The following is a 60,948-nucleotide window of genomic DNA, read 5'->3' as shown; positions in this document are numbered from 1 at the left end:
GTCGGGGCCACTATCCCCACCATGATGTTTAGTTTTAGGTATTAGTTTTATGTCTAGGTTAGGTTTAGGGTTATACTAGGGTCTGCTCCAACAATTTCGAGCTAATACATCAACACGGCCTGTCTGAATGGCCAGGCCACTCCAATGTTGTCCATAGGAAATGGACAGCTCCATCATAGTCATAACAGCGGTTCCTACCTTTCAGGGACTCCCGCTCAATATTCGGATAGCTCCAACGCACATCCGAGTCTGCTCTATCAATTTCGAGTAAATATATAAACACGGCCTATCCAAATGGCCAGGCCACTCTAATGTAGTCTATAAGAAATGGACAGCTTTATCATGGTCATAACAGCAATTCCCACCTTCCAGGGACCCCCGCTCAACATCCGGATAGCTCCGATGCACATACGGGTCTGCTCCATCAATTTCGAGCTAATACATTTAAAAACAACATAAAAGGTAAGTAAAGTAAGAAACATCCATATGAAGAAATTGAGGGAAATTACTAGTGTATCTATATTCCTTATATGTACTAGGTTTATTTTGAGTTGATTATGACTAAGATGTTGGGATGGATGCCTTAAGGCATGTCATTATTTGTTCATATTACATCCCTATGACATGGTGAATTGTACTACCAACTCCCAGGACAGGATACCTGTAATATGGCTAGCCTTCCATCCCTGGATGGTAAACCAACCCTTATAATCTTATCAAAATGACCATTTTAACAGAAATTTAGATTATATTTACTCCAGAACTTAAAGGACAGTTCTTAATGCATACCTATGATGTTGAAACTTTGAACCCATCCATCTCAGTTAGTATTTGAAGCAGACCTTGCTCCCTTTCAGCGCCACCCTACAATCCATATGTGAGCAAACCCATTATTTACCAACAGTGCCTGATAGTGATAGCTAAAATACAGAGATAAGCAACTTTACATCTAGAATTTCCTCAAAAACATGAAATTTTGAAACAGAAGTGACACCCTAAATAAAGGCTTTCAACTATTGGAAACCACCATTGGTTGCATAAAGTGACATGAGGCACATAAAGTAGATAACAACAATTAAGACTCCATGACAGCAAAACTCAATTTTAAGAGCAACTAATATGGATACATGCAAGCAAGTACATGATCAATCATCTTTCTGTTTTAAACTGATTTGTTTGGCTTCTAAAACCATATGCATGGATGGATGCACATGTGAATTGTATTGTGAACATTTAGTTTAATCAGGAAGAAATGACAAAACCTACTGTTGTTTCTGAGTACTCATACCGAGCAAGTAGCCTCAAATAAAACATTTCTTCTAGGTCCAAATCCAACTTTAAGAGTAAAACAATTGCAATCAGGAGCCAAGTCCCTTAATGCGAATGTAAAATTGGAATTTGGCTCTTTTTGCTTTACTAATCATCACATTCCAAAACACCATCATTTGCAGGTGCTTGATTAGATGTCTAGGATCATCTGTTAGGTAAATTCCTTGGTCACAAGCATGTTCACGGCAGGTGACCCCCTCATAGAACAAGCACTATGCAAGTATGCATCAAAGATGGGGCAGGTTCATTTTATATCACAAAATATAATTTAAATATAGATTTCCTATGTGTTGTCAGGCCAACTATAATAGTTTGTGCAATTGAACTGTCCAAGAGTTCGTACACAACTATGGAGCTTCGACAAGGTTCATTCTATATCACAAAAGAGGAATCATATGATCCCAAGCAAATGATATGTGTAACATCATCACAAAAGAGGAGTTAATAACTAGACTATTCTCAAAATTTTCTGAAATTGTTGTTGCAAAAGGGTTAATTTTCCTATGATTCAGAAAATGGTAGGTTCTGGTAATATTCTCCAATTGAATTAAGTGTGAAATATTCCTTTTCACTATCTGTTTAAAGGCTACCAATCAGATAAAGCAGGGCATGATTTTAGAAATCTATAAAATCTGCATTTTAAAAAGGAGGAGCCAAGCTAGCATTGGAAGGCCCAGCACATTTTCACATTTTTTTTACTGAAATTTCCATCCAAACTGTCCCTAAATCATGTGGTTGAAAAACTTTTAGGAAACAAGTCATCCATGGGCTTGGCAGATAAACTGTCTAAATCATGGGACTGATGTCTGAAGATATTGTCCTGCATATTACAATACACATCCAACTCTAGTGGGAGTAAGAAACAGAACCAGCATCCTTTATATTCTTGCAAGGAACTAGATACCACTATATTTCTATTTCTTTTCAAGTAAAGAACAGAGTTATTATGAGGATTACACATCATTAGAAGAATGAAGAAGTGAAAAACAAACAATATGATGTGCATTAATCTTACGAAGTTAACATAACTACTTAACATCAAAGAAGCAGAAACGCATACCAAATGCAATACTTTTACTTTAAGAAAAAAAACCAAATGCCTAAGATGACTTTGTTTTCATACAAGTTACTCGAAGTATATTTAAAACCCATCATAGGCATTGCATCAAAGTAATCAAATCAGAAATATAGTTTAACTTAATTATCAACACTGAAATATATATCGCGCTTCCGCAAAATGCCGAGAACGTCTAGAAATAAGAGACACTAAATTCATGCCCAAAGATCGATAACCTAAACTGCCATCATTTTAAAAAAAAAAAAAAAAAAAAAAAAAAAACCCTTCAGATGTTGAAAGTGTAATATCTTGCATAGTTTAAACAAAATCAAAATAGAAGGATCATGTAAGTATGTAACCACATTATAATTTTAATTTCAGGCTTGCAAATAGCATATTACATGGCACAAGAAGACTAGTGATAAATAGGCGTATTTAATCAAATGTTTCCAAGAAAACATCTTGCATGAAGAAAGAAAATAAATAGCCAAAAAAAATTTTAAAAAAATATGTAAAAAACCAAGGAAATTGGTGATTGCAATATCTTAAAAACCTCTTCCAGTCCCACCCCATAGAATCTCTGCTCGTCCTTCTTGAGAATCTTCAAAACCCCTTTGAAAAAAACCCACCTCACATGATAAAATTAGGCCCCTGCATGTCTGGAAATCGAACTCCTCTTTTGCTTTCTTTAGTACGTCTGGAATTTGCACTTCAATGCCAATCAGATCTATAACTCCAAATGCCTAAAAAATCTAAAAACGGGACTTCTCACAAAATGCAATTTCTACAAAAAATGCTTCACCAAATGCTTCGACCTCAACTAGAGTTGCTCTAATCCATATTCAAAACCCTAAAAACTAGTGAAGGGAGAAAGGCTAAAGGAAATCCAAACTAGATCTGCTCCAAGCTGTAGAGAGAGAGAGAGGGAGGGAAAGGGAATAGGGGAAGAGGGCGTTGGGAGAGAGAGAGAGAATGGGGGCGGAAGGCGCTGGGAGTGAGAGAGAGAGAGAGAGAGAGAGAGAGTGGGGGTGGAGGGTGCATAAGAAATGAGGCTATTTTCTAGTAGGGAAAAGGTTTTGTACGGTAGAGCTCATGGGAACTTCCCATGAGGTCGAGCTGTGTGGGCCCCACTATGATGCTTGTTGACCATCAACACCGTGCATTTGATGGGCCCCCTTTAAATTATGGGATATCCCAAAAATCAGCTGTATACGGAACTTAGGTGGGCCATACCATCTAAAATCATGTGAAGAAATGCCTAAAACATATAAAATCACTTGGTGGGGCCCACCTGAAATTTTGATGCATATGAAACTTGGTCTGACTCCTCATCCAAGTGGGACACACATAATGGATGGGTTGGATTTGTGAACCACATCTCAGTGGTCCCAACAAATGACTATGAATATTTTAATGGAGGGTAACTCCTCTCAACTTTTGTATGTGGTGTGGCCCAAAAAGTCACGGATTGACTTGATTTTTAAGCCCCAGGCCCACCATGGAATGGTGCATCTGACTGATTGGGTAGATGTTCAACACCCATCATGATGGGGCCCACACAACTCGACTGCATGGAACCTTTTCCCATATATATATATATATATATAATATTATAAAATTATTATATATCCATCATTAAAATCCTCCTAAGGCCCACTGTACTGTTTATTTGACATCCAATATGTTGATTAGGTCATACAAGGCCAGATGAAGGGGTAAAACAAAAATCAATTTGATCTAAAACTTTTATGGCCGCAAACTGTTTTTTAATGGTTGACGCTCATTCAACACTATTTCCTGGAATGTGGTCCACTTAAGATTTGGATATATCTCATTTTTGGTCTCATACCATAAGATGATCTTTAAAAATAGATAGACAACATGGATTAAACACATACATCATGGTAGGGCTCACACAGCACTAACCACCAGCCATAAGATGGTGTTAGGGGGAGTAGCCAAACCGTTCCCCTTATTTGTGGTGTGGTCCATTTAATCTTTGAATATGATTCATTTTTTGGATAATTCTCTAAAATTATCTCAAAAAATGGATGAACGGTGTGGGTTGATCCTAAATTTTCGGTAAATCCAAAACTCAAGTGTACCATGCCACGCGAAACAGTGTGGAATAATGATTTCCACCGTTGATACCTTCCTTAGGCCCATAATAATGTTTATTTGACATCCAAAGTGTTCATAATATAAAAAAGATATAAATGAAGAGAAAACACAAATATCATCTTGATCCAAAACTTCTATGAATGTTATTTTTAATGGTAGACGTTCAATCCCTACTTTGTAGTCACTTAAGCTTTGGACCTACCCCATTTTTTAGTTAATATCTTAAAATGATCCGAGAAAAGCGTTGAACGTCATGGAGAAAGTCAATCCATGACTTAGGTGGGCCAAGAGCTTAAAAATAAAGTCAATCCATGACTTGGGTGGGCCACACCACATAATATAATGGAGAGGGGTTTCCTTAAAACATTCATAATCATATATTGGGTCTACCTAAATGTGATTCACATATCCAACCCACTCATTATGTGTGTCCCACTTGGATGAGGGGTCAGACCAATTTTCAGCCGCATCCAAAACTCATGTGGGGCCTCACCAAGTGCTTTTAAATTTTTTAGGATGTCTTCACATAGTTTTAGATGGTATGGCCCACTTGAGTTTCGTATACAGATGATTTTTGAGATATCTCATAACCTAAAGGGGACACATCAAATCTACGGTGTTGATGTTCGACATACATCATGATGGGGCCCACAAAACTTACTAACATCAATTCTTAGGTTCTCACGAGGTCAGTAAGTTGGGTCACAATTTTGACCAAATATTTGGCCCATTTTACATGTCTGGTCCATTCACTCTATTTTACTGATCAATACCCTCAATTTGACTAGTTACTCGCCTCAATCAGGCTATATATGAGAAAAGATATTGGGCATACCAAGATTGATCAACAATTTCAGTGAAATTTGATTTAAACATCTGAAGTTATTTACTCTTCAATTTGAACTGATTAGATTGTCCAAAAATGGTTAAATGTTGTTCATAATATCAAAAATATATGAATGAATAGAAAACAAAAACATCAGCTTGATTTAAAACTTCTATGGCCTCCAAGAAATTTTAAATGGTAGAGGTTCAATCACACTATTTCCTGTGGTGTGGTCCACTTGAGTTTTGGATATGCTTCCTTTTTATTCTTTAGACCTCAAATTATCTGTTAACATGGATGAATGGAGTGGATAAAATAAATAAATAATGGTGGACCCCACAGAGTTTACTCTAGTAAGGGTAACGAGTAACTCACCTAAACGTAGTGGAGAAGGGTTTCCTTAAAACAATCATAAGCATATATTGGGCCTGCCTAAATGTGATTCACATATCCAACCCACTCATTATGTGTGTCCCACTTGGATGAGGGGTCAGACCAAGTTTCAACCGCATCCAAAACTCGTGTGGGCTCCACCAAGTGCTTTTATATTTTTTAGGATCTCTTCACATAGTTTCATCACACACTGCCAGAGGATGCTGTTGGAGATAAAATGAAATGAAAGAAAAGAGAGATGGTTTATGGTATTTAATGAGATAGAATATTTTAATCTCTTAATCCATCATTTAGTTCTTAATTTTAATCTTAGCCGTCTAATCAATGGCCTGAAAAGGTATCGATTATCTTATGTCTAATTAGTTGCATGGAAAAAAAAGTACAGTTTTGGGACAATCCTAACCATCTAATTAATGGGTTGAATCTCCATTTTTACTAATATCCATGCCATCCATTCATTTTTATAGATCACTTTAGTAGTCAATCTCAAAAATGAGGCAGATCTAAATCTCGGGTGGACCACACCACAGGAAAATAGTAGTGATTGAATCTTCACCATTAAAACCCTCTTAGGGCCCACTTAATGTTTATTTGATATCCACGCCGTCCATTTATTTTTACAGATCACTTTAGGAGTTCTTCCTAAAAATGAGGCAGATCTAAATATCAGGTGGACCACGCCATGGGAAAACAATAGTGATTGAATCTCCCGACGGGTTTAGTGAAAAACCGGGCAAAATTTTATGAAGTTAAAAACATAACAATTTTACCGACGAAAATTTTCGTCGGTAAAACCATTATTCCCGACGGTTTTATTTCGTTGGTAAAACTCAAGACGAAAATTTCCAAGTTAAAACATAACACTTTTACCGATGAAACTTTTCGTCGGTAAAAGTGGTTTTGTACTTTTTATCAACGAAAATTTACGTTGGTAAAAGTCTTACCGCGAAATTTTCCTAGTAACACGAAAATTTTTAATCTGAAAAATTAAAATACTTTTACCAACGAAAATTTTCATTGGTAAAAACATTATTCCCGACAGTTTTAATTCGTCAGTAAAACTCAAGGTGAAAATTTTCTCAGTTACAAACATAACACTTTTACCGACGAAAATTTTCATTGGTAAAACCATTATTCCCAACGATTTTAGTTCATCGATAAAACTCAGGGTAAAATTTTGCTACTTTTAAAAACATAATACTTTTACGGACGAAAATTTTCGTCAGTAAAACCATTATTCCCGATGGTTTTAGTTCGTCGGTAAAACTCAAGGCGAAAATTTCTGAGCTAAAAACATAACACTTTTATCGACAAAAATTTTCGTGGTAAATGTGGTTTTGTGCCTTTTACCGACGAAGATTTTCATCGAAAAAAGTCTTACCGTGAAATTTTCATAGCGGCACGAAAATTTTCTATCTTAAAAAGTAAAAATATTATTACCGACGAAAAAAAAATTCGTCGGTAAAAGTGCAATTTTACCGATGAAAAAAAAATTCGTCGGTAAAAATATACTTTTACCAATGAATTTTTTTTCGTTGGTGTTCACTCCCTAAGTATAAGGTTGTGATGTAGTAATAAACTCGGTGAGACCGAGGTTAAATCCTAAGGGACTGAAACCTGTACGTAATCCAAAACTAAATAGAACTAGAACTACAGTAAGATGAAATCTAAATCAAATAAAATTTAAGGAATAATGGTGAAATATTAATCTAAAACTTCAAGAATTCAGAAGTAGGAAACTAGGGTGCCAAGGATCCACTTGTAGCAATTGGGAAGTTACCTTGCACTGATTCAAGGACACAAAGTCCTATCTTATCCAGTTGGTAAGAAGAGATTTATCAGATCTTTGAACTTCTTATGAATCTAATCATCAACAGATAAGATTGGTGAAGATTTGGAAGTGATTCCGTCACCTAACCATGCCCAGGAGACTATGGCAAATAACAACAATTTACCAATCTCACAGCCAATCATGAGAGAATTGTGAAAGTTAGGAAGGGTTCCATCACCCAACCATGCCCATGAGACAATGGCGAACAACAGAGCCTCCTTAGTTCACAATCTCATAATGAAAAGAACATACTCAAAGCTATTGTAGATCTACTATAATTTGAGTCACAATAAACCATTAAAAACTAAAAGTATTCCTTAATAATTAAACTAGAATCCATAAGAGTTCAATAACAATGAATCAAAGCAAAACTAACACCTCAATCATGCTACAAGCTTCACCTCTTAGCCCTAGCTAAGAGGATTAGCTAACCATAGGTATGATTAAACTAAATCTTAAAAGAGAAGAAAAGAAGAAAAAATTAAAAAAAAACAAACTCTCTCCTTTGCTTCACATCCAAACCGAGCTTCTCTCCCCCTCTCACGTTAGAAGATTCCCAGCCGTGGATCCCTGCAAATTGAATCCCCCTTCACATTCTCTCTCTTTCTTTCTTATAGGAAGCCAGGCGATCGTTGCTGAAATCAGTTGGACTCTTACGCACAAGAGGCGGTGCGAAAGAGGAAAGACTCTGTTTTAGAAACTGCGGAAAGAGACTTTTACGCATCCAGCAAACGTAATCGGAACACCTTTCGGGGTAAGATTTTAGAAGAAAATCTGTCCATCTCCTGGCTTCATTGGTTCCATCTTGTGGACGTTTCTGATCACCATTCTGTTGACCCCTGGCCCACTAAATCGAAAGCCAAAAACGTGCTTCACGAACGCTGCTTCCGCACGTTACGCGAACACTGGTTACAGCGTGCTCAGCATGACAGAACCGAAACTCTGTTTTGCCATTTTGCTTTCGATTTGCTTGGTTAAGATCGACCGTTCACTTGCTCTATTTCGAACGGTTTAGATCATCGAACATTTCAAGATGAAATCCCAGAAGAAGATCCAGATCCGCCATCACAAATGGGCGTTGTCTGTATTGCAGCAATCCAGACCTCGTTCGGCTGAAGATTTCGACCATCTTGCACTTCGTTTTATAAGTTAAACAGGTCAGTCCAGGACGGTTCCATCCGAGCTCCATGATGGATGATGTAGATCGATTAGGTAGCCATGATGGTGGCCCACCGTCTTCCGCAAAAAGCTCCGCGTAATCCATCTGCATACAGAGCAGCGTCAGCTTCCGTTTTTTAATGGGATATGGGACCTGCGCGCGTCTCTTGCGCTGTAATGATTGGTGGGGCCCATGATCGAAGTTGGAAAGGAAATTCAGTCTGTCCATTTAACTCGCAAGAAAAAACCAGTCAGAGATGGCTAGTTTTGAATTTCTTTTGACGTGGCCCACTTGATTTTCTATTTTACCGTCCGTCCTCCGTTTAAATGGTTAAAATCCGATTCACGCTATCTTCTATAATTCCTCCACCTAGGAGAGGGTCAAGCCCCCCCTCTAGGACACATTGGACGGTCCAGATCATTAAAAAGGATGATGGATGGGGCCCACTGTCAAAACCCAATCGCAAGCACGTCCAGTGACGGACGTTTTTGGCACTATTTGGATGTTTTGTACAAAAAATAGGTGGGGCCCATTTCTGATGGCATTCTCGGAGATCTACTCCGTTCATCCTCTTCTTAGTAACGTGTAAGCCCATGAGTCAAAGTATGAAGTAGATCTGAACATTAGGTGGGCCACACCATCCACATGTGATGAGTCACTACCCATCGTTGAAGCAAGCCAATTCTCAGTTACGTGCATGGATATGGAGTTCATTATATTTACAAATTTGCCACTCTCCCTTCTCAAAACGTCTGTTGTTCGTTCCTCTTTATTGCACCGTTCAAAAGAAGTGAAATTTGACGAACGTCCACCATTTTTCGTGCTCTTTCCATCGGTTCAGTTTGTGTCCCGATCTCACAAGGATGTCCAAGATATTTTTTTAATGGTTATTGTCTGATCTTGTCCAATGGGTCACTTACGCATTAATTCAATGGTTAAATTTTGACGTGTATAGTTAATTTATGGTCCTCAGGCCATATATGAAGTTTCGAGCCGAATAGATGGTGGAAAGCCTGTGATTTTTCATTTTGGACGTCTTTCGGGTTACTTGAGCTTCAGTTTCTCAATTTTCTTGGATTTCTGGCGTACAAATATATCGATCTTGGTCTCCTCGAGTCCATCCCATGCTTTGGTAAATTCAGAGCGTCAAATTCATGCATTTAGCACCCTTTTTCAGTCCAAGCTCCTAAAGTCACCTTGCAACACAAACACAGTTAAAATAAGCTGTTAAACAGTATCATGTTCATAAATCCAGGCAATAACTAGGGTCTGATATGCAATATTCGACCCTCAACAGTCGGTAAAAGCGTTGTTTCTTGTAGTGCATGCTCGATATGCTAGAAGGGGCCAAGGTATTCTCTAAACTAGATCTAAGGAGCGAGTACCACCAGATTCGTATCCGACCCGGTGATGAATGGAAAACGGTATTTAAGACCAATGAAGGGTTGTATGAGTTGCTGGTTATGCCCTTCGGCCTATCGAACGCACCATCAAGTACTTTTATGTGTTTGATGAATCAAATTCTAAAACCGTTCACTGGTCGATTTGTGGTAGTATATTTTGATTACATATTGATATATAATCAGGATGAGGCGAAGCACAGGAAACATCTCAAGCAAGTGTTGCAGGTCCTACAAATTAACAAGTTGTACCTCAACTTGAAGAAGTGTAGTTTTTTAACTGACAACCTGTTGTTTCTAGGATTTGTTGTAACGTCCACAGGCATCCTTGTGGACGATGAAAAGGTGAGAGCCATTAAGGAATGGTCGAACCCGACAAACATTCATAAGGTGAGGAGTTTTCACAGGTTGGCGACTTTCTATTGTCAATTTGTGTGAGATTTTAGCACCATAGTCGCACCTATAACAGATTGCATGAAAAAAGTACCGTTTCAGTGGACCGATAAAACTGACAAGAGCTTTCATGAGATCAAGCATCGTTTGTCTACAACATCAGTCTTGATACTTCCTAATTTCGACAAATTGTTTGAAGTAAAGTGTGAATCTTTATACGATGGAATTGGATAAGTATTATCAAAGGAAGGCAGGCCGGTAGCCTTCTACAACGAGAAACTCAGCGAAGCCCAAAAGAAGTGATCGACTTATAAGCTTGAGTTGTACGCAGTTGTTCAAGCGTTGTGATATTGGCGGCATTATCCAATTCAAAAAGAGTTTGTTCTGTACACTGACCATCAAGCATTAAAGTTTATTAATAATCAGACTAACGTGAATCGTGTGCATGCTAGATGGGCTGCATTTTTACAGGAATTCACGTTCGTTCTAAAGCACAAGTCAGGGCAGCAGAACAAGGTAGCTGATGCACTTAACCATCGTGTATCACTACTTATTACGATAAGCAATGAGGTGGTCGGCTTCGACTATCTCAATGAGATATATGCCGAGGATGAAGACTTCAAAGATTCTTAGATAAAGTATCAAGAAGGTCACCCCAGTAACCTTCATATACAGGATGGTTTTCTCTTTAAAGGAAATCGATTGTGCATCCTCCAAAGTTCTCTGAGGGAGAAGATTATTCAGCAGCTACATGGAGGTGACATCGGTGGACACCTTAAGCGAGACAAGATGCGAGCTCTTGTGGAAGAGCGGTATTACTGGCCATAATTAGTACATGATGTGGGAAAAGATGTACAACGTTGTCATGTTTGTCAGACCTCGAAGGGACAATCTCAGAATACGGGCCTCTACACTCCGTTACCTATGTCTGACGGTCCTTGGGAGGATTTATCAATGGACTTCGTGCTTGGTCTCCCTCGAACACAACGTAGCATGGATTCAATGTTCGTGGTGGTAGATCGTTTCTCCAAGATGGCGTACTTTATCCCATGCAAGAAAACCCTCGATGCAACATACATGGCGAATCTATTCTTTAGGGAGGTCGTACGGTTACACGGGGTCCCCAAGACCATTACTTCTGATCGTGACATGAAGTTCATTAGCCACTTTTGGTGGACCTTGTGGACTCGATTCGATACACAACTTCAAGTCAGCATTGCTTACCACCGACAGACTGATGGGCAGACCGAAGTTGTGAATCGCACGTTGGGAAACATCCTTCGCTGTATTTCAGGAGAAAAACTAAAGCAGTGGGATTTAGCCTTCTCTCAAGCAGAGTTTACATTCAACAACATGGTGAACTGCTCAACAGGAAAATCACCGTTCCAGATTATCTATGGACGAGTGCCTCGCCACGCACTTGACTTAGTCCCTCTGCCCAAGCACCCAGGCACGAGCATTACAGCAGAACATATGGCAAACAAAATCATAGGCATCTATGTGGAAGTGTAGGTCAAGCTACATACCTCAAACGAAAAGTACAAGGAACAAGCGGACAAGCACCAGTGACAAAAAGTGTTCGAGGTGGGCGACCGCATTATAGTCCATCTGCGCAAAGAGAGATTTCCAACCGAGACGTACAACAAGTTGAAAAATAAGAAGATTGGACCCGTCCCAATCATTCGAAAGATCAATGACAACGCTCATATTGTTGATCTTCCAGATGACATGGCGATCTCATAGACTTTCAATGTCGCGGACCTGACCAAGTATTATGAACCAGAGCAGGATAAGAACTCGAGGATGAGTTCTTTTAAAGTGGAGGGGACTGATGTAGAGCAAGTCGCAGATAGTTTCATGGCCAAGATGGATCAAAAAAGCTTCAGTCGATGACAGAAGTGATCCAGACCGTCGGACCTTAGATCAGGCGTATCTCACAATCCGGAATGAGTTGTCGGGTGTAAAATATATGATTTTGGGGTAGAACGAGCTACTTTAGCCAACCAACCCTGCTATGCCAGGTTGCGCAAGCCGGATTTGCGAAAAACCCCTGGATCGACAATCGTTTCCCTGTTTTAATTTCATTTTTACTATTAATAGTAAGTTTTAGTTTGATTATAACTCCTCATCCGTCGGGCTTTAAGAGTTGCGTCCAACATGAAAAGAGCTTAGAATAATTAGGAGAACGGTTTGGTGAAGCCAAATAGGACACTTACTATTTTTGGCCGAAAACCTTGTGCACTAGTAGACATCACGACCATCTATAAATAGTATGTTTACTATTTATAGTAAGTCGCAAATTCTAGGAGTTTTAGTTGTAGTTTGCTTCTGATTTCTCTCTCATTGCTTGGTATCCCTATTTAAAGGGTTGTGATCTCGTTTATTGGATTTAATTAATCAATTTCAAATTTATTTCTGTTTTCTGCTTTCTTTCCTCATGCTTTCAAGAAGTCTTTGTGAGGGGTCCAGAGAAGCTCCGTGGATTCGGAGTAGTTATCCTCTTGAGGAAGACGGTGATCGACCTCATCACATTCATCCCTGCATCAAATCATCAACATTTTTGAGTGAGACAGACCATATAAATGGTTTGGATGATTGGAAGATGAACCCAGGTGGAAATGGTGAAAGTCAGATAGCAATAAAACCTCATTTTGAGTGTAGTCCAGGCTACACACAAGTAAAGCTGTTTGTGGGCCACTAAGCATCAGTATTTAAAATGACAAGAATGTCCCCCATCTATGATGAAGTGGGTAAAATTATACACTGCCGATGAATTTGGAGGCTTGTATTTTTCTCCAACTGCCCATTTTCTTCTAACTAATGTGATCTGCCAGTAATCCGCGGGCTAGTATATTTTGAGTCAATTAGTGTGGGCCAAACCTCTGACATACATGTCCTTCAACAGTACAAGGTAGAAGTGGCAATGGGCCGGTTGTGTTCTAGGACGGGATTAGCCTGTACTTAGGACGCAAGGCCTGGCCCGAACCTGAAAATTGGTTGGGCCCCAGCCCGACTCAACTTAGCCAGCTCGAAAATTGGTAAAATCCCTATTTCCTGCCGATTGAACATTTCTCATTCCTTTACTGATCAAGTGGGCCACATAGACAAAGATATAGACATTTTGGAGGAATGAAACCCGCAGCATACATTCAAGATCGATGGGTTGCCTGAGTATTGGAATGGCATTTTTATAAGATATAACATATGTACATAAAGTTAGGTAAGTTCGTATCTAAATGCCTACAGGCCAATCCGAGCTTAAAATTTATTGGGCCATGCATAGGTCCAACCCCAGCCCAAACCTGAGTTAGGCTCAAGCTTGGCCGAGCTCAAGCCTATGCATTTTGATGGAGCTGGGCACAGGATGACTCGACTTGACCGACTCATTTGGACCCGATTCAAACCGAACCAAATGGGTAAGTTGGTCTGAACCGAGTAGGATTCACCCAATACGAACTCAAACCGAGTCAAGTTCGAGTTACCCTGTAACTCAACCTGACTCAACCTGAAACTCGTTCCAGTCAGACGCGACTTGATCCAAAACTGACTCGGCTCATATTCGAGTCTGTATGTATGTATGTATATAAACCCACCCTAGTTTTTAAGTATCTTTAACAATACTAGCCGCACCCGACCACAACGCTCACCCAATCACAAACTCACTCTCCCTCCATCCTCCTCTCCCCAACCCGGCAACCACCCACCACCATCACCACCCTCCTCTCTCTCTCTCTCTCTTCCACTCCCTCTTCCAAACCCAGCAGCCACCCACCACCATCACCACCTTCCTCTCTCTCTATTCTCCACTTCCTCACTCCCCCATCCCTCGATCCAAATAGTTGCCAACTTGAACTGACTCGGTACTTTTGACCGGGTTGGACTTAGTCCGGATTAGTCTATGCTAAACCTGGACTCAGATTGGTTCGGGCATGCTAGACTCGGTACCGAGTCAAGTTGAGTTCGGGTCAGGCCTATTTTAAAACCGGATCGAGTCGGGTCAGCCCTAACTCGGTCTGACTCGACTCGATGCCCAGCTCTACATTTTGATGCAAACAGGCCCAGCTTGTCTAGACCTTGGCCAAGAAATTAACAGCACTAACAGCTGCTTACCATCAGAATCCATGAAATGCAACCTACATCGTTGGCAGCTTCTCCAAGTAATCAAGGAACGCGTTTTGGACTCTATGATCTGGGTGCAAAAATGATCCTGAGAACGGAAATCCCAACTCAAGATTGCAAGAATGAAAGGGAATGTTGGTCTAGAAATCACTTGCAAGTGGTTGCTTTAGAGAGAGAGAGGCATGGCAATATTTACTCTTTTATTTATACAAGTATACATATATTGTTCCTCCATAAATACATACATACATACATAAATGGTGTAAAGAATCAAAAAAATATTTCCCGGCTATAATTCCCCAAGATAGAATTGAATAGCTAGGCTAAATGGGCATGAATAATTAACACCTGCCCCCCTTCTCCCCTTTACATCCCCCCACACATACACAAATACGCAGTCAACATGTACATGAATGTATGTGTACTGGTATTTATGACAATTTGCCTTCCGAAATGCTTATGATGGGAGAGCCAAGGGGCCACTGGAAACAACAGCCATCCATCGTTTAATGGGACAAAATATTCCTGGGCCATGTATCAAAACGGTAATATGATCCGATTATGATAGACGTCCTGTTCTACCAGAGTCATTGCACATGCACTCTGGGACAGGGTGTGCTATGACATCCCTACCAGCCTTGACAGTCCTGATCTCTGGCTGCCCGAGAGAAGCCCGGTGCAGCTCTTTTATGATCCTTTTGAATTCTGATTCGGTAAGAGATGAGTTCAGAAAGTAAGGGAGCATCTGCCTCTTGTTCGGAGTAATGTGCTTCCTGTGCCCTGCATAGGCTCTCTGTCCCTGCATCAACCAACAGTTTTGAATGGTAAGGAATAAGAATGACCTTAGGGGCATTTTTGCCGATGGAGCATATGACACGTGATATGCAGGCTCTCAGGACTTTTACACATCAACATGCATCAACTCGGATTAAACAAAGTCAACACAACAGTCCCATGATTCCTACAGTTTAATTTGAATTTACCTGCATGCCATTTATGCATTTTTCCAATTAAGTGCCTGCATATAATACATCACACTTTGTTTAAGTATCAAAGTTTTCTCTTTGGCCAATTGGAAAATAAAAGGACTTACGAGTCATTTAAAAAGGGGAAAAAAAAAAAAAGGCGCTCTTCCTCATCATTAATTCAAAGGTTTGAAAACCAGAAAATTAGGTCAGTTGAATACAGCCCGAATCCATCTAACTCTAAATTTGGTCAAGTTTGAAAAGGCTTGCAATTGCCAGATTTTCACAAAATTTTGTGTATGCTGATCATTATTTTAACAGAAATGACCCCATGTTTCCAAATTCTATGCGCATACACTATACCACCAGATGATCAAATCGGCCTGATTCTCGAGGCATGGCATCTACACATTGGGGATTGCCTGATGAGTGGCTCTGTATTGCTCAGTGTGCATAGTTTCCCCAGTGAGTCCACACACGGTGCATGTGTTCTCACTTGCACTTATGTTATTTTATGAGTATTTGACTGAATCTTTTAAGTTCTTGAACAAGCTTCTTTTTTTTAAAGATTCAACAAAATTCAGCTGCCACTCAACCGTAATCTGGAACCAAGTTGAGGAGTTGACTCAGCAAATTTTCACTAAAATAGCAGTGGCTTTTTGGCATTTGTAAGGTGTTCAACTCTATTGTAGCAACACTCCAAATGTGAGTGAAAAGTGAAGATTAGTGAAAGCTTAATGATAATGATGACAGCAACTGTGATGATAATCTTATGGTAGTAAAGATGCCAATGGTGATGATTGCAATACCTGCATGGCACGGCCCATATTTCCCCCGTGAGACGGCATGAAAACATCGCTGTTTGCAGCAACTACATAATCGATAGCTGCCAGAAGGGATGCTTTGTTGGAAAACAGCTCTAGTTCACCTGGTAATGAAAGGTTCTCCTTGTTGTAAAAATAGGGAAATTCTTTGGTCAGAGGCAGCAAGGCTTCCTGTCCACCTAATGGGTTTCCTCCCGCCCAGTATATCCTTGTACTTCTTGGAGCCCCTAGCGCTTTAAGTAGCCTAAAATATCATAAGAAGTTAAAAAAGAAAGGAAAGAAATACGTCTACACGAATGGACACTGGCATAACTATAATTAACATATAAAGGAACCGATTTCAATGCATACCTAGTAACCTCTAAAGCATTTAAGGGGCAGAGGCCTGCAAGTTTGCGATCATGGTATGTCATGTTTGTTCTTGCTGTGAGAAGCTCTGGCCGTAGCTTCCTCTCGCTGCTGATGATCTTGTCATACTCGGGATTCAATCCAGGGAGACAGCCTGTCCTCACCCAGACGTCCATTTCCATGCGTAAATGAAGAGCCATGTATGGGCCCTTGCTTCGCATCCTCTCTGCAAGCTTGTTCCCAAGCTCTATGATGGGGGCAGAGAACCGCAATGCATGAAATGCTACCTGCAAATTTTCAGATATGAAATCAAAACATGCCATGCTGTGCACCAAAAAAACAGAGAAAATGATATATTGACATGGTCAATTGGGCTGGGTGCTGAATGTTTGTCTTCAATTGGAGGGTTTGCCGAGCCCTACCCACTCACAAGCAAGCACGCATGTGAAAATGGCAGACGTGCATTATCTGAGCTTCCCATGAGGGGGCCCACGCTAACTAAATGTTCTGCCCCGAAAGTCTGGCCATTTCCACTCCTCCAGCGAGCCAAGTGAAAAAGACAAATGGACTGCTACAAAAGATTTCATTTTAGCTGTATTCTGCTGGGCCACCTGAGGACAGAAACAGCCTGATTTTTGAACTAGAAGTTCTAATCAGCATAGCCCACCTAATGGAAATGTCCACACACATTTTCCCCTTTCACAAGGGTGCTTGCATGTGGGTGGGCAGGGTTCTACCCACTTGTGGGCTTGTAAACCTCCTTAAAATAGTATTTTGGAATTTTCCCAAAAATCTGCCAGTAATGGGTCACTCCTGGAAGTACGGCAGAAGAAAATCAACTAACAAACTCCCAAAGAAAACCAGCAGTATTATTTCGTAAGGCATTAACAAAAAGAATTGCAAGCCTATTCAACAACTACTCAGATTTGAAATGAGTCCAAGTCCAAGCAGAGTCAACACTCAGTCGAGCAGTAGAGCTTTTAATGGGTTAAAGGCTTAAACCACAATATGAATTTTTAAGTTTTTCTGAAATAACTCACAACTCAATTGAGGTTTCAGGCATTTTATCATGATTTTAGAATATTCAATCAGTTTTTTTCATGTTTTATGAAAAAACAAGTTACCCCTTAACCCAAGAGTTAATTGGGCCAATCTAAGTCAATGTAACCCCCTAGCATCAAAAGATAAGCAAGAACAGAGATGGCAATTACCTTGCATCTAAGCTTCTGAAGATCAGAAGGTAGATCCTTAGTGAGCCTGGAATCCAATCCCCGCAAAAGCAATACTCCTTCCTTTTTAAGCTACAAAACAAGAACAGAAAGGATTGAATCACAATCTTTGCCCCATATGGCGTAAATGGAACGGAAGTCTTCATCAAGGATTTTATTAACCTTTTTTCAACTAAAAAAACATCGTCATCTACAAACCTAATAAATAAATAAAACTTTTAAACCCCATCTATGTTTTCCACTCACTGAACCACTGTAGTCTTTAAAATAAAAATGAAAATGAAAAAACTCATTACTCATTTGGAATTTCCAAGTCTCAATTGAGCCAATTGGATTCTAAAAAAGCCAAATAAGACTTTAACTTGACAAAGTCTTATCAAGTTGGATTTGACTCGGACTGTTTTTTGCAAAACTCAATCAGATCCTTCAGCACTAATGTCTATTGATCAATACCATCTTTTTTCTTAATTAACTGAGAATCCGCATACTGACTGGGGGACAACGTAAAGTGGGAAAAGCACATCTTAAGAACTGAGTGTAGAATTTCATGATTTTCAAGAGGTGCACATGATAGCATTACTATTTTTTTTCCGTGAAAACTAAATTCTAGAGAGCATAGACATGAGACACTCAAAGCTAAATCAGAGCTGCTAAAGGATTTCTCAAACTCACCCGCTTCAGGTACCTATTGCGTATCCAACGAGGGGTCACATGCAGAGGGGTTCGCTTCTCTTCAACCGGTCTCGACATCAGATGCGTAGAAGGGAGAGAAGAAACTATGTGAACGTCATTTGCAAGGGTTTTTTTGAAATGCTCCATATCAAAAATATCAGAAAATTCACTGTCAAGGTAAAAAGGAAACAAATTAATCCCATCATGAAATAAAAATGAATACTAGCGGAGAGTGATCATTTGTACAAACTATAAGCAGAATCTTGATGTAAAACCATCTCTATCATCCAATCAAGTGAATGTGCATCAGTTTGGCCCATCAAAGTGATAGACCACCTCTTGGATGGAGCATAGCCACAAAATGGGACCAACCCAACAACACAAATCATCCCATCGGTGGACTCACCATGGCCTGTTAATTTGATAATCTAGATTGATTAACATGTGCACCAATTGAAAGATACTGATGCCATATACACAAGGTTTTTAGTCCCAGTCATTTTGAACCATTCAAAATGTTAAGCATCTTTTCTAAGGGAAAGTTACAGGTGACACCTAATCCTCCACAAATTGACTGCAAAACCTTCCACAACCATTCAAAAAATGTTATAGGGCCATTTCCTGATGGAAAAACAGAGAGGTCGATGTCACAACTCCACAAATTGACTCTAGAAGATTCATGATATTCTTTTCCATCCTAAGGCAATGATAACGTGCTTACTTCGCAGACAAAAGGCCAGTTAAGGGCAATGTAGTCATCAATTTAATGATACATCATTCCTACCGTGTATCAAAAAAATCAAACGCTTAGGTCATGCGTTGGACGGCCGATGGTCGAAGGGAAAAAAGGTGCACCCACCAAATGACTATGTTTGTCTACTTCATGTGATTTATCACACTGTGGCCCACCCAGTGAACAATCAGGATCACCTGACCATCCTGGCATGTGTCTGCTTGTTTTGGGATCATATGATAGGCAGCATGAACACACCACATAGGTTGGCGGGCCTCTTCCTTCAATTTTTAGAGAAAATTACCTAGGACACGGGTTGCCCGTGATAGGGTGTCACTGGAAGTTCCTGCGGTTAGAAGCCTCGTGGGGGGCCACCATGATGTTTGTGAGAAATCCACCCCATCCATCTGCTTTTCCAGCTCATATTAGGACATGAGCCCAAAAATGAGGCAGATCCAAAACTCAAGTGGGCCACAAGACAAGAAAACAGTGGGTAGGGAAATGCCTACCATTGAAACCTCCCTGGGTTCCGCCTTGAGGTTTATATGTCATCTAAGCCGTTCATAAGGTCATTCCTACTGGGATTAACTGAAAACACAAAAATATTAGCCTGACCCAAAACTTCTGTGGCCCCACAAATGTTTCAACAGTGGACGTTCAATCCTTAGAGTTTCCTGCCGTGTCGCCCACTTGACTTTTGGATCTGCCTCATTTTTGGGCTCATGTCCTAACATGATCTGGCAAAACGGATGGATGGAGTGTATTTCTTACAAACATCACGATGGGCCCCACATAACTTCTGAACGCACGAACTTCCTGCGACAAGGCAATCCGCGTCCAATTACTGAAAGAAAAGCATTTCCATAATTAGCAAAAAAAAAAAAAAAAACCAAAATAGCAATAAAAGATAATATGAATGGATTACATTAACTACTTTCTAATCAATGACAACAGGGAGCAAAAAAAACAGCTTTTCACGCATTTGATTTTGATCATTTAAGCATACAACCACTTCAAGCAAAGACAACAGAATTTAGTAAATTCAAGAAATCAAACGACAAAATTTCAACCATTCAAAGAGCAAACTCCGTTGGAAGAAATTACTCTTCATTGAAACTAATTGCGATTAGCGGAGATTTGAAATGCGGGAAATTTCTCAAAAGCAGGAAATCCTATTCTACTCGTAACCAGAAATCCCATGCATAAACATCAAAGAAATGAAAATTCAGCTGTAGAATTGCATAAAATCATCAAAAAAGAAAAAATGCAAGAGAGGCATTAACAAACGTGCGTTCCTAACCTTTCATCTCCCCAAATCACATTCACTTGCAAGATCGGAACGACGAGAGCAGCGCCAAGAATCCTAGCGATGATGACGGCGTCGATGATCTGATTCCGCTGCTGATTCAAACCTCCCGAGACGACGACCATCAGATACTTCATCTTCTCCCTCGCCACCACCTTGCTCGACCTCCTGTACTCCTCGCTGAAATCCAGGCACGGCCGGTACCCCATCCCGTCCGGCTGCTTCCAGAACTCGGCCTCTCCACCATCCCGACCGATGGATGGGCCCGGAAGGACGGAATCGATGGTTGAGATTGGAGGGCGGCGAGGGTAGGTGATGGAGCAGGGAGGTGACGGGAGGAAGCCGATCCGAGCCATTCCAAGGAAGGAGAAAAGGAAGAGGAAGAAGAACCAGAGCTTAGGACTTCTAGGATTGGAGAAGAAGAGTCTGATGGGGGATTTGGAGGGCTTCTTGGGGGAAAGGAGGAGGCTTTGGAGAGAAGCGGAAGAAAGGGATGTGATTATCTGAGAAGGGACTGAGATGTATGAGAGCTTGTTCCTCGATTTCGCCATTAAGGAGGGTTTTGGAAGCTCCCTCCCTCTCTCTCCCTCCCTCCCTCCCTCCCTCTGCTGCTGCTGGGGCGTGGCAGAGAAGGAAGAGACGGAAAGAAGATGATTTTTATACGGAAGTGGAGTCGCAGGCGGGAACGCGAACTGAGGGAAATTGATAGGATACTCGACCTAGGACAAGCAGCTTGTACACGGGTTTTCGGTCTCTTACATGTGGGACCCGCGGCTCCGGTGATCCAGCTCCCCGGGCTATTCCACGGACGGCGGTAGCCTGACTGCGTCCTACCCCTGCTTGGACCGACTCAGTCCAGCCCGGAGCTCTGTGGGACCACCATAAAGTGTGTTTTTATCGACGCCGTCCATCCATTTTAACAGCTCATTTTAAGTCATGATCCCAGGAGGCAGATTTATGTCTCAAGTGGGCCACACCGCAGGAAGTAGATATAATAATGACGTCAACATTGAAGCCTGTCTAGTGCCACCGTGATTTTTATTTACAATCCAACCTTCAAAACGTTAAATAGACTTAGAAGTGAAAACAAAAATATCCGCTTGATCATAAGTTTTCAATGGAAAAAATTCCCGCCGTTTCCCATGGCGTGGTATATTTGAGCTTTGATTTTAAAATGATCGGTAAAAATGTATGATGGCGTGAATAGAACACGTATATTAAAAAAGGAAAGCGTATTGGCTGGTGTACCACACACCACACCGAACGCTGACGATCCTCGAGCTCCTGTACGAACGGTTCATTATATCCATACCGTTCATATATTTGGAGAGATCATTTTCAAGTATGATCCCAAAAATGAGTTATATTCAAACCTTAAATTGACCATACCACAAATATCAGTGGGGAGAATCATTATCACCGTTAAAACTTCCATGGGGTCCACCATAACATTTATTTTCTATCCAATCCGTTCACTTGGTCACACAGACCTAGATGAAGAGGAAAAACAAATACAATATTGATCCAAAACTTTTGTGTCCCCAAAAGGTTTTCCATATTAGAGGTTCAATCCCTAACAGTCCTTCGCAACGTGGTCCACTTGATCTTTGTACTTATTTTATTTTTTGGCTCAAGGCTTACAGCGAGCTCTAGAACAGATTAACAGCCTGAATATAACACATACCTAACGATGGCACCAACCTTAACTTGGTGACGCCAACAAGCAAACTAATTTAGTAGTACGTAGTACAGCAGCTAATCTGCTTCTATTAGAAAAGGCCCCAAGGAGGAAGCGCATTGGCTTAGTTTACCACACATCAGCTACATATGTTCGGTAGGTACGTCTCGTGCAAAGACAGTTACAGTAGTTACGGGTCGTGCAAAGACGAGCACTCTTCAATCTACGAGTTGTACTAAATGATCAAAGGAGATCAAAGTTACATGGGCTGATGATAACATACTTATTATATTTATATTATGTATCTATTTTTTGGGATCATTTTAAAGCATTATTCAAAAATTAAATCATACCTAAAAATCTTCCAAATCATACCATAGATAACAGTTGAGATAATAATTTTCACTGTTAAAATATTGATAAGGCCCATCATATAATATTTATTTTCCATCCAATTCATTCGTAAGGTTACAAAGACTAGTACAAAAATAAAAAATAAATTTCATATTGATCAAAACTTTTGTGACCTAGAAAGGATTTCAGTGGCTAACGTTCAATCCTCACTACTTTTTTTAATGTGGTTCACTTTTTAGTAATATCTATCTTATTTTTCGTCTAAAGCCTAACAACGGGCTCGCCAAATGGATGGGTGGTTTTGATATAACGCATATCTCATAATCAGACCCATTAAATACAACAGCTATATAGCTGTGGGGTAGACCGTCCAATCCGCTTCCCCCGAGGAGCTCCTGACAGTGGCGAGTCCGTCGAACTGCGTCCGACTTTCGTACGCACGCACGCGGAGGGCCTGATGACGGTAAATCGTGGCCAAAGGAATCCCCTGTAACCGCAACCTCTATATGTCCCACCGTGATGGTTATGTTCATATCCAATCCGTCCATACATTTCAACATATCATTTTCTCGTAAGAACCCAGAAAATGGAAGACTTGTGAACTCAAGTAGGCACAGTGAGAATTGAAATACCTGTCGTTGAGAACTTTTCATAGAAGTTTTGAATAGGCTTATATTTTTATATTACCTTCATCGGTCTTTTACATCTCTCGTCTTTAGCCTCATGGCATAAAATGATAGGGCGTCTGTGGGACCCACAGATATTCAGGTTACGGGGAAGTCTTATACTAATGATCGCTGCGTGGTACAAATATTCACTGCGTAGGACAAATATGCATCAGATCTACTTCGTCCATCAGGTGTGAGGATCTATTTTCGCCTTGGATTCTAAAATTAAGTGAAATACAAAGGCTTAGGTGGGCCACACCATAGAAAACGGTCTATAATCATTCCTAAGCTATAAATTCACGTAGCGTGGCCCGCCCACATGAGTCTTTGTATGTCCTGATTTTCGCGGATCCCATCCATCATTAGCGGATTGAATGGCATATACATGTGATGATGGACCCGACATAAAGTTTGGACGATCTCATCTCAACCGTTATCCATGATGTAGCCCACTTAAGTGTTGAATCAACTTGATTTTTGGACCCGATGCAAACACAGGGAGCTGCACCTGATGAACGGATGGATCTCATCCACACGGAGTCGTTCCGTCCATGTCAGCGAAAGTAACGCCGCCTATCCGTATGAAAGTCTGGCAACCGTCCTCTGATTTTTCTGTTTGGAGGAAGCAAAGAAAATAGTTCGTGTTGCCTCTGTCGTGACACGTGGCTACATGCTCAGTTTTCCAATGATTTGAACGGTCCATTTTCCTCTTCATACTATAGATAAGCTGTAGACCAATGATAGCTTTTCATCAAAGATCCTGACCATTGATATTTTAGAGATGAATGCGATCCGTTAAAAGATTTCTTTTCATTATTTTAAACTTATCAACAGATAGTGATGATCTCCATCATCCATTTAGTAGTAACTTTCTCAAGTGACTAGTGTAGCTTAGATTGCAAAGCATGGACATTTCAGATCATAGGATCACTCTTTCTGTGGGCCCCAGTGGGTTGTGACGCAATGGATTCTAAGTCGCGGCAGAGACCACACGAACTCGTCATATAATACCCCGACCAGGGGCTTTGGACGGTACACATGCTTTTTTGGAAAAAAAAATAATAATAAATTTAAGAGCAGGGTCCATTGCCCGTAATCTAGACCGTTGGTTGGTTGTACAACACTGCGAGGTGGACACTGAGGCGTAAATCTCCCATATTGGAAGATCCTAGCCATCATTTGTTTTACAATTTTCGATTGAAATGTGCAAGGCCGTTGAATTTCTGTTCTTTAGCCGTCTAATTGTGGAGCGCAAATCAAAAGGCTACAATCCTCCCGTTCATGAAAGCTTGAGTGCATGGTCCGTCCATGGCCAATCTCAACATTTCAGTTGCATGGATAACCATTCCCTCACTCTTTGGGTGGCCACATGATTAGAATTTATTGAAAATCCGATGCCTCAACTTGATGTTGAAGAAGGGCCATCGACCTGTCAGCAGTTTGATTGACGGGTTAAAGGTTATCGAAAAAATTCGATTTATCATGTGATTTACGAGTTAAAGGATGTTGAAGAAATTCCGTTTTGTCTTAAATTCTTTGGTTAGATTTGGGAGTTTTTGATTGAGAACTCTTGTTGACAAGTCGACCTAACCAATCCAACTATTTCGGCTGGTGGACTGAATGGGTTGATAAATTAAGAAGTTTTGTACATTTTTATTCGTTTTTGCTTAAATATATTGGTGTAATTGAGTTTATGGTTAATTCTAGATGTGGTTAAGAGTTTAATTAAGTTTTTGAGATAAAAAAGATTGGGGCTTTTTTCTTAGGGTTTTGAATCGGTAAAGGCTTGTTTGGACGGTAGTATTAAGTTGTATTAAATTGGATTGCATTACTAATCTTATTTTGAAATTCAAAATGACAGGTTTGGAAAGAGAGTGAGATGGGATTAAAATTAACTTTGTATGCTTTAGAAGATGAGTCTTGTGTTGGAAAGTGTGAGATGGGATTACTAATCCCATGGATGATGGATTTTTGCTTCATTCAGGTTCAATCTAAATGCAATTTGATAGTAAATCCTGGGATTTATTTTTAATGCATGCATTCCAAACATAAGTATTAGAAAACATAGGATACACCTAATCTAGGGACAATGCCTTACACATGCATTTATTGTAACTTTTACAATTCCATCCACCTTTATCCTACCTAATGCAACTGGCCAAACAGGCCCTAAGGTTTTATCTCTTGTAACTTTATTATTCATAGTGCATTTTCACTTTATGTCCTAGTTTTTCTTCCCCTGAAAATTTTTTCATGTAAATTCGAAGTGTTTTCTGTCGGATTTGCTTGTGTGATTGTGATTGCCTTGTTTGATTCCTCTCTGCGTGCTTCCATGAGTCCCAACAAGTGGTATCAGAATTAATGTTGAAAAGAATATCAAATCTGAAGATAATATATCTATAATATGTAGCATAAAATTTGATGTAGAGAAGTATTATGGGAAAAACAACTTTGAACTATAGAATGTGAAAGGACTTTCTAGTTCAGCAGTGATTGGAAGAGGTATTCATTGAAAAGCGACAGGAAACTATGAAAAATAAAAGAAGAAAAAAGAAAAGTGAAACAAGTTAGATTAAAAAAAAAAAAAAACCAACATCTCAATCCAGTTGTGTCTAAAGGATGAGGTCTTTTATAGTGTTATGAGATAGAAGAGTACGACTGATACATGGGCGAAGTTAGAGAACATTTACCCGAAGAAGTTTTTTGAGAATCATTTATATCTAAATGTATAGTTGTTCAATCTAAAAATGGCTAAGGAGGATAACGTTGAGACCCATATTAGTAACTTCAACAAGCTTGTTAACAAATTATTAGATGTGGATGAGGTGATTAAGGATGAAGATTATGCATGTATTATGTAGAATTCTCTTTCAAAATCATACGAGTTGTTCAAAAACTCTTTATGCACCAGTAAGACGATCATTGGCGTTGAGACAGTTATCTCGACTCTTCAGTCAAAGGCAATGGAAAAGAAAAGCAATGACGTGAGTACTTCTATATATGCACTGGTTACGATAGTGGAAAATACTTAACCGGATAGTAGATCTTTGCGATCGAGATCCAAATACAATGGCAAGGGCAAGGGCAAGGGCAAGCTAAAGTGTTAAAATCGTGGCATGACGGAATACATAAAGAATGATTGTCAAAATCTTAAGTCTAAGAAAGAAAAATTAAAGGGTTCTTCCAAAGATGTCAACACTGCCGAATCTAGTGAGGAGGCGAATGATAGTGACATGCCGACCGCATCAAAATCCGGATATTTCAATGATGAATGGATTTTGAATACATGGGCTTCACAACATATGATCTCTCATAGGATTTGGTTCACCAGTTACAATGAGTATGATGGTGGCCAGGTATTTATGGGCAATGACAATGTTTATAGCGTGGTTAGTGTTGGATCGATGTATATCAAGGTGTTTAATAGCATTGAGCATATCTTGACTGATGTGAGACACGTTCCTTAGTTAATGAAGAGTCTGATATTTCTGGGTGCACTTGAGACACTTAAGTACAAATTCATCGGGTCCAATCATATCCTTAAGGTTTTAAAGGAGACACTCGTAGTCATAAAGGCACAGAGGAATGGTAACCTTTACAGGTTGATTGAGAGAATTTCATCAGGTGGAGTTGCAGCATCTGTAGCAGATTCCACGTCTGCACGTCTGTGGCATGCATGCCTAGGCCACGTGAGCGAGTAGGGCATGAAAGTATTTCCAGACTGTTATTTAATCTCAGTTTTTAAAAGCAATGATTTTAGTATATGCAATCATTGTATATACAGTAAATAGTTAAGGTTATTTTTTAAGTATGGAAAACATATTTGTAAGGAGGTTCTAAATTATGTGCATTCTAATGTATGGGGATCGTTGCCCGTAGTTTCTAATGTAGAGTCATTATGCTTCGTTACGTTTATTGATGACTATTAGAGAAAGGTGTGGGTAGAGCTAGGCATTTCTGACCCGATCCAATGGATCCGACCTGATCCTACCCGATCCAGCCTGTTCCGATCCGAATTGACGGACTGGATCAGTGCGGGTCAAGTTGGGACATTCAGATCCGAACGTTTTTTGGATTGGGTTCAGACTATGGTCAATCCGGACCGATCTAATTCGAAACCCGATCCGAATAAATCCGATCCGGTCCGACCAGACCCGATCCAGAGTTTACTTAGTATACACCAGCTATATAGCTGTTGTAAGTCGCTTGCTGCTGCGGAAGGCTTTCTCAGGAAGACGGAGAGAGGACGCCTGCTGCGAAAGGCTTTCTCAGGAAGGAGAAAGGACGCCTGCTGCGAAAGGCTTTCTCATGAAGTTGTTGTGCTGGGATGCAAGGTGATGTCCACCATGATGTTTATGAGAAATCCAACCCGCACATTCATTTTTTGAGCTCATTTTAGGATACGTGACCAAACATTAGGAGGATCCAAAACTCGACTGGGCCATACAAGATGAAATAGTGGGAAAATAAATTCCTATCGTTGAAACCTTCTTAGGATCTCTCTTGATGTTTATATTTCATACAAACTGCTTATAAGGTCATTTTTACTGGGATGAAGTGAAAACACCGAAAACAAAATACTTAGACTGATACAAAACTTTCATGGCCATATAAATATTTCAATGGTGAAAAATAAATCCTCACTTTGTCATCTCTTGTGGGCCATTTGAGTTTTGGATCCACCTTATTTTTTTTACACATGTCCTAAATTGAGATCAAAAAACAGATGGACGGGTTTGATTTCTCACGAATATCATAGTAGGCCCCACCCGGAATACTTGCGCAGCAGCTTCCTGCGAAAGCCTTTCGTAGGAAATCCCCATCCTGCGATGCGAAGACGCGACGTCTAACGCCCCTCGAGCTCCGGGTTGTATGAACGGTTCAAAGGAGATTAAAGTTATATGGGACTCACGGTGATGTATTTATTATATCTGCACCGTTTATATATTTTTAGATATCATTATAGAGCATTACCCAAAAAATGAATAATATCCAAAGAGCATCTGGACCACACCACAAATAGCGGCAGAGATAATGATTTTCACTTTAAACAATTCGCATGGTTCACTTAATAGTTAGATCTGTCTTATTTTTCATCTCAAGCCTTAAGACGAGGTCGCCAAATGCATGAATGGTTTGGATATAACACATATCCCATGGTCAAATCCACATAACTTGCTAACGTGAATATAGTGTAATACACTGTGCACGCAGTGTGCTTTCTTGCTAAGCAAGCCACCACCCTGGAAATCGGATTGCGTACTGAGTTACTCGTACACTTTTATCGTACTGAGTAAACTCAGTTGGGCCCACTCTAAAATGTATGTGGTTTATCCACACCGTCCATCTATTTTTTCGGCTAATGTTAAAGGTTAATCCTGAAATTGAAGTAAATCCAAAGCTCAAGTGGACCATGCCACAGGAAACAGTGTGGAATAATGATTTCTATGGTTCTACCGTTGAAACCTTTCTGGGGCCCAAAGTAATGTTTATTTGTCATCCAACCTATTCATAGGATCAGAAAGACATAGATGAAGAGAAACCACAACCATTAGCTTGATCCAAAACTTTCGTAGCCTCCAAAAATTTTTCAATGGTAGAGGTTCAATCACATTGTTTCCTGTGGTGTGATCCACTTAAGCTTTAGATATGCTTTCTTTTTGGGCTCAAGCCCTAAAATTATCTGTTAATATGGATTAACTGAGTGGATAAAATAGATAAATAACGGTGGACCCTACAGAGTTTACTCAGTACATTAAGGGTACTGAGTTGCTCCGTACGCAATCCGCTTCCACCACCTTGTGCTTTCGTGCACAGCACATCTGCACCACATGCTGTGCAAAGGCGAGGGGAGTGTCTGTCTAGAGCTCCGAATTGTACGAACATCTCAAATGGAATGAAAATAACATGGCCCCCACAATGATGTATTTATTATATCCATACTGTTTATCCAATCTTGGTGATCATTTTAGAGCATTTGAAAAAAAAAAAGTTGAATCATATCTAAGGCTCAAATGGACCACACTGAAAATAGCAGCAAGGATAATGATTTTCACCGATAAAAGTTTTGATCTGAATCGTGCCCAACCCGATCCGACTCGGTTTCCCTGGCCGAGTCGAACTGGGGTCGGGTCAAGCCAAGTGCGAAACGGATCGGATCGAGTCAGATCTCTCGGATCCGGTCCCAGATTAGATCGAGTTCAGATCAGTCTGGTAGCATTTCGGATCGAATCGGGTTGGACTAAATCCAATCCGACTCGGTCCGATGCCAAACTCTAGGTGTGCATTTACTTTTAAAAAAAATAAATTTGAGGTTTTCATCAACTTCAAACAATGGAAGACGATGATGGAAAAACAGTTATGACGAAAGGTAAAAGTTTTAAGGACAAATAATGGTGGCGAATTCACTTCTTTGGAATTCAATCATTTTTGTAAAGATAAAGAGATCGTGAGGCACAACATAGTGCACCACACACTAGAGTAGAATGGTGTGTCTGAGCGAATGAATCGGACTGTCTTGGAGAGGGCCCAATGCATGATAAGTAATGCTTGGTTGGGCAAGGAAATGAGGCCTGAGGCCGTCAACATAGCTTGTTACTTAGTGAATCGGCCTCCTTCTATAGCGATTGATTGTAAAATTCTAAAAGAAGTGTGGCGTAGTCAGCAAGTAAATTACTCGGGGTTGCGAGTATTTAGTTGTGATTCTTACTCTTACGCACCGTCAGTTGAGAAAAATAAGTTGGACCAAATGACCAAAAAGTAAATTTCTTGTCGGCTATGGTGATGGTGTGAAGGGGTACAGGTTATATGACTGGGTCATAGGAAAAATCATCCTTAGTCGTAATGTCAAATCTGACAAGGTATCCGTATTCTATAAGGATGAGCACAATGAAGCAGAAAAGTCAATTATAGACGTTTAAATAGACATGAAAGAGATGGGTAATGATATTGAGACGCAGACAAAGGTACAAGAGCAAGTGGAGTAGCTACCAGTGAGAATAAATCCACTAAGAGTTTATTCAATTGAGGGTCACAAATTGAAAGGCCAGGATTGTCCTACTGCCAATGTTTTTTAAGGCATTGTCCAATGACTGTGGGACCTATTGGCACTTGTGTAACGTGTATGGGCACGCCATAATCGATATAGCGTCTCGATTCAAATCGATCAACTTCAACCCCAAGTGCCGAAATAAGTAAATACATCTAATACAAAAGTATATGAGTAGAATTTGGGAAGATCGATCACTTAGTCAACCACTTACAAAATTCTATAATGATTAGGCGATAATCGGAAGGTGGGGTTATTCCTCCAAAAAATGGGTTGCCCTTTACCTTCCACAAGAAAAGTCTTTCAATATACTAATGCAGATTAAATTAAAGGAAAAAAAAATCACAATCGGCCACTATGAACAACTGCAAGAATGCGTCACTTAAAAGACCTGCAAGACATTGGATAAAGGACAAATTCAGCATATAAGTGTAGATTTGGATCAAAACTAAAATATTATAGCTAAGAATTATCGCTACTTTATTATCACTACTCATAGGATAAACTGAGATAAAAGATAAGATTTATTTTGATTTGATTGTGTGTTATTGTATTATGTCTTTGGTCTGCTATTTCTTTAGCTATTTATAAATTTATGTTATGAAGCTTATTATAACGCCCATATTTTTTTAAAATAAAATTTAAATTTTAAATTTTGAGTGGGAAAGAGATCCACCGATCTCATCATCATTCCTTTTATCTATCATTATACAAAATTTTCCTCGTATCTCGTAGTTTCCCAACAAACTCTCTTTCTTAAAAAGGAAACGTAAGAGAACAAGACTCCTATCAAAACTAAAAGAACTAAAGAAAAAAAACTTGTAAAAAAAAAAACACGAAAGGTAAAGTGGGAATGATGATTTTTGGAATTCACTTATTTAGGTTAGTATTTTATTTTTATTTTATTTATACAATAATTAATTTGGCATGATCTACAAATTAGATGGATTGGATCAATCAAACATCCATTGTGTAGGTTTAATTCATTCATGTAAAAAAGTATGTGTATAGCTTTAAGGCTAAAGTATATAATGTGAGATTTTATGGTATGCGCATGGCTTTAAGGCTAATGTGTGGAATATCAGATTTTTCCACGATGGATAGCGATCAGTATGATCTGCACTGTTCATAGGTGTTATAAGACTTAATTATGTAATATTTTTAAGAATCAGACAAATTCGACACCTTAATGGACCGTATTGATCATATATCTATCAATTTTCATCCTTAATATAATAAAATTGAAAAAAACCGGAAAAGTAATTCTTTACTCAAGATACAACTTGGCACAGAGAATTATATAACATAATTTAAAATGTGTGATTAAATCATCACAATTAATTAGTTCTTTAAGATTAAAATAAATTAAAATCTTAAATTATAAATCGATCAGACCATTGTATGGGCAACATATATTTGAAGAAATGATAGATAATAAATCATACGTTTTATTCATCATGTGTAATTGTAAGATTAAAGAAAATTCTTATTTATTTGATTTTAGAAAGTCCTAATTCAATTCAAACCGTTGGTTCACGGAATCATCTTCGCTGCATCAAGGTGAGTGATCTCGATGTGTTTCTTATCCATCAAGTTAAAATAGATGGATTGTTTGATATGTTGCATGCTCACTCTAATATAATTGTCATGTACTCTTAATTGATTTAGATGAATGTGTGATTTTTGTATTAATAATGATATGATTTGATTAATATGTTAGATTATGTTGATTTAAATGTAATGATCGAAATAATCTATGCAATACGTAATTCATGATTACTTGGTGCATATATCAATTGCATGCACCGCATATGCTGAATTTCTGGGGGACCTTTCTGGATGGTATCCTGATAGAATCGTTACTTGCAGAAGCCCATTATACCAACCGTGTGGATCACTGCACCATGGAGCCCAAATGTATAACGGTGAAACCTGAATTTATGATTAATTAACTTTGGTCTATTATTGTGCGGCGGTTCACGTAAGAGTGGGTAAGTGAGAAAACGATTGTTTTTTTTTTAAAAATTTATTTACCAATATCAACTTAAATTAAAAAAAGAAAGCGGATAGTAGGTCGCACTCACTTACACATTGACATGGATTTGGTCAATCATGAACGCCCAAATTAGGGGTCCCACTGCAGATACAGCATGTCACAGAGATCACGCTCACCGCAGCATTATTATAACAATTAGATTTGGTGGCAATTAGATAGACGGTTGAGAAGAAAATTGGTTAGGCCAAACGTGGACATAAATTTTTTTCTTTGTATATATGCAAGCATCCATGGTGGGCCCCACATTTTGACAGTCTGGAATGGGTACGAAAACTCAGCAGCAGCTATGTGCGTGAGTACGAGCTGCCAATAGGCTGCAGGGATTCCTCTTGACGAGATGACCGGAAACCGGGGCAGCGTCTATCATAAAATGAAGCGGATTGTCCGTGACACCGAGCACAGAGATGTACCTGTGCCGCGGCTGTGTAGAGCCCAGAGAGATGTCCGTGATGAATCCACTCCGTCCATCTGTTTTGAAAGACCGCGATAGTACATAATTTAAGAAGTAGGAGGAGCCAAAACTCAGGTAGGCCACACCTACAAAGCAGTGGAAATGAAAATGTCCACCGTTGAAACCTTCCTGGAGATGACCATGATGTTTATATGCCATCTAAACCGTTCATAGGTTATTACCACTCAAATAAACTATAATCACAAATATAATCCTGTTACAAAAATTACCCCTAGGCATTCAATCCCCACTGTTTCGTGTGGTATGGCCCACACGAGTTCTGGATCTTATTGATTTTTAGGATCCTTTCCTATTATGGTCTTGCAAAACAGATGAACGGAGTGCATTTGTCGGACATCTTTTTGGGCCCGGCAGAGATATCCATGTGCCCGGGTTACAGGCAATCCGCTACCGACAAAATTACAGTTGGTTGTAATTTTGAAACGAAGAGCGTAGCTAATACTTCAGGTGTGTATGTTTCCATAACATCTCTTCTTGGCCCAACGTTTTCTTAGCCGTTCATTTTTAGCACAGCACTGGTCACCTGATAAGTAGACTGGCCTGATTTCGGGCCACATCTTATAAAAAAAAAAGAAAAAAGATGTTGCTAAAAAAACGAGGAGCAGAAGAAAAAGAGATGACGTAAACGTTTGAGATGTGGGGCCTGCCTGTGACGTGCATGTAGAATATAAACCATGAATCTGGTTTCCTTATTTTCAATATACATACAAATAATTAATCATCTAACGTAAAAAATTCAAGTGAGGCACACAACATAGGAGCAACTTACAACTACTCTTGAGACCTATATATTCATGTGGTCCAACTCACCTGAGATTTGAAATGGCCTTATTTTTGCTGTGCCCCTTCCACAAAGTGAGTACATTTGGTGGACCGTAAATAAACGGTCAGGAAAATAAAGAGATCACAATCCACATCCAATTGAAAAGAATTAAGAAATGGATTGTTAGTATCTTCTAATCTAGGAGATTTCTACAGGATGGCCCATTAATAGTGAGCCCCATAAGATCCATTCTCTGGATCACCAAACTATGGACCCCACTTGTACGAACTGAAACCCCGAGAAAGCTAAGGATATTCTCGAGCGTCGATGGCATAAATCCGCTGGCAAGCTACAGCCCACATGAATCTACATGTAATCTTTAGCCCTTTTCTTTTGAAGCCGGCTCCTCGTTGAGTGCTGGTAGAATAAGCTTACTCAGAAGGGGCGTGCATGACCCCACCGTGGAGTGTGAACAACACCCAACGTCTCCAGCAGGGGAGCTAACCATCAAAATTTGTACGTTTTGGACGGTTATTCATATTTTATTTTATTTTTTATGATGTGACCCATCTGATTACTAGGTAGGCTTGACTTTTGAGGCATCCAACCATCGTGGTGGTGAACAATTAATACACATTAGATGAAATGCATGCAACAAGGTGAATAGATTATATAATAAGCTTACTCTACAGGGGCTTATACAGGAAGCTGATGGAAAAAAAAAAAAAAAAAGAAGAAGAAAAACGTGGCGACTTTCTTTTCTTTCTTTTCTTTTCCTTTCCTTATAATTACTTATTTTGCGCCATACAGGATCATTCATCCGTCGACACCCACTGGGGCCCACATGAGGAGCTGTTCTTATGATTTGAACCGTCCTAATTATCTTTACTACCATAAATAAACTGTTGGATCATAATCATACTTTAGAGATGATCATATATTTTTAAAGTTCAATGCAAACTGCTGAAAATCCTCTTATCATTCGTTCAACGTGAGCTTCTGATAGTTTATCAATTAGAATATAGTCCAAAATATGGACGGTTCTGATCATTGGACAACTCAGCACGTGGGTTCGTGCGTGGGAAGGGACATACGCTAGATTCTGAGTCGCGATGGAAGCAACGTGAACTATTTTCTCAATCACAAGGCGGCTGATCAGATCGAACAATAGTGCAGCTTCTCTCGGTGAATTTAGTAGAGTCCTTGGTCATATATGCATAGTTCTATAACTCGGTGATCTGAGTTGAAACTCGACCGAGTCAACTCGACTCGACCAGAAACCGAGCGAGTCACCATGAAAGTCACTGGTGAGATTGACTCGGGCTGAATGGGCAGGATTTAAACTCCGAACCCTATTTATTATTTGTAAACTGTTAATCAATATCAGCTGAGTTGAATTGAGTCTTTGAGTGAGTCAACCTGACTCGGCTGGACATCGAGTCCAGTCGAGTTTCCGAGTTTTAACCTATCCACATGTACATTGAAACATGACTGGTCGATTTCTTATCCGTTCATTTTGTCTGGCCAAAGATATTTTCACATTGGTCTCCACCTGTCCCACGTTGTGACGTGTCCTGCGACTTCCGTTTAATATCCACTCGCGGGAATCACCCTGATAGTTTTCGATTTTCCGGTTAAAAGAGAAGATCGCGAAAAGTTACGCGCGTAGAGGAGTTTCATGATACTCAGGCTGCGTACAATGCTTGATACGCAGGCACTCAGAAATTATATACGTAGCATATGTTAACTCAAATAAAACCTCCTAGGTTGTGCATACTACTGTCGTAAAGTCATAATTCCAATATCAGCTAGTTTTAACAATCCTAAGCTCTGATTCATAGATGCTTGTTCGTGTAATTAGGACCGTTGGATTTTCTTCATTTTTAACTATAAAATAAATGTCCACTAATCAGATAGTCAGGTAATCAAATCATCTTAATTTTTGCTTCATGCTACATCTACACTGGTTGTTATACTCTGGACAATTAACTTAGTTACTTTTATGCCACCTGTGCAATTTCTAAGTGCACGTGTATTATCCATCACACACGGCCAGAGTCTTTTCTCTTATCTTGTATAAAAGAAAAACACAAAGGATAAAAACCAGAGACGGCGTGTTTGATTTTCCGGTGAAATGGCAAATGCAGTGTAAAAAAGTAATAATTACTTGCCCTACCTTTGCAACCCACCTGACTAGACTACTTACTTTTTGACACGAAAACTAAAAATATTACAAAAATATCTGTGGGTCCTATTGTGATGCATTTCGCTTATTTACGCTGTTCATCCATTATTTCAGTTGAATTCATTGCATGAGTAAAAAATTGTGGCATTTCCGATACTCAATAAGTTTACATCATACAAAAAAGGAGGTCGAACACTTACTGTTTGAAATTTTATAGGGCCACTGTTTCTTTTGACGTGGGCCACTTGAGTGTTGGATCCGCTTCGTTTTTTATCTCATGCTCCAAAACATTGTAATAAAATACACGGATGGAATGGATATATCATTCACATTACCTTACAGTTCAAAAATTAAAATTACACCTTTTGAACCAATTTCACGGGCACAAATTTTCATGAATTTTCAAACGCAGTGAAATCGTAATAATTACTATTTCCCACGTATTTCACATTTGTTGGAAAAACAAACAGGCCCGTACAGATGTCTACATCATCCTAGCCATTTACATTGATCCATCCACTGGACTGGAGTGGTCTGATCATTCAACAGGTAGGATTTCAGGCCCTCGTGATGAGGTAACCCGCTATTGGATAATAAGAGAGTTATTATGTGCTCCAGCAGAGTGTGATAGTTGATATATATATATATATATATACACGCGCGCGGAAACGCTCACCTGCGAATCAGTTTGTATGTACGAACTTTTTTGAGAACCCAACATACGTGCTGTGGATCCAAAATCTGAACCGTTCACTTGAAGAAGCACCTCGTGAAACCCCCCTAGCCCAAGTTTTACTTTGATCTAAAACATTGATGGGCCATGGAAAACGAAAACAGTTTCCTCCCTTGATTTTCATTTCTCTTTTCTATGGCCCACCATAATCTTAGTTCGGGGTGAAAATTCGTTACATAAGGTTTCATGGGATTCAGCATCACATGGACCGTTCAGATTAGACATCCATGGCACGTGTGCAAAGGTACACATGTGCGTAGCTGCATAGGGGAGCATGACCCTATATATATGTGTGTGGGGGGAACATCAACATTTCTTTTGATGGTACCCTTTTTAAGTCAGGGGATATCCCAAAAATCAGCCGAACTCAAGTGCAAAGTACCACCTAAAACCATACGAAGGCATGCTTAAAACGTATAAAATCACTCGGTGGGATCACTTGAGTTTTGGATGCGGCTGTAACATGGTTTGACCACTCATTCAAGTGAGACACACAATGTATGAGTCAGATTTGTGAACCACATCTCATTAGACCCAACAAATAATTAATGGGAGAGTAACCCCTCTTCTGAGCTGTTGTATGTGATGTGGCCCACCATGAGGTCGACCTAATAGTAATATTTCCCATATATGTAAGCTAAACCGTCCTGTTGATTTGTCAGAGAATCCAACTGCTGCCTCATTCATACTTGTTGAATCCAGACGGTTGCTTGTTTCTTCTTTCATTAGTTGGCTAAAATGTCCACCAATCCGGTGATCACATCCGTATATTCTTTAAGGGTTCATCTTAAATTGGGTCTCACACCCTTTGATTTGATTTCTTCCTAGATCACGTTTACAATTTATAAGTACCGCGTGTAAACCAGTACACTCCACCAGAGTATCAAGAGTTTTTTTTGTTTTTTTTTTTCTTTTTCTCCTCTCGAAAGCAAAGCCACGTGAGCACGGTAAACTTTCGAAAAAGAAACGATGACGTATGAAAGTTGTTGGTGAAAAAAAACGGGTGCATCTCCTTCCGTCCTCTAAACTGCACGAGAGGAAGACAAAGGGGACCCTGCCGAGAGTCAGGAACATTCGATGCTTAAATCAGTATGATGGATAAAGTATGAGGTTTTTAAGAGAGTTTTCTTCATTCCTTTTACCTTAGAAGTCTCCTGTATTTATAGGAATGGGAGAGCCTTGGTGTGCAGAGATTCTTTTCCTGATTTCTCGGAGATTTGATTTTTATCTGTTTTTGGACTCCATCCGATCCCGAGATCTTCGGGATCGAAGATCCTTTTACTGGATTTTCGGGATGGTATTTCCATTTACACCATCTTTTCCTTACTTGGCTCGGTCCTAACAGACTCTGGTGACGAGTGGGCCTCAGCTGGCTACAAGGATAAAACTATTTGTCATCTGTCGGATGAAATGGAATAAATCCGTAATCGATATCCTTTTCTTAATCTGATAGCTGACTCTGTAATCGACCCAAACATGGGCCGGTTTATAACCGATCGGGTGGTTTCTAAGCTTTGGGCCTTGATCGGCCTCTTTAGATGTTGCTTCCTCATTTGCTAAGTCAACTTTATGCATATTATATAATTAGCCTTGTGGCTCATGACTTTGTAAGTTTCGGTCGGGATTTATTTCCCGGAACCTGAGCTAAGTCTCTCCTCTAGGCTTTTTGCTTACCTTCCTCGGTCGGGCTTATTGCCTTGGATCACCGAGCGGTGTCAGTAGAGTCGGTCCATTCCATAGCCAAGCCTTCGGACTTGTACTATTTTTCCCCAACAGCAAGCCCCCTACTCCTTGCATCGACGTTGTTGACGTTTTGAAGTAGAGTAATCGTTGAGTCGGCTTGAGCTGGGACCGACTATATGATGGACCATTTAATGCTTGCAAGAGTCTTATGTCATCCAGATCACACGACGGTTCGTTGATCAAGGTCACACAAGCGGGCAGCTGTCGAAACGCTTCTTCCCGCTTATAGGCGCTGGACGCGTGGCGATGACGGCTGTTGCGTCGTTCAAAATGCACCACGTGTCGGGCGGGGGAGTCGAAACGACTATCGATTTGACTCCTCTTTAAATGCCCTAGCCATATGACGCAACTATAAAAGGAGGAGAGGGATGCGCATTTCCCATTTTCGTGCATCTTCCTTTCCCTCTGATTTTCACTGCTCTCTCGTTTTCCGCCATTTTTCACTATTTTTCCCCTTCGTTTTCAACTTTCGCTTCCACGTTCGCCTCCTTTTTAGCCCTCCTTGCTATCTCCGATGAGTTATGCACTCTCTCCCTCCCTTTTATTTTTGCTTTTAATGGCAATCACGGCTCCTCAAGCCCCCGGGAGGGAGTTTTCGGTGAAAAGGGTGAAGCGAGGTGTCTCTGGGATGTCTCAGAATCACCTTCATTGTTGGCGGAGATGGGCGTAGGTTCCAATGAGGCTTTCCAGTGCTCTGAAAGGGTGGCTGGATCCTCAGCGGAGCATCTTATTTCCGCGGGTCTCTCTCAAAGAAAGGCGTCTCTGGCGACTGCCCCAGGCAGACCTAATCCTCCTGAAGAGGAATCAGAGGAAGAGGATGAGGAGGCTAAAGGAGCTAATGAGTCGGTCTCTACCCGGAGATTGGCGAAAGCTGCTGAATCGGCGGCCGAGGGAGGGAAGGTTGGAGATGAGCAGAAGGGTCCGGTTCCCTCGGTTTTAATCGAGGCGGATCTGGATAGAATTAGGGCCGGGTATCATGTCCCGGACTCGGTCATTATCAGTTTCCCTCTGTTGAGTGAATTACCCAACCGTCCTCTTGCTGGGATGGTTGTTATCTTCCAAGTCGCTCCGCAATGCGGCTTACGTCTACCCCTATAAGGAATAGCTCGGGATCTGCTTTCCCGACTTCAGATAGCCCCTGGGTAGATAGTCCCAAATAGGTGAAGGAACTTATTCGGATTTTGGTGTTGTGGGCTGAGATAGATCAGCCCTCACTGACTATCAATGAGTTTCTCCATCTGTTTCAAGTACGGCCGAATCTGCAGCAACCCGGCTGGTACTTTTTGTGTGCTTGGCAGAATAAGGGCGGACCTTTAATAACTGACCCACCTACCTCCAACAAGCACTGGAGAAACATATGGTTCTAAGCATGTGGCCGTTGGGAGATTGTCAAGCCAGGGCCCATCGAATCTCGTGTTCCTCAAGCGTTCTCCCAAGCAGGTGACTCGGCATGCACTTTTTCTTTATCTTCTCGTACCACTGTCTTTGAGTCTGACGGAATGCATTTCGCAGATATCCCCGGGCGAAGGCCGAAGCTCGAAGCAGGCACTTTAGCTAGGATTAAGGATCTAAGGGAGCTGAGTCCGGAGCAGTGATCTTGGAAGAGACTTTTTCAGCCAGAGCGTCTACTTGAATCGGGTTTAGACACGGCTTTAACAGGTACTTTCTAGTTGTCTCACTACATCCCCTTTGAATTTGGTTTAACTCGTCTTGTATTTCCTAATGCAGAGATGGATGAGGCAAGGCTCATTCTTCGTCTGCCTTCCAAAATGAAGGCCCCTCCAAGGTCAGAGGCTTGTCCTCCACCTCCAAAGAAGCCGAAGACAGTTTCGAAAGCTAAGGGGCAAACTGCTCTGGCCATCCCCGACCGTGATTATCCCCAACTCGGAGGGGGCGGAAGTGGCAGACACGATGGCTTTCGAGGCTCAAGTAGCTCCCGAGCCTCCGGTGGCTCCTGAGTCAAGACTTATAGTTGAGCAGGTTCCGGAGCAAACGGGGGAGGAGAGGAGAGGGGAGCCTTTAAGAGGGGAGACGACTCGACAGGAGATGTCGTTCTTCCAGCGGATCGTGTCGGACATGGTCCCCTGGGCGATTTCTCACAAGAGCGAGAAAGAGTTCGCTACCCTCTTCATAGCTCCTCAGAGGCGGACTCTCTCTCATGCGGCAAAGATTTTCCTCGAGGTAAGACTTGAATTTCTCACTTATCTTGCCGATTCCTTCGAGCTTAATCTGACTTTGCATTTTTCTTTTATAGTTTGCTCAGGGCTAGTGTGGATGTGGCCGAACCTTAGAATCGGGTAACGGAGGCGAAAGCAGCTCGGAAACGGGCAACGGAGGCGGAAGTATAACTTGAAGCTGCTATGACTCGGCTTAACATAATGGTCGGCGACTTAGGGCTTGCAAGGAAGGCCGTCAACGACTCTAAAGCCGAGGGTGCTCGTTTGCCCTCGCAATTGCAAGAGGCCTGGGAGGAGAGTCGGCTGAGTCGTCACACTCTAAATGCTTTTGAGGAGAAGTTGTCTCGGCTTAGGACCGAGACTAAGATTGTCATTGAGCAAGCTAAGGCCCAAGCCTTAAAGGGCTTTCCTGAGTCCCGAGAGTATCTAGAGGAGCGGGATCGCTTGTATCAGGACAGTTACACCAAGTGTGCGGAACTGATGAAGGAGTCCTTCCCCAATCTTGATCTTTCGAGATTTGATGAAGGTGCCTCTGGGTCTGAAGGTCCGAGGGCCGAGGCGGCCGGGTCTGCCGCTGTTGCGGATGATCCTAAGGTCATTTCTGAGGATGCTTCTGAGCGGCACTTGAGGTTGCTCCGAGTGGCGGCAACAGCTAAGCTTGAGCCAACTCCTGAGTTAGCTCCTGATGAACCTTGAAGCTGGTTTGAAGATGTCAAGCACTTTAAGCATACGAAGCTTAAGACACTTCAAGCACACCAGGCAGGCTCGAGAGCATCTACAACCGAGAGGGGACATAGCGTATCACAGCCGACTCTTTTTGCCATTATCTTTGTTATTCCATCAATGTAATTTCAAAGTAGAAACTAATGTAATCCGATGTAAAACGCATACTAGTGAATGAATATACTCAGTTTTCTTATTCATTTGACTCAGTTTACATGTTTTTCATTCTTTGCTTGATCGGATCTTTCCAATTGCTTAACGGTTGACCTAAGGATAATAGGTTTTAGATGTTCGGCATTCCAAGGATGGAGGAGTAATTGCCCGGTTAGATCTTCTAACCGATACGTTCCGGTTCGGATGGTGCTCAAGACTATATAGGGTCCTTCCCAATTGGGTCCCAGGGTGCCTACACCATCTTCCTTAGTGTTCAAAAATATTTTTCGGAGGACCATATCTCCTACTCGGAAGTGTCTAACCTTGACTTAAGCATTGTAGAACTGAGCTACTTGTCATTGCCGAGCTACTATACGTAGGCGAGCTACTTCCCTTTATTCTTCCAAAAGGTCGAGTTCAAGAGCTAACAATTCTTCATGGTCTCGCTCATTAAATGAACTGACCCAAGCCGAAGGCAGTTCGATCTCGACTGGAGTGACAGCCTCCGATCCATATGTAAGGGAGAAGGGAGTTCTCCTGTGGCCGTTCGAGCGGTGGTCCAGTATGCCCATAGTACTTTAGGAAGCTCTTCGGCCCATGCACCTTTAGCTCGGTCGAGTTTGGTTCGAATGTGCTATTTAATGATCTTGTTGACTACCTTAACCTGTCCGTTCATCTAAGGATGATTGGGGGATGAGTAAACATTTCTAATTCTGAGATTATCGCACATCTCCCGATACCGCTTGTTGTCAAACTGCTTTTCGTTGTCGGTAACTATAGTCCGAGGTATCCCGAATCGGCAGACGATGTTTTTCCAAATAAAATCTGTGATCTTCTGTTTGGTTATCCTAGCCAATGGCTCGGCTTCAGCCCACTTTATGAAGTAATCTACGACAACAATGGCAAACTTGGTCTGGCCTTTCCCCAAAGGGAGCGGTTCGATGATGTCGATTCCCCACTATACGAAGGGCCAATGACCGGCCATAGGGGTCAGTTCCTAGAGAGGTTGTCTCGGAACGGGCGCAAATCGTTGGCACTTATCGCAACTTTGAATGAACTTGCGAGCATCGTGTTGAATTGTCGGCCAGTAGTACCCTTATTGTAAGACCTTATGTGCGAGTGATCGACCTCCTGAGTGATTTTCACAAATTCCTTCGTGGATCTCTTGTAATACATAATCGGCTTCAGCATGATTTAGGCAGCGTAGCAAGGGGGTGAAGAATCCTTTCTTATATAACACCTCGTTGAGCATGGTATAAAGGGAGGCTCGGACCTTCAATTGTCGGGCCTCGGCACGGTCCTCGGGTAACTTTCCATTGTCGATGTCACGCCCCAAACTCAGAAATCGGGCTCACAAATTCTTGATCGCTGAATCCGGCGCCAATAGCCTCCGTAGAACCCTATTCTCGGCTCCCAGCGCCCATTCGCCAGGTTCCAATCTTGGGATGCTACGAGGAGGATTTTCAACATTAGTTTGATTCGTAATAAATATAACCAAAGGCATAACCCACAAACAACAACCAAAAACTCCATCACATTTTCACTATGATCAAAAACTTTACAAGTATAATGAGCATAAAGGAAAATACAATGATGATGAACAAAACTCCAAAATAATCTGCCATGTGCTCAAGCCTCAGCGCTGCTGCGATCCGATGTCACCTGCATGCAACGGTCGTGCATAAGCTTATAGAAAGCTTAGAGGGTGATGAAAGTGTGTGCTCAAGGTGGTAATACAGTTATGCAGCATCAAAGTAATGCGGAACATGCTGATGAAAGCCAAGAATGCCATTAGCCATACTAAGGCTATACGTTGCAAAGCATGCATGATGTCGGCCATACCAAAGCCATGCAATACGAAATGCAACTCAAGCATACAAATCCTCGTCTAAGTCCACATATCAATACAGCTCAACTCTGAAATATCACCGGGGTCTAGTACACTCCAAGCCAGATTGCCGCCCCATCGCGCATAATAATGTGAGTGGAAAAGACCTTACTATCCGCCTGCCAATATCGGGCTTGGCTCGTCAATAGCGGACCCATTCCTCGAGCCGGTCAAACTTAGCCTAGCTTTGCCCCCTCCTCTCGGGCGGGTAAGGCCGCACCCCCTTCCAACCGACCACGACACAGTGGAAAGCGCAACCGTCTGGTAATCGGCACTCAGCGCTCATGCACCCACTCGGTGTAGACGTTGGAGCAACCTCTTGGTACCATAAGGGTTTAGAGACTTTCACCTAGGGATATCTATAGCACCCCATGTAGAACAAGATTTTCGGTATCCAATCCTGCCAACCACGATACGCTTGTGGAGGCTACGACCCTGATGTTGCTAGGGCGTAGGGTAACCATGTCACATAATGTGAATGCATGAATCACACTATCCATTCATGCAGAAATTCTGTGCGTGTCGTGCGCTCATGTAGGGCAACATTGCCTATCTAGGAGCTCCTAAACAATCTGCCCGAAGGCATATGCTATGATCAGTCATTTCTCATATCAAGCATACATATGATATGTATGATCATGAATCATGGAACTATACTAATTATGTTATGAAGTAATGCATTATCCTTACAACGCAGATGTCCTAGACGGCCTACACACAATGAGTACAGGCCTATTAATGGGCCCTAGGGAGAGTCGTAATATGGACATTTAACCAATATTTAAACGTGCAATGTGGACGTCAAACCAACATTGCTCCCAAGGCACGACTGTCATAAACATCATTACATAAACTATGTTGGGATCACACATTGCAATGGACCTTAGGTACATCCCATTGGGCCTTAAATACATTAAATGGGCCAAATCACAATGGCCTTATATTCATCAAGTGGGCCACATCAATGGGCCTTACCAATGGGCCTTATGTACATTGCAATGGGTCATAACCCGTGGGCCTTAGAATGCATCAAATGGGCCTAATCTCATGGGTCTTATGTGTATCAAATGGGCCACACCAATTTGGGCCTTATATGTACATCAAATGGGCCTCAACCCATAGGCCCCAATAAATCTTAATGGGCCTTAACCCATGGGCCCCTAATACATCGAATGAGCCTTAACCCATGGGTCACAAATACATCTAATGGGCCTTACAACGTGCCAAGGTGGGGTCCACTTGGACTATGGATCTGGCTCATTCCCCAACCCCTAATATAAAATGAGCTTTTAAAATGGTTGGGTGGATGGGATGCAGCACATGCATCATGGTGGGTCCCACTGTCATTGGACAGTGTGCATAAAACACATGCATCACCGTGGGCTCCACCGTCTGCTGGACGGTGTGAATAAAACTGATACATCATGGTGGGTTCCATCGTCCATAGCCGTGGACGGTGTTGCAACACATGCAATAATGGTGGGTTCCACTTGTGTGGCCCACCATAATATTTTCCCACCATCCAACCTGTTGACAAGGTCACACGGACCTGAGTGAAAGGAAAAACACAAATTTCATCTTGATCCAAAACTTCTGTGGCCCACAAAATAGTTGGCCCACCTAATGAACGGGTTGGATAACAAATATACATCATGGTTGGGCCTAAGGCAGGGGTCATGGGTTGCTGCCGTCCGCCTACAGCAGGCGCTGCCTGCGCCTCTGACACAGCAGCGTCGGCTGCTGTGTTATTTTTTTTTATTTTTTTTATTTCCAGTTTTCCTATGGTTTTCACAGGTGGGATCCACATCTTGAGAATCCACTCCGTCCAATGTCTCTCCATGGCTCAAGACAAGCAAAACAAGCCCAATAATGAGTATATTTCGGCGTATAAAAATATCAGGGAAGGTTTAAATGGTGAAAACCACCATTTGATATGGTATGGCCCGCCAGAACCTCAGATTGACTCTGTTTTTCGATTCAACGCCTGAAATGAGGTTGAGAAGGGAATGGACGGCGTGGATGGAATACATGCATCAAGGTGAGGCCTACACAAAAAATTTCACTCAAGAAGCTTGTGAACCAAGCTAATATTTGTGTTTACCAATCCACGTCCAGCGTCCAGGGACGCTGGACGATCTGACCGTGCAAGGTGGGCCTGCTCAGGTGGGCTACCAATGATGGATGGTGTGGGTACAACACACATGAAGTGGGTCCCACTTATAGACGACTTAGACAAAATACATACTTCATGGTGGGGTCCAAACGAGTGGGCCTTACAACCACATCATCATCACTAAAGAAAATATAAAAAGGAGGGAAAGAGAGAAAAAAAGAGTGGGACACGCATGATGGATGGACCCCGGCACTATGGGCCCTCCTTTCAATGATCTACAACATAAATTAAGTGGCCATTACATGTGGGCTCATTAAATCAAAATCCAATGGTGGAGTTCCCTTCTCCACTAAAATAGACGGTCTAGATGACCCTAAGTATGCAAGTAAAATAAACATCATGAAGGGGTCCATGGAAAATGGCCCCATCATGGAATGATCATGATGATCCAAGTGGGCCATCGGTCATAACTTAGGGTCAAAAGTGAGATCCAAACCATTGATCGGTTGGCCTCACTTGGCCCATCATAAACATATGAAAATCTAGCTTATGACACACCCACCACTTGATCTTCTTGCTCCCTTAATGGAGTTTTTGGTTGTTGTTTGTGGGTTATGCCTTTGGTTATGCTTATTACGAATCAAACTGATGTTGAAAATCCTCCTCGTAGCATCCCAGGATCGGAACCTGACGAATGGGCGTTGGGAGTCGAGAATGGGGTTCTATGGAGGCTATAGGCACCGGATTTGGCGATCGAAAATTTTATGCGCCCGATTTTCGAGTTTGGGGCGTGACAATCGAGATATTGGACGATCGAGTCGAACCAAGTAGGTTTCTAGTCGATTGGATGTATAGACGAGCTAAGTAGGTCGTCGATACTTGGCTTAACAACATACTCGATTGGAACGGACATGGGTATCTCGTCTTTGTCGGCAAATGTAAGTTTTGCCAATAGATCGGCTTTAGTGCTTTCTGTTCGAGGGATCTGAGTGACATTATGTTGAGGGTCAAATATTGCATATCAGACCCATTTATTGTATGGATTCACAAGCATGACACCGTTTAATAGCCTAATTTAATTGTATTTGTGATGCAGGGCGTCTTCATGAGCTTGGACTGGGAAAGGACACTAAAAAGCATGGATTTACCGATCTGATGACACTAAAGCATGGGACGGACCTTAGGAGACCAAGATCGATAGATTTGCACGCCAGGGATCCAAGAAAATCGAGGAATTGAAGCTCAAGTGGCCCAGAAGACGTCCAAAATGCAAGATTACAGGGTTCCTACCATCTGATCAGTTCGAAACTCCATACGTGGCCTGAGGACCATAAATGAACCGTACACGTAAAATTTCATTCATTGGATCGCTGTGGAAGTGGTCCAACGGACATTTCAGCCCACAATTTACTGATCTGGGGCCCACCTGATCTCTGGATGCACCTCATCTTCGGTCTCGACGCCTTAAATCATGTGAAGAACCAGATGGACGGAGGAGATTTTGTACGTACACCATGATGGACCCCATGTGCAGTGAATGTATACAGTTTGCAAGTGCACCAGCAGTGTACCCGTGCACTCAAAGTCGGTCAGCAGGCGCTGACCGACTCAAACTCAAATTTTGCAACAGCATGACGAACGTCCGTCCGTCGGTTTACTTAGTGGGCCCCACTCATCATGTGATTAAAAGATCCAGGCCGTTCATTTAGATCTCAAAGGCTGCATTGCTAACGCCTAGGTGACAGAATCTTAGGAGATGTCATATATCAGAATTCAACCGTCAAAACGGAGGATGGACGGCAGTGAGAAAATTCTTGTGGGCCACGCATAAGACAATTCAAAACCAACCACTCCCTAATGGATTTTTGAAAGGAAGCTAATGGACGGAGCTGATTTTCTAGAAGATTTCCCTAGCGGCCCCACTAATTATTATACTTCCGTGGAATCCGAAGCAGAGACGAAAAAATCGAAAACAGGGGCTCCGGTTGGATTCTTGTGGCCCACAAGGATCATCTAGATGGATGATCCGAGCTGTCCAATGGGTCCAAGGAATGATTTCAACAAGAACCATGGTGTTCTTTTGCAACCATGCACAACAGCAAGATTGGAAGATGGGAGGAAAGGACGCCACGTTGATTGATATTGCGGCCCACCTAAGATTTGGATTCATTCCAGATTTTAGCTCATGGCCTAAATCGGTCCTACAGATACATTAAACGGCTCTGATTTTCGAAAGAAATACTATAATTGGGGCCCATCATCACCAGCGTCGAACCGGAACCGTCCCTGTTTCGCACGCCGCGTAGAGAAAGCTTCCAGCTGGCTTGTTTGCGGACTCCAGCTCTCCGCTGGTCCTGGCTGCGTAAGAAGTATCTCCGCGTCCTATTTCCGGTAGGACTCTCGGAGGACAGCTCTATAAGGAGCGTGTGATCGAGAGAGAGGGGGGATGCTTGGAGGCCAGGGAACGTGATCAGCGTGAAGAAGAAAAGAAGAATGGTGGGTTGCTGCTGCACATTTTGGGCTTGAGAGTTTGGGTCGTCTGGCAGCGTGAGGAGAGAAAGGAAGGCTTGGCTGCTGTGCACGGTCTGAGAGCTAGGGAGAGAGCAGGAAGAAGAGAAAACAGAGAAGACTGGGAGGAAGAAAGGCTGGAACGGCTGGAGCAGTTGCTGCTGCTGTGTACGGTCAGGGAGAAAACGGGAGGAGTGCAGCTGTTTTGAACGTGAGGAAGAAAAAAAAATAGAAAAGGAAGAAGAAAAAGCGAGAGGATTGAAGAGAGAGTGAAGGTTTGCTTATGTCTTCTTTTGTTTCCTTTTATTTCTTTCCTTCTTGTTCTTTTCTTCTTTTCTTTTTTTCTATTTGTTTTGGGTTTAGGCCAATCATGAGTGGCTAAACCTCTTAGCTAGGGCTAAGAGGTGAAGCCTGTAGCGAGATGGGAGAGTTTATTCTATGCATTTAATTTAAAATTTCTGAACTCAATTTGATTTTTAAGTTGATAATTCAAGGAATATTTTCTCAGTATTTAATGGTCTGTTGTGACTGAAATTACAATGGATTTGCAATGGCTTTGAATATTTCTCTTTCTCTTTTAATATTTATGACGTCAGGAGGCCCTGTTGTTCACCATCGTCTCCTGGGCATGGTAGGATGACAGTACCCTTCCTGATCTTCATACATTGTCGATTGGTTGGTAATTAGTTTAATCCTGTTGTTTACTTTGTCTCCTGGGCATGGTTAGATGATGGAATCCATTCTAATTCATACACCTTTCATCTCTTGATACCTATATCAATGGCAGTTCAGTAAAGTTCCATAATTTGTGATCCTGGCATACGATCTCCCTGATCTCTACAAGTGGATCCTCTGAATCCCTAGTTCCCGTCCTCTGAATTCCTTAAAGTCTTAGATAATTCTTCCACAATTACTCCTTAATTTCTATTTGGTTTAGATCACATCTTAGTCTAGTTCTAGTTCTTCTTGGTTTCAGATAACGTACAGGTATCAGTCCCTGTGGATTCGACCTCGGTCTTACCGAGTTTATTACTACATCACAACCCTGCACTTGGGGAGTGAACACATTACATAGTTGAAAACCATTAATCAACTCTTTGGCTTTCTTCATGTACACTTTCAGTTGCTCTTTACGTGTTTGATATACGCTAGTGACTTGATTGAAGACCAACTGTAAGTCGCTGAATATGTTGAGATGAGTGACGCCCAGACTGGCTACAAGTCAGAGACTGAGCAATAAGGCTTCGTATTCTACTGTGTTGTTCGATGCTTTAAATCCAAGTCTTAAGGCATATTGCATATAGGTTTGGTTGGGAGTTTCTAAGACGACTCCTGCCCCGCTTGTCTTAGAGTTAGAAGAAACATCGACATAAAGCTTCCAAGGGGTTGGATCGGGCGATGACTTGGGAGAAGCAGGGGGTTGGGTCAGGCGATGACTCGGGAGAGGCAGTCAGCTGTTTGGTTGGCTCATCTGTAAGCTTAATAGACGAGTCGATATGCAGTGTGGCTATGAAGTCGGCTACGGCCTTTCCTTTAATTAACACCCTCAGCTTGTATTGAATGTCGAATTCACTGAGCTCTATTGCCCGCTTTGTCAGTCGGCCAGAAGCTTCTAGTTTCTGAAGGATCTGCCGTAGTGAAAGGTCGGTTATGACAACAATAGTGTGAACTTGAAAGTATGGCCGAAGTCGTCGTGAGGAGATAACTAGGACTAGGGCTACTTTCTTCAGAGGGGGATATCTTGTTTCTTCTGATAATAACGCTTTGCTGACGTAATAAACTGGCAATTGCTTTCCTTCATATTCACGTATCAAAGCCGAGCTTACGGCTACGTCGAAAACCGCCAGGTACAGTAGCAAAGTTTTCCTAAGCTCAGGTTTCGATAAGACAGGTGGAGATCCGAGATATGACTTCAACTGTTGGAACTTGTGTTTTGAAATAAGACCTTAGATTCGTAGAAACTCGTACGCTGAAATAAGACAACAGGTTACTTTTCTTTTGACGTCAAATAAATGTCCAGCAATAGGACAACGCTTAAAGCCGTTTATGAACCACAATTTTACGTCTCCCTAGTCATCGATTTTGGTGTAGTGGCATGTTATGCACCCCGCCATGCAAGAGTATTAAAATTTTCTCAAGGAAAACGCTTGCGTTGTTTGTCTGTTTGTTTATTTATTTATTTATTTATTTATTTTACACACGTGCGCACACCCCACACACTCACGCTAGTGGAATTTCACCACCTATGGTACTCGAACCCTTGACCGGGAGCTATTTTCTCCAACGTGGGAAACGACTTAAGGTGCATAAAATCCAACCCATTCATCAGTTGGGACACACCTTTGACCTTGATCTCAGAAACCAGGATGATCCAACACTGAGGTGGGCCACTCTATAAATTTCACGTGGTATGGCCCACCTGAGCTTTGGAATACTGTAATTTTTTGAGTAATTCTTTTTCCTAATGAGTAACACAGACGATGAATGGATTGGACGATGTATAAACACCAAGGCGAGCGTCCCAACCGAATTGTTTAATATGGTTTTGCCCATCTTGCGTTGGATCATCATAATGTTTGAAATCTATGGTGAATAAGAATCAAACTATCGAACGGTGGATCTTAAGAAGCTGTTTCCCCCACGTGGCATTCTTTTCTCACAGGAGAAGGGTAGTTACGTCAAACTAAAGGAAGATTCAGAAATAAAAAAGCCTCATGCGGACGTCAATAAAAGCGGCGCTTTTATTTTATGAGGAGCGCGCGTGTCGCGTTGTGGCGCGGCCAGCTGTCCGTACGAATGACACGCAGGTATTCCATGTGACCTGCCGCGACTCCATTTGTCTTTTCCGACAGCATGCTCGAGCCTCTCCTCCCAATAATTCGCATATGAAGAATGCGTACTTACAGATGCCCATTCGCAAGCGATAAAAAAAATCCCTACATAAATGCCAAATATAAGTATTTTTAGTCTTATCCGAAATGTTCATAACTTGGGGCCCAATTTCATATTTCCTTCATCTCAAATTCAGAGCTTTTACTTGTATTAGGAAAAGATGAACGGTTTCAAAATGATAACAAACGGCCAGTATTTAACGTACACTTTGTGGCCCGCATGACAAGTGAACTGTGCTGTTTTACACACTAAAACACGATAAAGGTCTGTCCCGACTATAGATGTTCCAGATATGTTACACGTTTGACAATTCGGTATGCGTGTGGCATATGTGTTTGGCGATTTTCCGTGCGCGCCAGAGAGTAATAATACTTTCTTGGGAACGCATTCTTTTCGCCAACTGCCGTTTGCTTCCACGCAAGTAGGATACCCTTTTACTATAGCACCACGTGGCAGATCGTGATAGGAAGTGAATTGCCTTTCTGGGACTCGATCTCACGATGATATAGGAATCCAAAAATCAGAAAACTCTGGTGCACCATAAATACTATACAGTTTGGATTGAACGGTCACCATTGAAAGCTTCGCGAGGGCAAAAAAAATTTATAGATGAGGACGATATTTTTGTTTTTGTTTTGGCGAAAAAATAAAAACGAATCACTTAAAGTTATGCTTAGATCAGCTTAAGGCGCATTACAATTCGGTGCAGATTTCTCATTCCCATAGTTTCATGTTGTACCGTTTACCAAAGTTTTGGATATGCCTAAATTTTGTACCACTATCATATGGTGAGCTTGAGAAACTGGTGGATCGAGTGGATTTTCCATGGGCATCTCTGTATATCTTCTTACCAAAGGAGTATCATGTGGACCAGGGGCAAAGGCAATTCATGTCATCTCTAAAATGACATCATGTCCGCCACGGCTGGGTTGACTATCATAACGGTATCAGTTGCCAGTATGGGACGGTGCTCTGGATCCAATGGGATGAACGTGTTTTATGGGATGAGATTGGGTGAGACCCAGATTCACAGAGGATGGTGGGACCGTTGATTGTGGGGGTCAGAGTGATGCATATGCCTTAAATCCATGCTGTCCAACGGTTTTGAAAGCTCATCTTAGGAAATGATTCCCAAAGTGAAGTAGAGTCAAATCTTATATGGACCATGCCACAAGAAACATTAGTGATTGAATCAAAACCATTTAAAACTGCATAGGATCCACCGTAATGTTTATTTGCCATCCAACATATTGTTAAGGTAACAAAGAACTCAGCGAAGAGACCAGAAATATAAGCTTGATGGAAAACTTTTGTGGCTCACGAGAAATTTTTAATGTTCAGTTACCATTGCTTCCTGTATTAAGGTACACTTGAGTTATGGATCTGCTTCATTTTTTTACCATGCCCTGAAATGAGCTTTCAATGTGGATTGGCAGCGTGGATGTAGTCGTGTACAACACAGTAGGCCCACAACCAGGGGTCCCACCCACTTCATTGGATATGGGGTCTCATCTAATCCACTCCCGTGTTTTATCCATTCCGTTTTTCTAGATAATTTCAATGCATGATCCAAAAATAAGGCGGATCTAAATCTCAAATGGACCGCACCACAGAGCCAGGGATGATTGAACGCCCACCGCTAAAAACTTCTTGAAGCCACAAAAATTTTAAATGAAGCTGATACTTGTGCTTTCTTTTCACCTGGGTCCTTGTTACCTAATTAAAAGGTTGGATGGAAAATAGACATTACAATGGGCCCTAGGAATTTTTTAAATGGTGGGCATATTATCACCACTAATTTCTTGTGTGTGATCTACTTGAGATTTGGATTTGTTTCATTTTTGGGCCCGTGCCCTAAAATGACCTGAAAAAATAGATGGACAACATGGATAAAACACATATACCATGGTGGGGCCTAGTAAGCATTGTCTAGTAGCCACCTCGTATCAATAAGCAATCTGTGTCCGTTCGGCAGGGAGGGGAGTGGAATGAGTTAAGTCGGGCTTCGGTCAATTTGGTCAGGCCAAAGTAATACCGAGTTCAGTCACACTGGAATCGTGGCCTACCTTGAAGTATGTGTTGCATATCCACACCGTCCATCGATTTCAACATATCATCTTAGGGCATGGACCCAAAAATGAATCCAATCCAAATCTCAAGTGGACTACACCACAGGAACAATAATAATTGAATGCCCACCATTAAAAAGTTCCTAAGACAAATTAAAACTACCTATAGTGTGGTCTACCAGAGAGATTGGACTGATTCAGTTTTAGGCTCATGCCCTAAAATATATTATCAAAACTAATGAACATCATGGATATGTTGGGGGCCTTGCACAAAACCTTAGGATCTAGCCTCCCAAAATAAACCAGAATTATAGAATAATAAAGCAATGAAATAAATCAAAGCATAAACCACATGACACGAGATTTTTATGTGCAAAACCCTCAAAGAGGTAAAGACCACGGGACCTCGTTCAGATCAACAATCCACTATGAAGTAGAACGTTACAACCTTCTTCACTCACGTAGGAGTGGATAAACAATAAGAAAATAAAAGAAAAACAGAGAGATCTCACGGATCACGAGGACGTAGAAGCGCTGAGACATCAACTCCCTTCCACAAGCTTCCTCTCTTTTCTCTCTCTCTCTCTCACCTTGGACGTGAGAACCCCTTAAAATAGAATACCCTAATCCCGTTTTGGAACCCCTTAAATAGAGAACCAGAGGAATTAGACTCAAATAAGGAAATTGTGCATAAGCGGAGGAATTAGAGTCAAATAAGGAAACTGCGCTACCTTTCCTCTGAACTGAGGAGGAAAACCCCATCACTTTATTCTAAAATCTCTCTAGACCATGAAACGCTTCATCTTCCTAACATTGGTAAAGAAGAGAGTTAGTCAAGTGCAACCCACGACCAGTCGAGTGAGGCTCACAACCGGTCAAGTCATGGAAGGAAATCCCATCAAAACTCCCCCTTTTCGACCCAGGAGGGATTCACCTTCTTCAAGCTAGCCTGGTTTCTACAAACCTCAAATTTGCCCTTGAGTACAGTCTTGGTCATCATGTCTGACCCTTTATCGTCCATGTGGACCTTCTCAAGCTGTAACACCTTCTGTTTCAAAGTATCCCTGATCCAGTGATACGAATCTCTACATGCTTCGACTTGGAGTGTTGACTTGGGTTCTTGCTCAAGTGTATAGCACTTTGACTATCGCAATAGGCTACGTGATGCTCTTACTTCAGGCTAAATTCTTGTGGAAACCTCTTCATCGAAAGCATTTCTTTATATGCCTTTGTGACTGCAATATACTCGGCCTCTGTGGTCGACAATGCTACGACCTTCTGTAGCTTGCTCTGTCAAGAAATCGCTCCCCCTGCAAATGTGAACATGAACCCAGATGTAGACTTCCTGGATTCTATGTCACCTGTCATATCTGCATTTGTGCAACCCTCTAACACAGGTTTCCATGACTATAGCATAGGCTCAACCTGGATGAGCCTCTTAGATACCTCAGTATCCACTTCACCACTACCCAATGTTCTTTGCTAGGATTGGCAAGACACCTGCTGACAACACTAACCACATATGCTATGTCTGGGTGTATACACATCATAACATACATCAAACTTCCTATAGCTAACGCGTAGGGTATCTTCTACATCTTTTTCACCTCTGCCTTCGTCTTGGGACACTGTCTGTCGCTCAATCTAAATTGACCATCCAGTGGAGTACCGACCGGCTTTGCTGCATTCATATTAAACCGCTCTAGGACTTTCTTAATATACCACTATTGCGATAGCCAAAACTTTCTACTGCTTCTGTCACGAATTATCTCCATTCCTAGGATCTATTTAGTCAGGCCTAAGTCTTTCATCGCAAACGACTTGCCCAACTCTTGTTTCAGCTTGTCGATCTTCTTGATGTCTTTTCCCATGATGAGCATATCATCAACGTATAACAGTAGAACTAAGAAATCACCATCTGAGAATTTGTGCGTGAACACATAGTGATCCGACTCCATTCTTTCATACTCATGCTTCAACATAAACGAGTCGAACTTCTTGTACCATTGTCGTGGAGCTTGTTTCAGCCCATACAAGCTCTTCCTTAGCCTACACACCATATGCTCTTTGCCCTTTGCTTCGAACCCCTCTGTCTGGTGCATGTAGATCTTGTCTTCCTGGTCACCATGGAGGAAGGCAATTTTAACATCTAACTACTCTATCTCCAGATCCATGCTAGCCGCCAACCCAAGCAACACCTGTATGGATGTCATCTTCACCACTGGTGAGAATATCTCCTCGAAGTCTATACGTTTCCTCTGGCCGAACCCTTTCACTGCAAGTCTGGCCTTGAACCTCGTCTGTGAATTCTTCTGCTCAACATTTTTTCTGAACACCCACTTGTTGCTTAAAGCTTTCTTGCCCTTAGGCAATTTCACCATATCATAGGTGTGGTTCTTATGTAAGGATTTCATTTTCTCTTACATAGCTTTCAACCACTCCCCCTTATGCTCGTCGGCTAGGGCCTCAGAATAATCTTCTGGCTCTCCCCCATCAGTCAGCATAATATACTCATCTGGCGAGTACCTCTTGAACGGCTGTCTGTCCCTAGATAACCTCCTCACCTGTGGCTCAACAGGTGTATCAGGTGGGGGCTGCTCCCTCGTCCTTTGAACCTTATTGTACTTCCCCGTCATCAGGCACCACGGGAGGAATAACCAGATCCATGTCTTCTAGTTCACCTGAACTAGGCTGGTTCTTCTTTGGCTTACCAATGTTTTCTACACACTGATCTTCAAAGAAAACCACATCTCTGCTCCTGACGAGCTTCCTCTCGGTCGGATTCCACAATCTGTAACCGAATTTTTCATCACCGTACCCCAAGAACACACACTACCTGATCTTCATATTGAGCTTGGATCTCTTGTCCTTTGGTATGTGAATGGATGCCCTGCATCCAAACACCCTGAGATGACTGTACGATGGATCTTGTCCAGTCCACACCTTCTCAGCCACTTCTCCATTCAACGGGGCTGATGGAAACCTGTTTATCAAATACATCGCCGTGTGCATTGCTTCTCCCCAGAACGTCTTGGGCAATTTCGCATGGGATAACATGCATCTGATTCTCTCTACAATGGTGCGATTCATTCGCTCAGCTACACCATTATGCTGGGGGGCCTTGAGAACCATCTGTTCATACCGAATACCCAGGGACTTACAATACTCATGAAAGTCACCGATGTATTCACCACCATTGTCAGTGCGGAAGCACTTTAATGATCTACTTGTCTCTCTCTCTTGACCATAGCATGAAATAATTTAAACACACTAAAGACCTCATCCCTGGATTTCAAAGCATAAACTCAAACTCTCCTAGATGCATCATCTATAAAAGTGATAAAATACAATGCCCCACCCAAGGTTTTTGTCCTCATAGGACCACAAACATCATAATAAACTAAATCTAATGCATGCACTTTATTAACATGAGAAGTAAATTTAATAAATTAAACTTTATGCTATTTTCCTGATAAACAATCAAGACAGGTTTTGAGAGGTATACCTGTTACATCTGGAAGGAGCCGCTTCCTCACTAGTAGCTGAAGCTCTTTTTCACTCATGTGGCCTAGAGCTTGTGCCACATGTCAATAGTTAAATCTTCCATTATGTTCAATCCACCCTTACACATACCGACACTTGTCTTGTAAAGGGTGCAACACTTCTTTCCTCTAGCTGTGATCAACGAACCCTTGATGAGCTTCCAGTGCCCACCAGTAAACCGGCTTTTATAGCCATCATCATCCAACCTTCCCGTCGACATCAAGTTGAGGCGAAGGTCTGGGATATGCTTCACATCCCTGAGAACCAATGTGTAGCCCATATCAGTTTTCACGCAAATATCACCGACCCTTACGATCTTCGATACACCAAAATTTTTCATTTTCACGGTCCTATAGTCACCTGACTTGTAGCTTGTGAAGAAGTCTCTGCGTGGAGTAGCATGAAACGAGGCTCCCGAATCAATCACCTAGTCGTTGTCCTGACTCGTAGCCATGAGACAAACATTATGATCTGTTGAAAGAATAACTACAACGTCGCCATCTGAAGCGACTGCAGTTGAATCTGATTCATCTTCTTTCTCTTTTCCTTTTCCTTTATTGTCGTTCTTATTTTTACGACATTCATGCTTATAGTGACCCTTCTTGCCATAATTCCAGCATTCAACATCCTTCCTAGAACTCGACTTGCCTCTTAATTTATCTCGGGCCTTCTCGCCCTTCTTGTTCTTTCCTCTTCCTCGTTGCTGTGTCACAAGGGCCTTTTGCTGAGTAGACCCTTGAGATTTTCTCCCTGTCTCCTCATTGAAGAGATAACTAGTTACATGTTCCATGGATACCTTTCCGTCTGGCGCAAAGTTACTTAGAGACACCACCAATATCTCCTAACTGTCAGGCAATGAACTAAGTAATAGCAAAGCCTGCAATTCATCACCACGACCATCTTCATATCGGAGAGCTGATTCACTATATTGCTGACCCCATTCATGTGCTTGGTTACAGAACCACTATCTTTGAACTTGAGATTCACAAGTCGTCGTACTAAGAAAATCTTATTACCGACTGTCTTCCTCTCATATAGCCCTTGTAATTTCAGACATAGACTAGCGGCTGAGGTCTCCGTAGACACATGGTAGAACAGAGAATCATCCAGCCATTGTCTAATAAACTCCACTGCCTTCCGGTCCATATTCTTCCAATCATCATCTGTCATATCCTTTGACTTTGCTGATATGCCTTGAATTGGAGAATAGAGGTCCTTGCAATAAAGTAAGTCCTCCATCTTAACCTTCCATATGGTCCAGTTAGAACTATTGAGGCTGATCATTCTTGATAAGCCACCTTCCATAATTTAGAACCGATCCCACTTCGTTCAATGAACTTAGCTCTGATACTACTTTATTGGGGGCCTTGCACAAAACCTTAAGATCTAGCATCCCAAAACAAACCAGAATTATGGAACAATAAAGTAATGAAATAAATCAAAGCATAAACCACATGACACGAGATTTTTATGTGGAAAACCCTCAAAGAGGTAAAAACCACGAGACCTCATCCAGATCAACAATCCACTATGAAGTAGAACGTTACAACCTTCTTCACTCACACATGAGTGGATAAACAATAAGAGAATAAAAGAAAAATGGAGAGATCTAACCGATTACGAGGACGTAGAAGTGCTGAGATATCAAGTGCACAATAGATCTCCTCTACGAGTAGAACTTCCCTTCCACAAGTTTCCTCTCTCTCTCTCTCTCTCTCACACCTTTGATAACCCTAAACCCTGCAAACCTTTGCAAAGTTTTAAGAAACCCTTTTATAATACCTACAAAAGCCCTAGGCACCCCTATTTATAGTTTAGGAAACTCCCTTTCTCACCCCTTGGGAAAGGGCCTCAAAATTCCGCAATTCGCACAAAATTGCGGAACGAATCATCTATATGGAAGTTGGTGTTCACTCCCAAGTATAGGGTTGTGATGTAGTAATAAACTCGGTAAGACCGAGGTCGAATCCACAGGGACCGAAACTTGTACGTGATCTGAAACTAACTAGATATAGAACTAGACTAAGATGCTATCTAAATCAAATAAAACTTAGGGAATAATTTGTGGAATAATTATCTAAAACTTAAGTAATTCAAAGGAAGGAAAACTAGGGATTCAGAGGATCCACTCGTAGAGATCAGGGAGATCTTTTGCCTGCATCAGGAATCATGGAAATCAAACTGAACTTACTTGATCTGGTTTTCAAGAGATGAAAGGTGTATGAATTAGAATGGATTCCATCACCAAACCATGCCCAGGAGACAAAGCAAACAACAGAATTAATCTAATTACCAATCAATCAACATGCCATGAAAGTTAGGAAGAGTACCGTCATCCGACCATGCCCATGAGACGATGGTGAACAATAGGGCTTCCTGACTTCATAAACATGAAAAGGAGAAAAGGAACATGCTCAAAGCTATCACAGACCCATTGTAATTTCAGTCACAACAGACCATTAAAAACTAGAAAAAATATTCCTTTAATAATCAAATATATCAAATTCAGTTTATGAATTAAAGACACACAGTAAAATCTCCCATCTCACTACAGGCTTCACCTCTTAGCCCTAGCTAAGAGGTTTAGCCACACATGAAGGGGCTAAGTCTTAAAAAATAAAAGAAATATAAAGGAAAAGAAGAAGAAAAAAAAAACCAGAACCGAGCACCCCTTGCAATCGTCCAAGCCCTCCTTTTTCCGATCCCTGGCCTCCTCACGTGCTTCTCCTCTTATACTCTTCTGTAGGTCGGCTCGAGTCCAAGAACTTCATGCGAAAGTTCCCTTACGCAGCCCAGTAATGTGCGAAAGAGCCATGCGAAACTACTCACCTTCTGGAGAAGAATTCCGGCGCGAAATCAATTCATCTCTTGATTCTGATATCTTGGCTAGGGTTATGGCCACCTGTTGTAACATATGTACGGTCCAGATCATGGATCCGACCATCAATACGATCGCACAATGGCCCACGAAAGTCGTTTGCGTCTGGCCGTGCGTAATGCGTAAATCTTACGCTGTTGAAGTCGGTGGGCCCAGGATTGATGTCAGACGAGAAATCCGACCCGTCCATGGAATTCCTTTTGAAATTTCAGTCGAGAAGGAGTATTTTTTCTCAGGTTTAGTGCAGCCCATCAATTGAAACAGTTCCTCCGTCTATCTTCCGTTCGGACGATCAAAAACCGATCTCCGATGCATTATGAAATCTATCCACCTAGGCCTAAGTGAGAGGAGCGGTTTGAGTCTCATAAACGGTTCAGATCTGACCGTTGATGCACGGTGTTGGCCCAAAGAGATCGGCCGCAAGTCCCTGTTCAAGCTTCCGCAGCAGAGACCGAAACGGAAGGCTCTGATGAGAGTTGGTGGGGTCCACGTACTTGGTATCTTCGAAATCCACTGCGTCAATTGTCTTTACAACGAAATTTCAGCTAGATGTGTCCGGCTTTGGAATGTTATGGATGCGGCCAAAGGTGGTAATCACGCTGCAATCAGTGCAGGGCTGTCCGTTTGTGACCGTTGAAACCAGCATGTATGGGTGCATGGGTATATAATATCAACATGGGTTTGGGTAAATCGAACCCCTCTGCATGATGGACGGCTCAGATTGAGCATTTGGACCATGATGATGGCCCACTGAGATCATCCGCAGGCTCTGTTTCATACCAGAAACAGAGTTCTGTTTGTTTTGAAGAAGAGACGTCCCTGTTGCCATGCACTCTTAGTGCAAAAAGTGTACTATGTACACTGTATAATGATTATGAGAAATCCACACCATTCATCTTGTTCTCCATTTCATTTGAACCGTGGGGACCAAAGTTAAAGCGTATCTGGACAGTGGGTGGGCCCCAAATCAGGATTTTATGGACTGATCTGTTAGTTCAGCCACTTTCACGAGGATCCAATGGCTGAAATTTGACGTGTACGGTTAGTTTATGGTTCTCATGCCACGTATGAAGTTTCGAACTGATCGATGGTGGGAACCCTATGATCTTGCATTCGGGACACTTTTCAGGCCACTTGAGATTCAATTCCTTGATTTTCTTGGGTCCCTGATGTGTAATTCTGTTGATCTTGGGTCTCGGAGTCCGTCCCCACGCTTTGGTGTCATCGAGCGTTAAGTCCATGCTTTAAGCACCCATTTCGGTCCAGGCTCGTATACACTCTGCATTATAAACACGATTAATCGGGCCATTAAGCGATATCATGCGTGTAAATCTATGCAATAAATGGGTCTGATATATAATATTTGACCCTCAACACAACCCCCAACCAGCATTTTGCTAGTCCCGAGCAAAGTATGCGAAAAATGAGTTGAGAATTACAGAACAATTTATAAACTCGAGTGATTTTTGCAGAGTAATCCAGATACGAGAACTTTTAGATTCATGAATGTTGGATATTACTTTCTCCTAGACTCCAGCACATGGTAAACTTCATAATCAAGTTCAAAGTATTATTCCATTAATTAGAAAAATTCTAACC

The 60,948-nt window shown here is 41.5% G+C and overlaps 1 protein-coding gene and 1 non-coding gene across 4 annotated transcripts; both read right to left on the bottom strand.

Moving 5' to 3' along the window:
• Window positions 1–2,422: 2,422 nt before the first annotated feature.
• LOC131223572 (small nucleolar RNA Z267) lies at window positions 2,423–2,493 on the bottom strand. The gene has a single exon (XR_009160551.1). It is a non-coding gene; the product is annotated as a small nucleolar RNA Z267 (small nucleolar RNA).
• A 12,314-nt stretch (window positions 2,494–14,807) lies between these two features.
• LOC131220098 (O-fucosyltransferase 20-like) lies at window positions 14,808–21,342 on the bottom strand. 3 transcript variants are annotated; one of them, XM_058215071.1, is made up of 7 exons: window positions 20,700–21,341; window positions 18,667–18,835; window positions 17,977–18,066; window positions 16,769–17,052; window positions 16,403–16,661; window positions 15,612–15,646; window positions 15,292–15,427 (listed from the first exon to the last, which is right to left on the bottom strand). In XM_058215071.1, exons 1-6 carry the CDS (start codon window positions 21,254–21,256, stop codon window positions 15,623–15,625), a joined length of 1,383 nt encoding a protein of 460 aa, XP_058071054.1. In that variant the 5' UTR covers window positions 21,257–21,341; the 3' UTR covers window positions 15,292–15,427; window positions 15,612–15,622. The 3 variants fall into 3 exon arrangements, with proteins under 3 accessions (XP_058071069.1, XP_058071061.1, XP_058071054.1); XM_058215086.1 differs by lacking the exon at window positions 15,612–15,646 and having other exon boundaries at window positions 14,808–15,427; window positions 20,700–21,340; XM_058215078.1 differs by lacking the exons at window positions 15,612–15,646; window positions 16,403–16,661 and having other exon boundaries at window positions 15,112–15,427; window positions 20,700–21,342.
• Between the last annotated feature and the right edge of the window lie 39,606 nt (window positions 21,343–60,948).

This window comes from Magnolia sinica, chromosome 1 (assembly GCF_029962835.1).
Source record: "Magnolia sinica isolate HGM2019 chromosome 1, MsV1, whole genome shotgun sequence".
Classification (NCBI taxonomy): Eukaryota; Viridiplantae; Streptophyta; class Magnoliopsida; order Magnoliales; family Magnoliaceae; genus Magnolia; species Magnolia sinica.
This window is presented reverse-complemented; position numbering and strand designations above follow the sequence as displayed.

Bases quoted from the DNA above. Each gene is read 5' to 3' on its own strand.
- LOC131220098 (XM_058215086.1), bottom strand. From the start codon at position 21,256: ATGGCGAAATCGAGGAACAAGCTCTCATACATCTCAGTCCCTTCTCAG. The intron at 18,836-20,699 runs GTTAGGAACGCA...TTACCTTGACAG, and splicing joins GTGATTTGGGGAGATGAAAG to TGAATTTTCTGATATTTTTG. The intron at 17,053-17,976 runs GTAATTGCCATC...GAAAATTTGCAG, and splicing joins TTCAGAAGCTTAGATGCAAG to GTAGCATTTCATGCATTGCG.